Genomic DNA, 71777 nt, shown 5'->3' on the forward strand with positions numbered 1-71777 from the left:
ATGCTAGTCATATTGATTCTCTTGTCAAACATAAGAAATTAATTCCTTCCACTATTATATGTTCCACCTTAAATATCAAGTATTTTATGATATTGAAAAGAACTTTCATATGATCCCTCATGCCACCCCTGCATGGTCCCATCAAGCATCCCAATGTTTGACATCACCCTTCTTTATTTCTGCATTTCTCTACTGAAACAGTTTTACTCAGCCTTGCGTTCTCATTCCAAAACATTGCATTGACTTGCCTAATCATCTGCTTCCTTCTTATAATTTTCTGAAGGTTTGCTAGTAGTTATAGAAAGCATGAACTCTATATTACTCCCATTTCTCTATTCCTTGTTATTCCCCCCAACCCCCCGGGCCCACCCCTCACCCTGCTCCGAGTATTCAAAAGGAACTTGGAATAAACAGGAGAATCGAATACCAACGATAGGGTAAGTGTAGATGGAGTTAAATAGACAATACCTCTATCTGCTTTAACCTTATTACTGTATGTAATTCTCCAAAAACTAAAAAACAAGGAGAAGCTATCATCTTTTTGAACTTGTGATTTTTATGAGTATGAAGAAATTACATAGATCAATAGTGTTAGTGCAAATAGAGGTAGCGGCTATTTAACTCTTCCAAAAATAGAATAAAATGGGAAGTGAGACTCCCTGGACGCAGTGTTTCAAAACATGGATAAAGCAAATCCTAGTTGATACGGTATGATGCGGTCGAGTACACGATTGATGCGGTTGAGTAGTCGGTTGATTTTGTAATAACTCGGGAGAATCAAAGGGGAGTTGACCTGGGGTAGTCCATGATGATGAGGGGGAGTTTTTTTAACTATGCCGGGGTGTACGATTTGAAGGTGTGACCAGGCAGACTAAATTAGGGAAGTATGATGCAAGTCCATAAACCACCCTTTGCGTAGGCCCGTGCCCCTAAGCCTGAGGATTCACGATGCGATCATTATAGGGAGATGGAGGAAAAATGCCAGATATAATCATTAACTGAGAATTGGTGCATCAGTAGCCCCTTGAAGAACCTTCTCCCCCAGTCAGGCTTCTAGTTATGGCTCACTCTCATAACCATATATGACTATAGGAACTCTCCAACTACCTCTTCATCTGTACATCGTGCTCCAGTTCACTCTGGTGACTTTGTCTCCTATCTATATACCCTTACCTTATGGCTTTGCTTTTACCATTGATGAGTATGGATCTTGCTCTTCAACTGGAGCACGGTAAGTACTGTGGGTCTCGATCATCCTGAATTGTCTCGATCTTATGGGGTTGAAGATTTTATGTCTTGTGCAAGTCTATTAGAACCTACGGGATATGGGACTAACTATGGAACAGCTAGATAGACCATAGGTAGGTATGTGAGAAATCCGGGAACATCACTTCTAGGATGACAGCAAAACCTTGATCACTTGTTGGAAGAGGTAGGGATTCTGGGCAGGGTGGTAGTGGGAAAGCCAGAGTGGTATATGTCGTAGCCTAGTATCTACAGAACTAAGGTGGCATGTCGAAAATAGCCTTGGCGTTACCATTGATGAGTATTTTTCCACTTTCGGATTTTGATCTCTCGATATAGATCTGAATCACTAGAGGCTGGATCAGTATCCTGCTCAATAAGATAGGGATCTTTATATAGAGGGAGATATCTACTAAGCCTGGTGTAGGTACAAGAAGGCCCAATGGTGTGGGTGGTGCTTAAACAGATAGAAGGAACCCAATGAAGGTAAAGCTGGTGCTCAAACTGTATCAACTGTTGATATAGTCTTAATGGATGGATCTGTCTATGGAGTGGTTGGCACTGAAACCAAAAGTTGGAACAATCTTGTGAATTAGGGGCTCAGTCATGAAGGTCCTAATTGTCGATAACGATCTATAAATGCGACCACGACCATGATCACGAGAAGCATGTGATCGATCATGATCTATATATGCGACTTGGTCTCCTATCTCTGGTCACTATGGTACTCACTTTGCAATGAGGTGCGGTGCCTCCACTGGCTTGGATTCATTTAGGGCCACGTACAGAGAAAACATTTTGTTGCGAATGAATAAGATATTGAGGAATTGTCGATACGTAAGATCAAAATTATCGATCATGATCTATATATGCGACTTGGTCTTTGTCTGTTTCCACGTATTTGCTATCTCATTAGGTTCAACCACTCAATCAACTGGCTCTGCTACTTGCTCAAATGTTGCTTTGAGGGGAAATTGGAATTGTAAGTGCTATGAGACAAAGATAAATTGATTCCTTTCTTAACTTGAAGGAACCTTACTGCTCTTGTTAGGCGTGGACCTTTGTCAAATGATCTTTTCAAACGAAAGATAGATAGATTCATTGTGCAGATGTAGTTCCTTCGGGTTAAGAAAGGCCCACACCTAACAAGAGCGGATTCCACGTCATCGATTTATGGCATGTTAACTGAAGCCAGACCTGCAAGCTGAGGGACAACCGCTGTTAAGACTAAAGCAAGGCAAGTCACACACAAGACGGTTTTTTAAGAAGTCCTCACTCGGGAGACGAGTGCTTGAGGTCTGGTTAGTTGACTTACTTGGTGGATTCCCCTTCATCGCCCTTGGTCTTTGGCTCGCTTTGCTTGGTCGAACCTTAATAGAATTAGAATTCTGATTCACATCACACAAATGCCATGCACACAAACACCCCTAGGGCCGCATTGAAGAAAGAAAACAGACACACACACACACAAACACAAACACACACCCACCCACCCACCCCTAGGGCCTCATTGAAGCAAGCAAAAACACACACACACACCCCTAGGGCCTCATTGAAGCAAGCAAACACACACACACACACCCCTAGGGCCTCATTGAAGCAAGCAAACACACACACCCACCCACCTAGGGCATCATTGAAGCAAGCAACTATGGTTTACATTTTCTTTCTATGATCCAATTTTTTTGTTCTTTTTTAATTTGGTTGATCCATGCAAAAAAATGTTGATTCAGTCCAGGAAAAGAAATCATCCAATCAAGTGATCAGGGAATTATAAGGCCACACTGACTCTAGGACTCTCATTTGTGCTTTCACTCCTTTGTTCTTAACAAATGTGTAGTGTGCCCCCATTGCGATGCAACTACATAATATAATTTGGGTAGTTTCGAAGAATTTACACCCTGAGACATATGCATGAAAACACATATACACGCAATTACGCATGAACCCATATACACACACACATGGAATTTACACATGACTTAACATGGAATTTACACATGACTACTACTAGCAGATGTTAAACCCTAAGTAAATATGGGTAGACTACAATCGTGCCTCACTTCTCTGAATATTAAGTGCATTTTGCATCTTGTGTTTTCTATACATTTATAATGGCCACTTACTCTTTTTCTATTATTTTGAATACAGAGAGGAACTACTAAGCTTAAAGGTAATTTCTAGTTGACAATGTCTATAAAGCATTAGCAAAATCTAATTTCCTTCCCTTTTCATTTGTTTGATTTTTTTTTTCCGTTGGTGATCAGGGAATTGGACAGAAAAGAGCTGATTATATACTCCAGCTAAGAGAAAGAACTCCTCAACCATTAAAATCGGTAAGGAAATCCTAATCTCAGTATAAAAAAGATGGAACTAGATTATTCTACTACTAACAAGAACAACTTGGGTTGATGCATTTGATTAATCTACTGTACTAAAAAAGAAAAACTTGGATTGTTGCAGTTATCCGATTTGGAAAAGATAGGGCTTTCCTCTAAGCAGGTACATTTTTCACATTTGCTATGCAACCCATTTGAATTTTTGGAAGCAATTTGACATATTGCGCACCGAAAGGCAAATGGGAACAACGAACAGAACCTCAGTGTTCTCTATGGATGGTTTTCTATAAGAAAAAAAAACACTTAAAACTCAATTTGGATGGTTTTCTATTTAAAAAAAAAGAAAAAGCTCAGCTTATTGCTTTCATGTTCTACAGGTGCATGACATGTTCAGAAGAGCTGCAACAGGAATCTTCTCTTAATCAGATCCATGTTGCTAAACCTGGGCTTAAAATTAAGGGTACTCGTTTTCGCTTTGCTAGGATAGCGTTGGATTTCTGTATTGGGACTGCTTGTCTCTCTGCTGTACTTTTATCTCTCTTGAAATGAATCTTGTTACCTTCTCTCTGCTGTACTTTTATCTCTCTTGAAATGAATCTTGTTACCTTCTTTGGACAAAAATAATAATAAGTGAATGATATAGATTAATAGAAGATGGGTACACCAATTACAAAGCATGTATGCCTGATTGCATCACAATGGAATTGAGCCTCACTAATCTGTCAAAAGAGTACCCGTTCATTTGTTGGGCCACAACCAAATAGGTTGTACCCCATAAATCATCTCCACGGGACTATCCTAACCCTCCGTCTATAGATTGGAGGGTTAGGATCATCTGATGAAAATAATTTTACATTGTGGCCCAACAAATGAATAGTTTGGATCAACTTATAAAGAGGGTCCCACAGATTTTTTTGAAAAATACTAGACTTCTCATGCACACAGCATGAGAGAGAGAGAGATGATATTTACACCCCCATCTCCCCCTTTCCTACATTTCCATCCCCAAGTGTTCTCATTACACATACGCTTGGCATTCATTGGAATTTCAAATGTCAATGAACGCCAAGTCCTTGTTTTTTTTTTAATGACATATAAGGCACCCACCGAATTTTTAGGGCAGGACTATTCCCTCCGGATGCGCGAAATCCAGTAAACCACTTGCATCGGGTAAATCCGGGTGGATTCGAAGCTCGAGTCATTGGGAGCCTACCGTTGACTTTAAGCCAAAGAGTCGCACCGTACATGTTTGCCAATTTCTTTTTTTGTTGGCAATATTGAATTGAAGTTCCATTTGACTCCCCAATATGTTCCATACATCATCATTGCTTTCTTGCACATGGCGCGCCCATGTGGCACTAATGTCCTCATTACTCATAATATCCCCTTTACTCCCCTCCCAACTAAATTATACCAAAATGTTAAATTTTTTGTAGAAGAATAGTGGAAAAATTCTTGTCTTTTTGCTTCTCTCTCTTTCTTCTCTCTCTCTCATCACTCTATTTTTTTTTGGCAACAACACCCCTACGTTTTCCACTACTTTCGGAGAGAATTGTAGTGCAACCAAACACTACTTACCACTATTCCACTATTCTTCTAGACAAATCAAATGCTTCTATCCTCCCTTTTGACTTCTTATTCTACTACTCTCCGAGCCACCCACCCAACCAAACATAAGCCTAAATGAGGGAGAACAAAGGAATATATATAAAAGCTATCTAAATACAAGTAAATATGCAGACACAATACAATACATTACAACACTCCCTTCAAGTACGTGGCTCATTGATATGTTCTAATTCAATCTAGGGTATTCTGACCAGTCCCCTAGATGAAACCAAAGACCTATACCAGGAACTCAAAATTGAGATATCATGAATTAAGACTGATATGTAACAATTCTCCATTTTCATGGGACTCAAAACGATAACCTACTCATAACGTACCAACTCATATCAGCAAATCGTTGGCAACTCAATATCCAAACCTAAAGTTAAACCATACTACACTTCATTTGAAAATTCTATTGTCCGAGTGTGCATTAAACGTTAGGATTTTGGCAGACAACCTCGAAACCAAGAAAAAAAACAGAGTGATTCCCTTCATCGTGACTAAGTGTGTTGCCCAGAAATCAGCCTTCAGCTATTTTATTGTTAACGGCTGAGATGAGCCTTTTAATCTCAACCAATATATCTAGAAATCTCACACTTAAGACCACAACATTCCTTGAACACTTTAAACACGCCCCAAACCAGACTAGGTCTTACCTAGGCCCATACATGTGCAGGCCAACACTTATCACCATGGAGATGAACCGAGTTCAGGAAATAAATGCAAACTATCAAGCAACATTTCCACTCCATTAGCCACAGGAAATTAACAATGGCAATTGGAATGTGTAGGTAAGTTAATAATCGTATTTTAAACCACACTTAAACATTAATCACAAAATCACCATTTCACTAAATTGGAAATTCCCCAATGATGGAAACCTCCTAACACCATTTCTTCCCCAGATTACCATCTAATTAACACCCTCCTTAATTAGGCAAGAGACACACATTAGTTTGTCCCGTATGAGATGGGACAAAGATCATGGTTTTCATCATGTTATAATGAACTATTTCCCATAGAGCCAATAAAAAATGAGATTTTAAAGTACCGTAGGAACCACATCCTAGGATGATCCAAACCGTCCGTAAATAGGTCGTTCCCCAGAAATAAGGAATCCATTATAGACAACCTATTTACGTTGTGTTTCATCACATGGATGGTTTGGATCATCCTATGGTGTGGCCCATACAGTACTTTCTAAAAAATAAGGGTCTATAAAGGCTTACACCATATATAGAAAAAAAAACTATTTTTCATTAAGTCAAGCAAAAGACAGAGACACACCATAGGCATCAGAACACCATAGTCTTCAGAGGGTTCAACTACTGATATAAGACACACCATAGTCTTCAGAGGGTTCAAGTACTGATATTTTATACAATACATAGATCAAACAACATTGACCATGGAAACTGCAGAATCCATGGCCACTTATTATCAGCTTCTTCAGATTCCCAAAGTTCTAACACATCTCCCACACCAAACCCACAAATAGAAAATTATTTATAAATATCACTTTTTTTCATTCTCTCTCATTTGCAGGTGCATGGGTCACAGGTACAGTTAGATCCACACTTGCAGCCATCATTTTCAGATCCAGCAACCATCTCAGAGCCCTCAAAGTGTCTGCACACAAATTAAAATTAAAAAATCAGTAAAAATATAATATTGCCTTTCTACTGTAACAACATCCAATTAAACCAAATTACCAACTTTTCATTAAAAAAATTCAGGGATTTTAGCAATTCCCAATAATTTATAAACATAAAAGAAAAATATATATATACCCCTTTTGAGGAGCAACCCCAAAGATCATGGTCTCAGGGGTGGTGCTTTCTACAGAGAAGGACATATCAGGATACATCTTGCATCTACAACCAGAGGAAGGTAAAAACATCAAGAAAAATTATATTAAACAAGAAACAGGTTTATTGCTAAATCACATGCTGGGTCTATATGGTTCTTATCAGATAAATTAAATTATGACAAAGGAGGCATAGAATCCCTCCTGGTTTGATCAACCTACCAATAAATAGGGACGCAAACAGAAAATAAAAGGCAGTTCTGGAAATTTCTTTGCTGGAAAAGAAGAAATCTCATTTGTCAACGTAAAAGAAAATTTAAGAAAAACATCTTAAAACCTCATGTACAGTAGATGAAATAAGAGCAAATAACATATTAAAAAAAAAATTATTAAAATCTCCAGCTTCTAGACCATAACAAAAATAAAACTACTACATAAATTTAAAAAAAAATTGTGAAAATCACTCACACCAATAGAAAGGAAACAAAATAAACCCCACTTAAAAAAATCTGATAAAGAGCTAATCAAACTAGGTGCTCTATAAATGAACAAAGAAATATGATTAAAACCCAACAAACAAATTAACCAAAATAAATTGAAAACATAAAAAATGAAATCTCTACCCTCCACATCCACTGCCACAGTTTCCTCCAGAGCAAGACATTTTTCTTCTATCACACAAAAATATTGCAAAATAGATAGAAAGTCAGTGCAGCTGAATATAAAGAACCGTTTTGAACTAATTCTACGAGAACCCAAGAGTCTCAATTTAAAGGATGTCTAGGGGGAACTGTTCATAAGCACCGTACACGTGTCATCATCTGACCCACAAAGGGCTCCTCCCAACACCTCCCCACGTAGCTTTCGGCCCTTCCTACCTCTTTTAACTCTTCTCTATCCTTTTCCTCGTAAAACACGTCGAAATAAATAGGAGAAGAATAGTCATTTGGTTTTGGGAGATGGTATCAGCACGACCATGTTTTTTAATAATTGCACTAAACTATCTTGTCTTTTATGATTTAAAGTGCTGTCAAAGATTATTAGGGTGCTCAGAAAGCTCTCACCACCTAATTACAAAGGAAAAGACAAGCTGAGTTTTTTCGATTATTAAAATATGGTTGTGCACTTGTGATGATCTCATTTCCCTCGGGTTTCTAGGGCCTCAATAATTAAAGGAGGTGACTAGTCAAATATGTAGTCGGCCCTGATGTCCTGTAACCTCAAAGTCCACACAAGATGCCTAGTCACACTCATCCCGACGTAGATGATGGTGGTGGCCATTTTATAAACAGAGAAAATGACAAAAAAAAAGCTGTTTTTTGTACTATTATTCAAATAGCAGTGGAAAATCGAAAAGGACAAATAAAAAATAAAAAAAATACTTTTCACTGTTCACGTTTGTTAAGGACCAAATTACCCCTCAGTCCATTCCATCTGACAAGCATCTTTTCACCTAGTAAAAAGCATTTTTTTATCCCTCTGTCCTTCTTCCCATGTCATTTTCACCTACCAAAAAGCTATCATCTTTACCTTGTACTCTTTTGCCTTTTATCTCCTCCCATTAGAGGAGTTTGAAGATTGCTGTGTAGGTAGTCTCTCTCTTTCTCTCTGCATTTCTCATTTTGTGCTTTATAGTGGTTGAAGTAAATCCGTTGGGTTGAGATAAACCTTATTCAGTAATTGTGAAACAGTGTATGTAGATTTGTAGAGTGTTTTATGAAAACCTATTGATTTGTGTTATAGTCAATCCTCAAAACATGTGTTACAGCCAATCCTCAAAAACTATTAAAGTTGTTCAAAGGTTGTTCATTGGAATGGATTATATCTAGTAGATATTGTGTCATTGGATTAGATTCCATCTACTTTAATAGTGTTTGAGTATTGTTGGAATAGTAGTTAAAACTGTGTAATTAGTAGTTGACTGGGTATGAATAGTGGTTGCAACACTGTCAATAATGGTTAATGTGTGTAAGTAGTTGTTCAAACTCTTCCCACACCAGTTCATGATTAGATTCCATCTAGTTCATTTTGTGTCATTGGATTAGATTTCAGCTACTTTAATAATAGTGGTTGAGGATTGTTGAAATAGTGGTTAAAACTGTGTGTTTAGTGTATGAATAGTGGTTGCAACACTGTCAATAGTGGTTAATATGTATAAGTAGTTGTTCAAACTTAGAGTAACACTGGTTCAGGGTTGTCCAAATATTGTTCATTAGATTGGATTCCATCTAGCTCATATTGTGTCATTGGATTGGATTTCTGCTACTTTAATACTAGTTGAGGATTGTTGGAATATGGGTTAAAACTGTGTGTTTAGGGAATGAATAGTGGTTGCAACACTGTCAATAGTGGTTAATGTGTGTAAGTAGTTGTTCAAACTTAGAGTAACACTGGTTCAGGGTTGTCCAAATATTGTTCATTGGATTGGATTCCATCTAGCTCATATTGTGTCATTGAATTGGATTTCAGCTACTTTAACAGTGGTTGAGGATTGTTGGAATAAGGGTTAAAACTGTGTGTTTAGGGTATGAATAGTAGTTGCAACACTGTCAATAGTGGTTAATGTGTGTAAGTAGTTGTTCAAACTTAGAGTAACACTGGTTTAGGGTTGTCCAAATGTTGTTAATTGGATTGGATTTCATCTAGTTCATATTGAGTCATTGGATTGGATTTCATCTACTTTACTAGTGGTTGAGGATTGATGGAATAGTGGTTAAAGATGTGTAATTAGTGGTTGAAAGGGTATCAATAGTGGTTGCAACAATGTCAATAGTGGTTAGTATGTGTAAGGAGCTGTTCAAGCTCTTCCCACACTGGTTCAAGGTTGTCCAAATGTTCTTCATTAGACTGGATTCCATCTAGTTCATATTGAGTCATTGGAGTTGATTTCATCTACTTTACTAGTGGTTGAGGATTGTTGGAATAGTGGTTAAAACTGTGTAATTAGTGGTTTTTTTGAGGAAGAAACGAAGGGTAGCCGACTCCCATTCGTTTCTTTCGTAGAGAAGAAAGCGAAGGGTAGGTTCATCCCGTTCAATACGACCTTTCGGTTTCTCAATTTTTTTTAAAAAAAAAAAACCACAAAAGTCGACTCCGGAGTCAACTTTAAACCTACTGTTTACATTAGAGTCGACTCCGGAGTCGACTTTGACTCTATTGTTTCAAAAAAAAAATTTCACTATAAATTCTGTTCGGATTATATTATTGTGGACCCCGATCCGAGGACGGCGAGGGAACGGGTCCCCAACACCCTCTGGATCTCCACAACGTGAATGAGAGCTCTGCCAAGGAACTCTCGAAACTGTTGCCACCCTCACAGCATAGCATGAGTGGCGATATAAAAAGAAAGAGATACATCCTGATCCGGAGCCAGGGCTCGAAACCAAGATATATCTAAAAATAACTCAGAGTCGTCATCCATGGATGCGCCATGGAACCAAAACAAATGCTCTGTTTGCAATGGATAACCAGAGATACAAAAGGTCCGTGCCTGATGACGAATGGAGAAGGTCTGAAGAGCACCCCCAATTCGCCCGAGTGCGAACACTTGGTCTCTTATGCCATTTATTTATTAACTTTGAAGAATTTTTGGGCAAAATCATGTGAAATGGGAACAAAATATCCTCGGGAAGACGTCTACCTAATCATGCATGACCAAGGGATAAAATAATAAGCACACACAAAATAAAATAAAAGATGTGTCACCTAATGACAGCTAGGTTATGAGTGACATGCCTAACTGGTGTCTAAGTTCTGGTAAACAAACACATACATGCTACAGCTAAAGGTATAGGTCTGCACAAGAAAGTAAGAAAACACTACAAAATATACAATATAACAACATAACAAATCCTAAGACTCTAAACGATTTAACCCGAGTCCTTGGATGGTCTGATGTTCATCCAAAGAAGCCTACGTATCCCCGCCTCCACGAGAATCAAGGCAACGTAGTTCTTCGCGCCTATTCTAAGCTATGATGCCTAAGACACCTAGACCTCTATCTTAGACTCGATCTAAAAGACCGGACTAGTTATTAAAGCTTCTTGAATGATTATTTAAATTCCAGTGAATTGTAGATTTTAGGACACCCTATATGCCCTAACTAAATGCAGGTTAACCCTAAGCTAATGCAGGTGGTTCCTACAACCTACGTGTAACTAGGCTGTGTGTCCTAAGGAAACAATAGGATTGCTAACGCATCTTAGACCTAGTCATCAGTCGGCGATGTGAATCACCAACTGACCGGACGGAGGCGCTCCTATAACTCTAGGACAAACCCCTACCTCTAAAATAAACACAAACAAGCACACAACAAATCAAAGACAAACTCCTAACTCTAAAACTCTCTATCTAGGACAAACTCCTAACTCTAGAGGAAGAGCTTTTGAAAACAAGGTTTTAAAGTTGTTTATTTAAAAAGGTTTAAAATGCTATTTACAAAAGTTTGGCTGGACTTGGGATATGTATCCCAAGCTGCACTACGTACCTCTTAGAAGACGATCAAGCCAACATAGTTCGAAAATCGAACTCTCCTAACTAAAACCTAACACTTCAAATGATTTAACGGTTTTAATATTTTTGATATTTTTAAAGTTTTTAAATGTTTTTTGAGTTTCAAATTTCTGATGTTTTGGATTTTAAAATATTCCAATGCTTTTGGATTCTTAAATGTTTTCACCCTTCAAGGGAACACGCAAGCACAACCACAAACTAGGGCAAAGCCCTAAATCAAAAGGGAAAATCCCGAACAATCAACTAATGTATCAAAGAGACGAACCACAACAAGTAAACAAGCGTCCTAAGAACAGAGAAAACAATCTAAGATCCCAAGCAGGGAAGGCTCTAATAAGACTGAGTTAGTCTTGAACGGAAATACTCCTAACTAATGACACCAGGGAGGGAGTACAAATGAGTCAGAGACTCTCTAATAACACTACCAAGTCAATGACTCGCTCTAAAAGAGGAGGCCACTCTAACATGAGGCTAGGTAAGCCTCCTAAAGGGGAAACTCTCTATGTGAGACAAGGCTTATCTCTGAGACACAAATGACGTAAACAAGGGTTCTGATGAGACTGGGCAAGTCTCCTATATACAAAGGAGGGTTCAAAGTATCCCCATCATCGCCCTCCGAAATGAAGGCCCAAAACACATTTAGTTAGGAACACAGGTGAATGTCTCAAGGAAATGACATCCTCACAACGATCAGGTATTAGAACCAATCCAAAAGGGATCAGATAACAAAACCAGTCATGCCGGAAACATCATATACTTAACACATGCTATTTTCAAATCAAAATATAGAAACCAAGAGCTAACTAAACCAAAGAAAGGTTCAGGAAATATATGAAAATGCCAAACTCCAGGAATCTACAGATGCTCCAGAAATAAGTGAAAACAAATCCATCCAGTAATACCCATAACATAGGGTAAAGAAACAAAAATCAAGTGATACACACAAACAAACCCTCGACATGGGGTCTCCTGTGAAATCAGATATTACTCATACCCATGACATGGAGTAGAGTAATAACCTGATTTCCTACATCAGTTAAGCATACATCCCTCCACCATCCGTTCATCACAGAAAATAAGATTGCCATCTTGCATTCAAGAATCAAATTAACATCCAAAGCCAGAAGCAATGCCACAACAGCAGAAAACAAGATGAGCAACCATGAATCAATGTATTATAATTTCAAGGAATAAAACTTCAGATCACAATCAGCACATATAAGCTGACCCAAGAAAAACCGATGTGACTTAAACATTGCATTTCACCCAGCAGCTCATGCACACGTATAAAGCACATATTTGTCACTGATTTTCCAAAACCAAAACCAAATCATATGAAGTTCAAATCATGCAAAATGCAATGCAACGAACAGGCAAAAGAAATAAAGAGTAAGGAAAAAGAATGACAATTACCTATGATTGAAGACCTATGTGCTAGGGCTTCTCTCTTCTCTTGGATTGAGAACAATGTCAGCAAGGCGATGGTGACGCTTGCGGGTCACAGAAGTGATCGGATGAATAAAAGACCGAAGATCGAAATGATAAAGGTGGAATCCGCGGATCTGACTGGAGGAAGAAGGAATTCGCCGGGGATGACGAAAATCACCGGAGCAATGTATTGTGCCGGAGCTATGAAAATGGGTTCTAGGATTTGGCGGGAGGTTCCAATTGCAGTGATGAAGAGGGTTTGTGACGGAGATTACCGGATGCACGGAGCCTTGCCGGAGTTAGATCGGATCGTGAATTTTTTTGCCTGATTCCGGTGAGATTCGCCTGAAAAATGAAAATAATAGAGGATCAGAGAAAGAAGGAATTAGCCGGAGGGAGGTGGCTCGGCCGTGGGTTTAAAGATAGAATTTAGAGGAAGAAGAAAATGAAGAAGAGGGTTTGAGGTGGGATTTAACAAGGGAAAATGGGTTTGGGTGGATCGGTTGATGGTGGGAAGGGAAAGAAGATGGGTTTTTAAGGAGGAGGGTTTTGATGGGGATGGAGATGGGTTAGATTGCAGAGATGGGGTCGGTTGTGATGGAAGAAAATTGAATTGGGGGTTTAACAGGAAAAAAAAATGGGTTGGATGTGGTGGAGCTCGGCCGGATTCCGGCAATCCGGCCGGAGAAGATGGAAAGAAGAAAATGGCCGGTCGGATTTTGGGGGGGTGAGGGTGGTGGAGAGATGGCTGCAAAGCCCTTTTCCCTCCCTCTTTCTCAGTTCTCTCCTCTTTTTCTCCTCCCTCTGCAAATGAAAGGGGTTTGGTGAAGGGTTTTTGAAATGGGTTCGTAGTGGAGGCGGTGGCAGAGGGAAGAGGGTTTGGTGGTGGAAGGATTTTGGGTGCTCGGAAGTGATGAAGGCTTGCCGGAGATGAGGGCGTTGCCGGGATGGGTTTGAGATGAAGGTAATGGATGAGGTGCAGATGGAGGGTGGAGATGGTGGTGGTGGTGGAGGTGGTGGCGGCTGCGAGGATGATGAGGCCGGAGATGGTGGTCGGAGGTGGCTGCAAATCCCTCTCTTCCTCTCCCTCTTTCTCAGCTCTCTGTTTTTTTTGCAAAATGAGAACCTCTCCCAAACCCTAATCGGTTGGGGTTAAAGGAGATAGAAAGTGGGTCTGATGGTGGGGGTAGAGGAGATGGCTGGTGGAGGTGGAGAAGATCGATGGAGTGGTGGCCGGAAGTGATGGGCTGAGGGCTCTCCCTCTTCTCCTCTCTGACTTTTCTGCGGCTAGGGTTTCCTCTTTAAAAAATGAAAATGATCCCTCCCTTGCTTTCGAGCTTTCTTTGCCTTATATAGGTAAATGATGAAATTTTTGCCCCACCTTGTGCAACAGCCACCCTCCATACTCTCAATTTAACCCCCCCTTCTATGAGTAGCAAATATCTAATATTCTTACCTTTTCTTATTTATACAATACCCCACCCTCGGATAACTCACCCCTCATGTACATTATAAAGAAAATGCTCTTTTCAATTCTGCAGGGGGGGCCAAGTAGAAAACAAGACACACTTTCTCTTCTTTAATTCACTTACAGGGCACTCCTATGCATCTGATCCACCCCACTCTGTATTTCTCTATATTAAGCTCGGATTAAACCCAAGACCATGGGTTGGGGTGCGACTTGGTCAAATTTGCCGAGCTTAGGGGCACTCGCGCTTCAGAAAGGCTTTTAGCAATAACTTGCAAATGGGGATTTTTCAACTTCGGGAATTTATTCATTTATGGGAAAAAAAATGGGGGGTTGGTCAAAATTGGATGTCTACAATTATACAAAGTGATTCGTTTACAATGTCAGTTACATTTCCTAATTATGATGCATTTGATACACGTGAGGAGAAAACATTGAACTTTACATTAAAAAATGTAGATAAGTAGTTTAATTACATCAAACAATGAACCGCAGGTTCAAAAAATAACAAATAGCTCAAGGTTGGCAAAGTTTTATACATTGACACCCCCGTACACACCCTCTAAGAATTCAACGAGTAGAGTTCTTCTCATGACACTAATATCAGCCTGCCAGAAGTCCAAAGCTAAAATAGATTTCAGCCACTATTTCAACCACTTCAACCAATTTCAACCACTAAAACAGATTTCATCCACTATGTCAATAATTTCAACAACTAAAATAGATTTCAACCACTATTTCAACCAATTTCAACCAGTAAAACAGATTTCAACTATTATGTCAACAATTTCAACAACTAAAACAGATGTCAACTACTATTTCAACCAATTTCAACCTAAATCTAAAGATTTAAACCACTAGTTCATCACTAAAACAATGTGATTTGCAAAACTAACTAAAAATATACTTTCACTAACTAAGAAGACACTTTAAACAACTAAAACAAATTTCAACCAAATTCAACCAAAATTTCAAGCCAATTTCAAATAATAAGTACAAAGTACATATTTCAACTACTATTTCAACCACTAAACCATATTTCAACCACTATTTCAACACATTTCAACCACTAGAACAATTTTCAACCACTAATTTATCCAATTTCAATCACTAAAAAAGATTTCAGCCATTATTTCAATAAATTTCAACCAGTAAAACAGAATTCAATCATTATTTCAACACATGTCAACCTCTACAACAGATTTCAAACACTAATTCTTCACTACAAACCACTAATTGAACTCAATCTCCACAGAGAAAAACCTTAACAAAGCTTTTGCAAAACCCTAACAAAACCATAAAGGAATAGTACTCGAAATTATATTTCAAAATCCTTAAGTACTGAAAATTGATTTTGCAAAACCCTAACAAAATCCTAAAATAGTGGTGGAAAGTAGTTTAGCAAAACCCTAACAGAATAGTGGTTGAAATGGGTTTAGCAAATCCCTAACAGAATAGTTGTTGAAATTGGTTTAGCAAAACCCTAACAAAACCCCATGAGAAAAGATTTGCAAAAGCAATGGAAGAAAAGAAAAGAAATGGAGCAATGGGTTTTCAATCTCTCACATCTGAAAAACCCATTGCTTCAATGGGTTTTGCATCTGTTAAATATCTTAAAAAAATATGAGAATAAAGCCTACTTCAAGTTCCTTCAACTACGGCGGCCGATCTCCAACGGGATTCACCGGCGTGTAAAAACGGTTAAACGACGTGAATAAAGCTTTTGCGGAGTGAAGGATTCTTCGGCTTGCAAATAACGGAGGATTCATCGACTTGGCGAAGAGGTTTTCTTCTCCGTCGAAGGGGATTCACCGGCGTTAGACCTGGCAAGAAGTGACCCGGACCCGCGGGTCGACCCGGCCAGCCCGTATTTTCTGGGGTCCGGGTCACTCCTTTGTGACCCGTTTGAAAATGACCTGCAGGTCCACCTCACCCGTGAAAACTGGGCCGGTCCGGGTGGATCTGCGGGTGTCCGTAGAGAAGCTAGCTAAACAAGTTTTATTTTGGCCTTTTTCCGTAACTTTCATATTTTTTTGCATTTTTTTTGTAATTATCATATTTTGGTACATTCTTTCAGAAAAAAAATACCATAGTTTTTCTACTTTGTTGCCCTTTTCCTGTAAATCTCTCAGAAAGTCAACATAAATGGCTAACATGATCACATGCAACTGCAAAGATGGGACGTAACATTCAAAAGTAAAGTAAAAGTAAAAAAAATATTTGTTTATTCGAATGTGGTGAAGGGCAATTCCGTCCAGAAAAATGGGTGAACACTGAAAAGAACTCTTTTTTTGGTCATTTTCAACTTCCCACTGCTTTTTCAATAATAGTACAAAAAACGGTTTTTTTGTCATTTTCCCTATAAAATATTTAGATTATACACAAAATGTTGGTATTTTAATACAAAAGTGGAAGTTTTTTGGGTGTTTTGATAAAAAAGATGGCATTTTATTGTATTTCTAAAAGTTTGTTTTATTTACAAAACAGCCACCTTGTTTCTCAAAGGTGAGTTTCCACTCTTCTAATCAAAAGTGAATAGTCCACATTGGAAAGTGGAGGAAAGATTTATATATATATATATATATATATATATATATATATATATATATATATATATAGAGAGAGAGAGAGAGAGAGAGAGGAAAGTGAAGCTACACCGCCAGCTTAAAATCTAATGGGCCCACATTGTTTTGGTGATCCAAACCATTCATTTGATAGGCCCTCACATTGATAGGGTGTGCCCAAAAAATCAGCTAGGTAGGATCATCCCAACCCTTCAAACTGTGGAGGCAAAAAATGGACAGATTTGTGAAGGTTTTTACACGTTCATTTTTGCCTCCACAAATCGTAGGGTTGGGATGATCCTACCTAGCTGATTTTTGGGGAACACCCTATCAATGTGAGGGCCTATCAAATGAATGTTTTGGATCACCAAAAGAATGTGGGCCCATTGTATTTTAAGCCGACGGTGTAGCTTCACTTTCCTCATATATATATATATATATGAGAAAACAGTTTCTACACACAAGTGTAGATAAGTTATCTACACACTAGCTTAAAATACAGTGGGGGCCCACATTGTTTGGGTGATCCAAACCATTCTTTGGATGGGCCCTCACATAGATAGGGTGTGCCCAAAAAATCAGCTTCATAGGATTATCCTAACCCTTTGAACCGTGGAGGCAAAAAATGGACAAATTTGTGAAGATTTATACACATCCATTTTACCTCCACAAATCATAGGGTTGGGATGATCCTATGGAGCTGATTTTATGTGGACACCCTATCTATGTGAGGGCCAATCAAATGAATGGTTTGGATCACCCAAACAATATGCCCTCCACTGTATTTTAAGCTAGTGTGTAGATAACTTATCTAAAGTTGTGTGTAGAAACCGATTTCTCTCTCTCTCTCTCTCTCTCTCTCTCTCTCTCTCTCTCTCTCCTCTCTCTCTCTCTCTCTCTCTCTATATATATATATATATATATATATATATATATATATATGAGAAAAGTGTTCCTGCGCAGCTGCTTCATGTGGCCCCACATTTTTTGGGTGATCCAAAGCATTCATTTGGAAGGCCCTTCCATGGATAGGGTGTGTACCAAAAATGAGCCCTTTAGGATCATCCTAACCCTACCATTTGTGGAGGGAAAAAATGGTAAAAAACAGTGACTGTCCATTTTCTCCTCCACCTTTGATTGGGTTAGGATGATCCTATAAGGCTGTTTTTTGGTACACACCTTATCTATGGAAGGGCCTTTCACATGAATGCTTTGGATCACCTAAAAAATGTGGGCCACATGAGTTTTTGAAGCAGCTGCTCATATAAGCTATCTGAGCAGCTGGGAACACTATTCTCTCTCTCTCTCTGTCTCTCTCTCTCTCTATATATATATATATAATATAGCAGGATGGGGGTTTCACTGTTCATGCTTGTTAGGCCTAGAATCGGTAACAGATACGGCAGTGACGTAAGAGCTGGGCTGGAGGACCCGAGGAACTGAAGTGAATGAGCTGAGCCCTACACAAGAGCAAACGAGGTCAGGAGACCAACCCAGAGTCGTTGCTCCGAACGGCCCTTCGACACTCAAGTCAGTACGAGCAGGAGTGCAGAGCCAAATTTTAAGAGTGGTAGCTTAGAAGTTATTACCCTTCGCTTTGAGCCTTGAGGGGCCTTTTATAAAGGGAGACCTGGCGTGGTTGGATTACCTACCCTAGGACAGGTGTCGACCCTTTTGCAGGTTTAGGTTTACCTACTCTTAGGTAATTACCGGATTGCCCCTGGGCCGATGCTGGATTTGTGGTGGGCCCTCCTGGGGCCACGTGTCTACAGCTAATTAGTTGTGGTTTTTCATACCCCATAAGTTGCCCCCCAGTTCTTCAAGTCATTGTAGTGATTTGGGGAAGTGTGATGAGTTACATTCCTGAACGGTAGAACAAGCCGGTGTTCGGGACGGCTCGGTGGAAAACCTGTCAGGCCAAGCTGTCCGCCTGGCCTGGGACGGCCAGAAGCGGAGCGAAAAATCTGTCTGGCTAAACCGTCTGTCTAGCCTGGGGAATCTGTTCGGAAAATCTGTCCGGCTAAGCCGTCTGTCCGGCCTGGGGAATCTGTCTGGAAAATCTGTCCGGCTAAGCCGTCTGTCCGACCAGTGGAGTCTGTCCGGAAAATCTGTCCGGCCTGGGAAATCTGTCCGGAAACTCTGTCCGGCCAAGTCCTGTCCGGCTTGGGCCGGACTGATTTTTGTCGTCTAGTGAACACGTCATATCCTGTCCGGGTTAGGCCGGACTGATTTTTGTCGTCTTGCGGACGCGTCATATCCTGTACGGCTTGGGCCGGACTGATTTTTGTCGTCTAGCAGACGTGTCATACCATGTCCGGCTTGGGCGGACTGATTTTTGTCGTCTTGCGGATGCGTCATATCCTGTCCGGCTTAGGCCGGACTGATTTTTGTCGTCTAGCGGACGCGTCATATTTTGTTCGGCTTGGGCTAGACTGAGTTTTGTCATTTTGCGGACGCGTCATATCCTGTCCGGCTTGGCCCCTGATTTTTGTCGTCTAGCGGACGCGTCATATCCTGCCCGACTTGGGCCGAACTGATTTTTTTCGTCTTGCGGACGCGTCATATCCTGTCCGGCTTGGGACGAGCAGATTTTTGTCGTTTTGCGGACGCATCATATTCTGTCCTGCTTGGGGCAGGCAAATTTTTGTCGTCTAGCGGACGCCCCATATTCTGTCCGGCAGATTTTTATCGTATAGCGAATGCGTCATATTCTGTCCGGCTTGAAACGGACACATTTTTGTGTCCGGTTTGGACCGCACACAATTACTCAAAAGGTATCCTGCGCTCAAGCAGTTTAAATAACCGACTGTTTTCCGCCTGCGTATTGCACGCGCGTTTTCTGCCTCGGGACGTGAGCCCTTCATTAATGAGGAACACGCGGCACCATGTAAGAGCCCTCGAAGCGCATGCCTTTCATTAATGCAAACCGCCTTAAGCCAAGTTTTATAAAAGGAGGTTTTCACTTTTCACATTTCACTTTACTCTTACTTTTTCTCCTATTTTTTTCTTGCTCTGCCTGTCCGGCTCGGGTAGCTCTTGGTTGTGACCGTCCGTGGATTAGGAGCTCTCTGTTCGGACCGGTAATCTTCTTGAGCGCGTCTTTTATTCGTTTCTTTTCCTGTGTTCTTCATGTCTCGTAGTACCTCTAGCTCTGAGTCCGGTTCGAAGTCCGGTTCAGTGGAGTCCTCTTCCGGTAGCTCAGGGTCTAGTTCGTCGGGGAGGACCCAAAATAATCCGCCCAGGACTCCCGGCCCCTATATGGCGAGTCCCGATGTTAGTGTAGAAGTCGTAGATAGTGAGGACGAGGTGATTTTGGATCTGAACACCACCCCGCCCCCAACGGATAGTTGCTTCCGAGCAGAGGCGAGCGTTGGTAGCGACGCCGCCGAGGCATCCACAACATTCCTCCCGGGCCGGGCCGGGTCGTTGAGGTCGTAGCTAGGGCCTGGATGGACGCCAATCCCCAATACAACGTTCAGGCTTTTTACGAGGAGAATATCCTTGAGGAGTCCAGGCTGGGGGACATTAGGGATAGGTATTGTATTCCCCAAAGGTTTGGGCTGAGGGCCGCGATAGAGAGAGATAGGGCTTGCAACGACAGCTCCGACGTCTGTATATACGACGAGTAGTTATGAGCCGGGCTCAGGTTCCCTCTGCACCCATTCTTCATCGCGGTCCTTCAATATTACGGGCTGGCTCCGGCTCAGGTCACGCCGAACTCATGGAGGACGCTGATCGGGTTTATATACCTTGTCCAGGGCCAGCTTCAAAGAAGTTTGTCTGTGCCGTTGTTCCGCATGTGTGCGCACCTGAAGAGGCATAAGGACGGGGGTTGGATTTACATTAGCCAGCGCCCTGAGGTGAAAATGATCACTGGCATTCCATCCTCCATACATCTATGGAAGAACAGGTTCTTCTATGTCGAGGACAGAGAGCCTACTGAGCCCTGGCCGGTTCCTCTAAAATGGGACACCCAGACACACTTGCGTTGAGCCGCAAGCCGCTCCTTGAGGGCGACAATATGGGAACGTTCACCCTAGTCTGTGAGGAGTTGCACCGGGAGGGCCTCATTCATTGTGCGGAATTTTCTAGGGAAGAGGTTCTGGTCGGGCTCGGCATTAGTACTGCGACCCCGGCACGTATGTGGCTAGTCTTGCTTTTAAACTCTTTTTCCTCTTTTTTGCTTCTGACCGGTTTTTGTTCGTCCATGTTGACTTTCAGAGATGCAGACGCAGTCCAAGTTGGAGAAGGTGAGGCAAGGAGCCTTTGTCAGGGGCCTGCAGGGCCAAAAAATGAAAGCCCCAGAGATCTCGAGTCCTGCTCCGAGCCAAGACGCGCCGTCCTCCAGGGGCAAGCCCTCAGTGAAGCTGGTCGGTGCTTACGGCCGAGGAGCGGGGTCTTCCAAGTCGGGGGTAGCATCCACCGGAGTCCGCCCCGCCCAGGTGAAGTCTGGGGATAATATTTTTCGGCCCAACTGGGCCGTTCAGAAGAGCGACACCAACCTAAGTGAGAGCCGGGTAACCATGGAGATCGTCACCAAGGGTCTCCTGAATCAGGACAAGCTCCAGGTTCTAAACGAACCCCCAGCTGCGGCCGACGAGGCCATCTTCTCTTCACTCTATCAGGTTTTTTTTTTAACGCTCGGTAATCATTTATTTGCGCTCGCCTGCAGATCAGACTGTATTAAAGTGACTTTCGTGAGAAGAGCCGAAATTTTTCTGAGGCAATCACTGAGTCCGAGGAGGAGTGCGGCCAACTGATGCAGGAGACAGCCCAGCTCCAAAGGTCCATCGGGGAGAGGGAAGCGGAGATACAGCGGCTCAAAGATGATATGGCCGCCCAGAAGCAGAAGGCCGCCGAAGCCCTTAATGCACAGAAGGAAAGAGCCCGGGAGAGGCAGACAGCGGCCGTCGAGGAGGCCGTGCAGAAGAAAGAGGACGAACTTATTAGTTTGTCCACTGAATCCTACAAACTTGAATTCATGGATTGCCTTGAGCAGGTCAAGGGATCCAACCCGGTTGTCGTCTTGACGAGCCTTGTCCTTCCCGATCCGCCGGTGGTCGGTGACGACGAGCAGGGCACCACAACAGCAGCAGAAGTCCCGGGGGCACATCCCTCACGGGGTGGCGGTCACGGGGTGTCTTGAGCTCCCCATTTTTCCCTCTTGGGCACGGCTTCCTGATTCTTTTTGTAATGACCCTTGGAGGCCCTACTTTTTCTAATGGCCCTTCGAGGCCCTACTTTTTGTAATGGCCCTTCGAGGCCCTACTTTTTTATGAATAGAAGTTACATTTCGCTGTCCACTGTCCACTTATGTCTGCCTCTGGCTAATACTGCCTGACTCACTGTGGGCCAAAAATACTTTGGGCAGACATTCAAGCTTTAATTGACCCGGGTCTTTGTAGAGGCGAACCAAGGTGAACTAAGCAGCTATTACCCAAGTTTTAGGGAACTGGGTTTCCAGGTAGATTTATTTTTTCTGCGCGGGCCCGTTCCCGACCAGGAGTGCGCTCCCGGTCTTTGTGGAGACGGGCTGGGGCGAACCAAGCAGCAAGTACCCAAGTTTTAGTGAACTGGGTTTCTGAGACGGTTTGGTTTTTCTGCGCGGGCCCGTTCCTGACCAGGAGTGCCCTCCCGGTCTTTGTGGAGACGAGCCAGGGCGAACCAAGCAGCGAGTACCCACGTTTTAGTGAACTGGATTTCTGAGATGTTTTGGTTTTTCTGCGCGGGCCCGTTCCCGACCAGGAGTGCGCTCCCGATCTTTGTGGAGACGAGCCGGGGCGAACCAAGCAGCGAGTACCCAAGTTTTAGTGAATTGGGTTTCTGAGATGGTTTGGTTTTTGTGCGCGGGCCTGTTCCCGACCAGGAGTGCGCTCCCGGTCTTTGTGGAGACGAGCCGGGGCAAACTAAGCAGCGAGTACCAAAGTTTTAGTGAACTGGGTTTCTGAGACGGTTTGGTTTTTCTGCGCGGGCCCGTTCCCGACCAGGAGTGCGCTCCCGGCCTTTGTGGAGACGAGCCAGGGCGAACCAAGCAGCGGCATGATCTGAGGAACTCGAAACTTTGCGAAGAAGCAGTAACCTTTTTTCATTATCCACACAAGCATAATTATAATGGCATCCGCTTTTGTGTCGGGCGGCACGCTATTGATAGTATTTTCTGAGGTCTTCGGCGGGTTCAGTCACTTGGGCTTCGTCTCTCAGATCAAGTAGCTCAATCGGCAACGATTCTGATGCATTTTTGCCTTTGAGTGCCATGGCATAGCACTCCCTGGACTGTGGTTGATCTCCTCTGACTTCTCCCACGCCGTTTGGCGTTATAAACTTCATTTTCTGGTGATATGCTGAAGCGACGGCGCGGATTAGATTCTGGCCAGGTCGTCCTAAGATAGCGTCATAGACCGAAGTGGCCCTCACTACCAGGAAGTTGACCATGGTGAAGGCTTGACAGGGCGGCTCTCCGACGAGGACTGGGAATTCAATATGTCCTTCCACTTTCACGACCTCCTCTGAGAAACCGAACAGATCTGAGTTCGCCGGCCTTAAACGGTCGTCTCCTATCATCATTTTCTCGAAAGCATGATAGTACAGGATATCAGCTAAACTCCCGTTGTCGACAAGGATTTTCTTCAATTCCCAGTTCGCGACGAGCATTGTTAGGACCAGGGCGTCGTCGTGAGGTAGTATCAAGTTGTCGAGATCCGCATCTGAAAAGAAGATTTCATTCTCCGTCTTCATCTTTTTGCTACATGTGTGCACGACATTGACTCGGCGTACGTATGCTTTTCGAGCAGCAGATGATGTGCCCCCAGCGGCCGGTCCGCCCATAATCGTGTTGATGACCTCCTTTGGCTGGGATCGGCGTGCCTCTGGTCGTGGACTGGATGGCGGGGGAGATTGATCCTGGGGGCGGCTGTGACCGTCGGGGGCTCTGGCCCTGGGGACTCTTCTCCCTGCGCTCTCTTCTGTGGCCGTCATCTTTGACATACTTTTTCAAGTATCCCCGACCAATCAGCAGCTCGATTTCTTCCTTGAGCTGCCAGCACTCGTCTGTGTCGTGCCCGTGGTCCCTGTGGAACCGACAATACTTCAACTTGTCTCTCTTATTTCCCTTAGAGATCATTCTGGTCGGCCACCTTACGAATTCTTCTCCTCCGATTGCGGCCAGTATGTGTCTCCGAGAGGTGTTGAGAGGGGTAAAGTTTTCTTCCCTCGTCTGGGGAGGACCTCTCTCTTCTTGCAGCCTTATCATCCCTACGCTGCTTGGTAGGGTTCTTTTCTTCGGAGGTTCTCCTCCAGTTTGAGTTTAAGGCCTCTAGAGTCTCCTCCACGACTATATATTCCTCGGCCCCTGCCATCAGATCCACCAGTGAGCGCGGGTTCTGGCGAGCAACTGATCGGCGGAAATCGTTGGATTTGGCGCCTGCGAGGAGCGCATTCATGGCTGCTGATGGATCCAAATTCGGAACTTGGAGAGCCTCTCTGTTGAAGCGGCTGGCGAATATTTTCAGAGGTTCGTTATCCTCCTACCGCAAGGCCATCAAGGATGCTATTATTTTCCTTGGCCTCCGGCTGCTCATGAAATGGCGAACCAGATCATCCCCAAAGTCTTCAAAGTTGCTGATGGAGTTTGGCTTGATCCTTGTTTACCAGTCCCGGGCCGCGCCCCTCAGTATGGTCGAGAATGCTCTGCAGAGGAATCCGTCAGAGGCGCCGTGGAGGAGCATCATAGTCCTGAACATTTCTAGGTGGTCCACAGGGTCGGTGGTTCTATCATATAGCGGAACCATCGGCATTTTGAACCCTCTGGGTGCTGGCGCGTTCATAACATTATCGGTGAACAGAGGTTTACTTGAGTACGTCTTCACAGCAGGCCGGCCTTGATCCTTTGCCAGCTCTTCTATACGGTGGTCTATCTCTTCTATCCTCCGTAACATTGGGTCAGCCCTCCGGTCTGCTCGGCCCAACGACTTATTTTTCTCTACTGAGGGGCTCGCGGCGGAGCCGGAGTGACTTTCAGGACTCCTTCGATGATGCCGGGATTTTTCCCGCGGCGCTTGGTCTTTCTTGGCTTGGTGCTTCTTGTAGACACCCCATTTTGACCGGACCCAGGGTTCGCGTTGCTTGTGCGAAGCCTCGTCAAATCAATGAGTTGGAGTCCCAAATTGAACCCTGGGGTAGTTTAAGGCCTCCCATAAGTCTCCGTAAAATTTCGTCGAGATCCAAGCGCGTATGCTCAGTGAACGAGCTAGGAGAGTGAGCACCATGCAGGCCAAAAGGAGGGTGAATTATCTGTGGAAGGGAATGTCCGAGTGAGAAGGGGGGTGAGTTAGCCTGTGATGAGCGCGCCCAAGCCGAATAGGACAAAAATGGCGGGCGCGCCTCATCAATTTCTGCGCGCCTCATCAAGTGGGGGTGCAAATATCAACATGTTTTTTTATATATAAACAAAAAAATCAAAAAAAAAAGAGAGATCACTGTTCATGTTCTTGTGAAAATTAGAGAGAGAGAGAGAGAGAGAGAGATATTTGGGTTTCCCTTTTTCCTCCGATCGTCTTCTTCGACCTAGCTCCGGCAAGCCTCCGGCCGAGCTTCGATTTCCTTCTTCTTCTTCTTCCGGTTTCCTCCACCTTCAATAAACCCAAATCCCCATCGAGAACCTCCAAGCTCCGGCCGATCGTTGCTAGATTGAAATCTCAGATCTAAGATCTCATTTCTTTTCTTCTTCTTTTCGATACAGATTTTTAGAGAGAAGAAAGAAATTTCTCATTTTCGCGGAGAGGGAGAGGGAGAAACCCATACTTTCCGATCAAGTTTCTCCTTCTTCGGCCAGATTGCCATAGCTCCGGTGAAATTAGGCTTCATAGGTTATTTTCTCCTTTCCTTGGCCTCTCTCCGGTTTGAAAAAACTCTAGATCTAAGCCTTAAATTTTAACTGAAACCTTTTCTCTACTCCGATCGTCTTCTCCGATCAAATCTATCATATTCTGGTCGATTTCCGGTGGGATTTTCTTTTCAATCTCATTATTTTCTCCTTTTTCTAGTGCAGTTGTTGTTATTCTCCTTTCCTTTATTATCAAAACTTAGATCTAAACCTTAATACCCAGATCCAAACCGTAGATCTATTATTCCATCTCAGATCAAGGCCTTTTAGGATTGAGCATTTCTATTCATTGAAAATCCTCAGATCTAAGCAAATTATGTAGGATTTGTTTGTTTTTCCTTAGCAGATTCTAGATCTATGTTCATTTACCTCAGATCTGAGTATTATGGCTCAGATTGTTCTGCGTTTGAGAAGCTGTGAAAAGCTTGGGCAATCAGATTCGTTTGATTGTGATTTTGAAAGTTTGCTCTCTCTTCAGTTCTCAACAATTTTTCAAAGCTCGAACAAGTTATTTTCGATTCAAGCTTTGAAATTCGTTTTTAATGATATGATGGTCATACAAAGCTTTGTGGAGTTCTTTTTCTAGCTCATGAAAATGTCAGCTATGAAATAGAGAGTAGAATCTATATGGTCAGTGGAGATGGGCAGAATTTTGTAGATTCTTTAATTTGGTGTTGACATCAATTTGGATGAGCAAAGCTCTAATTCAGGTGGGTTAAAGAAATTTAATTCAATGTCCCAACGAAGCTGATAAAAATGGTAGTTGTTGTTTGTCATTTAGTTGCATTGGAACCTCATCATTTTCATGAACAGTAGGTTTTGAAGCTGGAATAGCAGTTGTACTGTAATTCATGATCTTTACTTTTATTTGGGTTTAAGTTTGTGATGTGATAATTAGAAAAGTTGCTAAGAATATGATCCTGTCAGGTTGGAATTTTAGAAATGTTGGCTTTTCTTTACTTCATGTATTCATACGAACATTTCCAACTGGTCTTTAACTTGAGTCATCATTAGATTAACCCTCTAAAAATCCGATGGTTACTTTCTTTGGTCTTCATAGTACACAAGTTAATTTATTCCAAAAGTTCTCTGCCATTTGTATTAGTATGATGTATGCATTATTTTACTTTAGCTTTGTTTGATGGAGAATATGTGAATCCCATGTATTAGGATGATATATTTTATTTTGTAAAATATGTTCTCTGTGATGGCCTCTAGTACAACTGTGACAAAATTGATGATATGAGAACAATATTACTCCTTTCTAATTATTGTTAATGTTGAATATTCCTCGTCATTTGCATAAACTTGCTCACATAAGACAGGTTTTTTTTAGAATACAATGAGTACATTTCATTGAATTTGTTTGATCTCATGAAGGCCAATGATAATGAAATGTGTTTCCTTTGCCTGACTTTGGAATTATATTAGTAAAATCAAGTGAGATAGCTTAGTTATTTAATATTCACATATGTCATAGCACTATCTACTTGCATTGTTTTCAGGTTGCTCCTTAAATCTGCTGATAATTTTTTGCCAACTAATATATCTGTGTTGTGATAGTTGCATAGTAATATGAGCTTGTTTACATTTTTGCATTCTCCTTGTTTATCAAGGAATGTGCACTTTGGTGATGTTAACATTCTTTTGAAGTTAGTATATTATGCATTTGAAAATTAGCTTAGGAATCAAGGAGCAGAGATAGATTGGAGGGCGATGAAGGCGATAGCCCAAGCCCATCCTTAGGGGACTTGCTCAGTCTTAGTAGAGCTTCCCCTCTTTTATTCAGAGACTTCTCTAGTCTTTTAGAAACCTTTAAGTGGTGGTTTCTCTTCCTCATTTAGGAGACCATTGTGGTCTTATTAGCGAGTTCCGTGCTAGGAGACACACTCTGTCTCATTGAGGTAGTTCTCTTTTGGAGACAAGCCTCATTTTGGACCTACCCTTAGGGAGGTCACTTTAGTTTGGTAGGGAGTATACCCATAGGAGGCATGCCTTGCCTCATTTATAGAGCCCCTATTTGGAGACAAGCTTTGTCTCATTTAGAGGGTTTCCATTTTTAGAAGGCTTACCCAGCCTTATATTAGAGCGGCTCCTTTTAGAGAGCCTTTGACTCTTTCCTCTTTTAAGTTGTAGTATTAGAGAGCCTCTGGCTCATTTTCTCTTCTTTAGTGTTCTTTTATTAGAGAGTCTGTGGCTCGCTCGTCCTTTGGACGGTGTTATTAGAGAGTCATTGACTCATCTGTCCTTTTAGGAGCGGTATTAGAGGGTCTTTGTAGACACCCCATTTTTCCCCACTTTAATCAACAAAGAAGTTAGTGTGTCGTTGTCGGGTTCTAGTGTTTTCTAGTGTTTTCCATTCCTGTGTCCGTCTCTCATGCTTTCTTGATCTTTTCAATCATTTCCGCCAGGTTCGCATTTTTCCGCTAAGTATTGAGATGGGTTATTCAGAAGAATCCGAGCAAGGGAGAGTTTGGACCTGTCAGTGGGCCCGCATTGAGCATTTGTTTAAATTTGGATCAATCAAGGGGCCCGCATATTGTTTCAATGAAAATAAATGATAAACCTTCTTCGATCTAAGGCTTATAGATGACCATCAAGTTGAGCAGTTCAGATCAAACTAAGGAAATGATTTGTGGGCCCCACCCATTTGTATTGCAGCCCACTAAGTGGGCGGATTGGATCACTCAATGGAAATGATTTTGGCGACCCATTCTCGTTGCGGCCCATCAATTGAATAGCTAGGATCATCTTATAGAAGAGGTTAAGGTGCGGTCAATCAATTCATCGCAGCCCCATATTTGAGCAGTTAAGATTGTCGGGTGGCCCCATTAAATGGACAGTTTAGATCATGATAGTGGAAACGCACAGTGAAGAAAGATTCTTTATTTATTAAAAAAAAAAAAAAAGGGCGTGCTTCTCGCGTGGGAAGTATTCCCAAGCAATGGTCAAAGAAGGAAGAGGGGAGTTGAAATGGGAATGATATTTAAGATTAAAAAAAAAAAAGAGTTGAAATGGGAATGATATTTAAGATTAAAAAAAGAAGAAAAGAGTTGAAATGGAGGAATATTGGCATTAAAAAAAACAAAAAAAAGAACTGCGGTGGAGGAATATCGGCATTCTCACGTAAGTTCGGCAATTTTCTATAGTGGAGGTGGCCCACAAAAGGAAGAAAAATTCAACATTGGCATTCTCACGTAAGATCGGCAATTTTTTTATAGTGGAGGTGGCCCACAAAAGGAAGAAAAATTCTTGATAATTGGCGGGGAATACGGAGATCTGATATTAAAAAAAAAAAAAAAAAAGAATAAAGAAAGGAGGATCGGCTCTATAAAAAGGGGACTCTCTGATCCTTGAGGGAGAGACCTCTACCCGGAGCATTCTCTCACGCTCAGGTCTTCCTCGGTGCTCTCTCTGCTTTCCCCATCTCTCACTCTATTACCCACGCCCCATCCCAAACAGCAGCGACCTCTCATTTTTATTTTTATTTTTTTTACGTTCCTCCCTACCCTTTGTTCCTCACATTCGGCCTCTCTCTCTCTCTCTCTCTCTCTCTCTCTCTCTCTCTAGCTCTCTACTTTTCTGTATCTCTCTGTCACTCCCACGACCTCTCTGTTTCTTTCATCTTCCCACACTCTCTACATATCTCTCTCTCCATCCCTCTCATCTCTCTCGCGCTCATCTCCCTCCCTCCATACATCCGACCACAGCCATCTCATCGTTCCTCGACCATCTTATACCATCTCCCTATCTCTCATACTCTCCCTCCATCCAGCAGAGAAGAAAAAGAATAAAAGAAAAAAAAAAGAAAAAAAGAAGAAGAAGAGGAGAGCATAAGCGGATCACACATAGGCGATATTTTCAGAATTGTTCTGCTCTCGGATTCGGCGGGGAGTTCCACCATAGGAGAGCTCGAGCTCCACTTTCCTGACATTCTCCGATCAACCCTGCTTCACCTAGAGGCCCTATCTCCCCATTTCGTTGTCCGCCATCTGTTCTTCGCCCAGGTATCTCAAATATCCCATCCATTTATTTATTTTTATGTTTATTTATTTATTTATTTTTATCTTTTTGTCGTTGGTGTTCGAAGTTGATTATTAAATTGTCGAGAATAGTAACAGCTGTTTGAATAGTAATAGGATGAAATTTTTATTTTCGTACATAGTAAAGGTTGCGTGAACAGTACTAGGATGATTAATATTATTAAATTATTATTTTCGTCGATTAATATTATTAAATTATTATTTTTGTCGGTGATTAATATTATTAAATTATTGTTTTTTGACCGCGATGATTTATATTATTTAAGTATTATTTTCGTCGGTGGAATATTTAATTATTATTTCGTTTCCAATTATTGACGGTTCCCGCTGCGTTGGGTCCCGCTGATGTGGGACCCGCTTGTGTGGATCCCGCTGATGTGGGACCCGCTGGTGTGGGGCCCACTGATGTATGAATAGTACTTAGCGGGTCCTACTGTGAATAGTAGTTTTGAATAGTAATTATAAATAGAAATCTTGCATAGTGACTATTGACATAGTGGTTATTGGTAACTTTTAATATATGTATTCTACCCATTTTCTATATATATATTTTTACCGGTTATTATAGTTTGTTTGTTTTGGTGAACTGTAATTGAATCCTAACAATGCCATTCTAGGCCGAAATTGGCGAACCCTAGAACCGTTGGTATTCCTTAAATGTCCAGAAACTGAAAATCCTCAAAATCTGAAATTTGTTAACTCCCAGAACTGAAATCAATTCATCTTGAGTCTTCCGGAACCATTGGATTATGGTTTCCAATCTAAGAACCATTAGAGCCCAATTTAGGAACGCTGGTGTCGTGCCGAGTCCTAGGTTTTAGGGAGTCCTAGAGTTAGGAGTCCAGCCTCATCACGGACGCTTGCTATGAATAGCAGCCGTGCCATAGGTCTAGTTACACTAGTCACCCAATCTTTCCTTAAGACAAGCCTAGTAAACTAGGATGTAGGCAAACCTGCATTAGTCTAAGGAACAATTTGCATTTAGATAAGAATCATATAGCATCTTAGATGAAATCCTAAGATAATAAAATCCTCAACTTGAATTAAATAACTACTTTTAAAACTGTTGAAACAGTCAAATCCGTCTAAGTCGGTGTCCTAGTTGAGTTAGGCATAAGTAGCTTAGCTTAGGTGCACCGAACTACGTCGACTCTGATCCCAGTGAGGCTTGGGTACGTAGGCAGCTTGGATGTCTAATGACATACCACCCGCGAGTCGGCACCACAAACAAATTGTGGTGTTTTGTATATTAATTTTCTTGTAAATGCTTAATCAAATCACTTAGGATTTTCCATGAAATTAGAATTCTAGGAGAACTTTCACTTAGAATGAATCCAGACAAATTAATAAATCAAGATACACATCTAGGATTCACATTAAAATTAGATCATAGGATGCATGTCACTTAGTTCGCACATTAACATAGAGTTGAATGAGCCATTTAAAATAAATTTAAAAGAATTAGCTTTTGGAATCGAAGACCGATTATCGGGCAGGAATGGTGCATGTGGCGGATAACTCCCCATACCTTCCATTCTCGTAACCAGGTAGCGAGTCTAGATTTCTGGTTAATTACGGGTCCTAGATCCCATATCTAGGTGGCGACTCTGTCAGTCTCTTTCGTGTGGAATTCGGATTGCCTTAGTGATCCCAAGTTCACAGGAAAGATTAATTCAAATCAACATTAAAATGCACACGCCAATCGGGTGGGTACGAGAGACCAAGAGAAGTCGTGGCGGCTCGCGCCCCACCCCCTCTCGCGGGATCGGGTCCCACAGTCTGGCGACTCTGCTGGGGACCACCTAACTTCATTAAAATTTCAAAAGATAATTCATTTGAATTTAATTTAACTGGCTCATAAAAACTCTATACTTGTTAGATTAGTTTGTCTCGTTTTATTTTCTCATCACAGTTTACTCGAACTTAATTTAACAAAACCTGAAGGCATCATAGATTGCGCGAACTTATTGCACACACTTACATCACTTGCATCTAAACTCTTGCATCTCACATGCACACACGTCCTATTTTAGGAACCCGGAGTGTTATCTAGCATGGTTGACTGGGATTTCATCACCTGGTGCCTCTGTGCTAGAGAAGCATTCCACCCTTAGCCTAGTACCTTTATGGTGCGTAAACGGATCTCTTGTTCACGTACTGATACGCTGGACACTGGTACAGTATATCGAACATGGATTCGCGCTAAGGGAACTCTTGGCCTTACCCCTAGATTAACCCACACATGCATGTAGTATACGAACACATGTGCATCACGTGTGTGAGCCTAGTTTAGGATATCCTACCCATTTGTGTCTAGATTATGCCGTAGTCCATCTTCCAATGGCTACGATCGATCCTAGGTACACAAACAAAGTCATGAGTTGAGATCCTATCTCCACTCCGCTAGATTAGGATTAGAGTTGATGCCTTCAGGTAACACTGATAAAATGTGCGAAGATTAAAAAACTTTCCCTTTGGGGTTAGGATTTAAATCACATTCATTTCCAAAGATCTCATAGGATTAGTCATTCATGATCTATCCGTTAAAAGCAATCTTATGCTATCTCATCTAATCTTTTGATCGTGCGTCTTTCGTTCTTCTGTCATACGATTCGATCGTATCTTCATGCCATCCCCTAACTGGCAGATGCAGAATCTCACAATCTTTCGATTATGCGTTCTCATGATCTGATCATGCCTGGTCCAGATAATCCAATCTTGCTTGTACCCCTGGTCTGTTCCTCCTCTAGGGGCTACCTTTTTCAAGATTATTTTGCTAAGTCCTTCAGAGTTCACTCTCAGAATCCTTGAGCTAGGGGCATTTCCCTATGCGAATCAGTCATCATTGTCCAAAATTGAAAGTATCAGCCATGATGATGTTCAGAACGAACCAGCCTTCACCGAGCCTTCAACGCCAAACAGTTGCAGCAGTTAAAGTTTTAGTCACTTACTATTTTATGTTGAGTCAGTCATCATGGTCAGTATAATTGTTGAGTCCGGTCTTACAGTTAAAGGTCAATGCCTAGTGCAGGCAAGTTATCTTCTGTTTCCCTTTCTTATTTAGAGTTGTGAATCCTGAGCATGTTCAGGATAGGTCGTCTGATGTAATAGCTTTTCTTTAAATAAAATTTCAGTCAGTTCCAAAAAGTTCACTTGTGTCTGTTCTTAAGTGTGCTTCTGATCTTAAAATAAGACTCCCTCTTCAAATGAGGACAAAATTGACGAAACTCCACTTGAGTCACAGCAATTACTTGAACGAGAGGAGGAGCGCCAATCCCAACCTTTCAAAGATGAAATTGAAATGATAAACACTGGCACTGAAACTTTGATTCAGTGAATGCCGATTGAAAATACATTACCCTCTAAAGAGTGTGAAGAATTGATAAAATTATTTCAAGAATAAGAAGATTGTCTAGAAAAGCTACAACCGATACCAGGGGCAAGACATAGATGGAAAGCTCAAAGAAAATGAAGAAAGTGAGAAGATATATGCTATACAAGGGGCATAGAGTGGAAACAACTTTCATATTTCCAATCAATGACCTTGGTTCTCAAATTCATAACAAAAAGCCAACAAATTCAAGATGAAAAGTTCAAGAGCAAACAATGAAAAGTGATCATCAGATATCGAGAGTACGAATCCATAGATGGAGGATGTCAAAGAACAAGTTTCGCTCTATGAAAGTCAAAAGCACGTATTAGAATCTTGGAAGAAAAAGATCCATTATCTCTTACCTGGAAATGCCGTCAAATTCTGTGAAAAAAAAGAAAAGAAAAAATAAATAAATAATCAGTACCAGAGGGACCCTAGTAACCTAGATCGATTCCCAATTTGAACATCGGAAGGCCTCCTTTGGCCGAATAAATCCCAAAATCAGAACCCAACGTCAAAAGAATACCGGTTTGCAAACCCTTCGAGCCTGAATCAAATTTTCTTGAAAACCCATCAAACTAGGGGCATCCGCCCCGAACTACGCGAGACCTGATCCCTACACTGGGGTACGTAGGCAGCTCGGTTAAACCGAGTTCGGTCGATTCAAAGAAAAAAAGAAAAGAAATTCAATCGTTTCAGAAAAAAAGAAGAGGGACAAGTTCCAACAGAAGAGAAGTCAATCATTCCAGAAAGAACAAAAAAAAAAAAAGGAAAAATCAATTAACCTTCAAACAATTTATCTTCAAACTAGGGGCATTCGCCCTGAACTACACACGACCTGATTCCTACCTTGGGATATGTAGGCGACCTGTTCACAGGTTTGGTCGAAATCTTTGTTGAGCCTTAAGCCATTCTTTGAAAAGCCCTATCCTACCTATAAAAGTCCTTCTGGTGTTCAGAACTAATGAGCTAGGTCCTGAGACACAATAAAAAAAAATGAAATGATGATGAATAAGAAAAAGAACGGAGTTTGAAGATCTGCTAGACTGAAAATCTGAAAGGGCGGTCTAGGCAAAATTTAAGATCATTCCCCTGCTAAGTTGAAAACTCGAAAGGGCGGCTTAGGCAAAAGCTAAGGGGATAGCCTGCTGGATCGAAAACCTAGAAAGGTGGTTCAGGCAAAAGTTAAGGCTAGCGCGGTCCGCCAAGTTAAAAACCCTGAAGAGGTGACTTGGTCATGGTAAGAGAATCAGTATAAGAAGGCTACAGCCGGTATCAAGACTGAAGATCAACTGCAGTTCAAGCAAATTCAAGTGATATCCTCAAAACTGGGGGCATTGAAGCTAAGCAATCTTAGGGGTCGTAATTAAATTCTTGAGGCATTACTGTTTTGAGGAAGAAGTCCAGTGTTTACGATTCAAAAAAAAAAAAAAAAAAATCCAAAATTCAAAAAAAAAAAAAAAAAAAAAAAAAAAAAAAAAAAAAAAAAAAAAAAAACCTGCAACTTCAAGCCTTCACAGAAAGAAGCATATTTTCTTCAACCGCCATTGTTTTACCTCCCTAAGACTCTCGTCATGAAAGCACTAGTACACTAGGGGCATCTTTTATGACTTGCGTCATAAAAGATGTCAAGCACACAAGGCAATCAGTGCCAATGTCTCCAGCAAGTTGAGATCAGAGGGTTACAAGCACATCTCGAGCCAAACCTCTAAACTCCCAGCAAAACCAGTTCCCCAAGGGAGTCTAACATCTACCTCTCAGAGAGTCCGTTGTCAACTGCTCAAAGCATTCAACTCCCAGCAGAATCCAATTCTTTCAAAAAGGGTCAATACCCAAAATCCCAGCAAATCATGTGAGTCAAGTCCTCAGCAAGGAACTCACACTCCCATTTTCTCGGCAAGAGATGATCAATCAATCCCCAATGGAATCAGTCGAAATCCTATTCTCAATTCGAATCTACACAAATCAAATTTTCCTTTGATTCCCGTCTCGCTGACCCTCAGTCTCGCTGGCCGCGTCTCATTCGCAGACAGGTCAATTTCGCAGACAGGTCAATCTCGCAGACAAATCAAATTTTCCTTAGCTCCCGTCTCGCTGACCCTCAGTCTCGCTGGCCGCGTCTCATTCGCAGACAGGTCAATTTCGCAGACAGGCCAATTTCGCAGACAAGCTATTTTCGTCCGGCCATCAAGGCCAGTCTTCTTTGATTCCCGTCTCACTGACCCTCAGTCTCGCTGGCCGCGTCTCATTCGCAGACAGGTCAATTTCGCAGACAGGTCAATCTCGCAGACAAATCAAATTTTTCTTTGATTCCCGTCTCGCTGACCCTCAGTCTCGTTGGCCGCGTCTCATTCGCAGACAGGTCAATTTCGCAGACAGGTCAATCTCGCAGACAAATCAAATTTTCCTTTGATTCCCGTCTCGCTGACCCTCAGTCTCGCTGGCCGCGTCTCATTCGCAGACAGGTCAATTTCGCAGACAGGTCAATCTCGCAGACAAATCAAATTTTCCTTTGATTCCCGTCTCACTGACCCTCAGTCTCGCTGGCCGCGTCTCATTCGCAGACAGGTCAATTTCGCAGACAGGTCAATCTCGCAGACAAATCAAATTTTTCTTTGATTCCCGTCTCGCTGACCCTCAGTCTCGCTGGCCGCGTCTCATTCGCAGACAGGTCAATTTCGCAGACAGGTCAATCTCGCAGACAAATCAAATTTTCCTTTGATTCCCGTCTCGCTGACCCTCAGTCTCGCTGGCCGCGTCTCATTCGCAGACAGGTCAATTTCGCAGACAGGTCAATCTCGCAGACAAATCAAATTTTCCTTTGATTCCCGTCTCGCTGACCCTCAGTCTCGCTGGCCGCGTCTCATTCGCAGACAGGTCAATTTCGCAGACAGGTCAATCTCGCAGACAAATCAAATTTTCCTTTGATTCCCGTCTCGCTGACCCTCAGTCTCGCTGGCCGCGTCTCATTCGCAGACAGGTCAATTTCGCAGACAGGTCAATTTAGCAGACATGCCAATTTCGCAGACAAGCTATTTTCGTCCGGCCATCAAGGCCAGTCGTTATTGATTCCCACACTGACCCTCAGTCTCGCTGGCCGCGTCTCATTCGCAGACAGGTCAATTTCGCAGACAGGCCAATTTCGCAGACAAGCTGTATTCAACCGCCTTCCCAAGGCATTCCTTTCCAAAGTCCCCCGAGGCATTCCTTTCCAAAAATTCCAGTTCCAGTTCCAAGTATCCAGTATTCCAAAATTCCAATTCCAGTTCCAGTTCCAGTATCCAGTATTCCAAAATTCCAATTCCAGTTACAGTTCCAGTATCCAGTATTCCAAAATTCCAATTCCAGTTCCAGTATCCAGTATTCCAAAATTCCAACATCCAGTTCAAGCGTCCGAAAATCCAGTGTTTCAATACTCTAATTCTAGTATCCGGTATGTCTTCGTTCTCGAGTTCCGGTTCCCAATATTTAGATTAAGATTCTAGTCTCCAGTTTCCCGTCCTAACATCCAGTGATCAAATTCCAATCCCAATTGAATCAATCAAAATGTCAATCCAATCTAATCCCCAGTTCACCAATTATCAATTTTTGACTCTCCAGGTTTCCAGTAATCAAATTCTACAATTCCCAGTGAACTGGCTCCTTAACTTCTCAGTTCTTTGATTCTCCGGTTATCTGACTATTGAGTCTCTTAATCATCCAGTTCTCCAAATTTTTAGCTCTGTAAATATCCAGTCCCTAAATTTTCTACTTCTCCAGTCTTCCGATTATTCAGTTCTCCAGTTATCAAGCCCTTAAGCCTCTAATCCTCTGATAATCAAGTCCTCCAGTGGTTTAGAATAAAAGATTTTTGATATATGTTCAAGTTCTAGGATTTCATCTAGGGTCTTGCATTATATTAGGTTGCATGGTGTTTAGGGAGTCATTTGTTGATTAAAGCTACGCAAAATGGTTCTGTCATTTTGACTTTGGTATTCGATGACTACGTCGTCTCTACCAAAGAGGGGCATCTGTAGACACCCCATTTTTCCCCACTTTAATCAACAAAGAAGTTAGTGTGTCGTTGTCGGGTTCTAGTGTTTTCTAGTGTTTTCCATTCCTGTGTCCGTCTCTCATGCTTTCTTGATCTTTTCAATCATTTCCGCCAGGTTCGCATTTTTCCGCTAAGTATTGAGATGGGTTATTCAGAAGAATCCGAGCAAGGGAGAGTTTGGACCTGTCAGTGGGCCCGCATTGAGCATTTGTTTAAATTTGGATCAATCAAGGGGCCCGCATATTGTTTCAATGAAAATAAATGATAAACCTTCTTCGATCTAAGGCTTATAGATGACCATCAAGTTGAGCAGTTCAGATCAAACTAAGGAAATGATTTGTGGGCCCCACCCATTTGTATTGCAGCCCACTAAGTGGGCGGATTGGATCACTCAATGGAAATGATTTTGGCGACCCATTCTCGTTGCGGCCCATCAATTGAATAGCTAGGATCATCTTATAGAAGAGGTTAAGGTGCGGTCAATCAATTCATCGCAGCCCCATATTTGAGCAGTTAAGATTGTCGGGTGGCCCCATTAAATGGACAGTTTAGATCATGATAGTGGAAACGCACAGTGAAGAAAGATTCTTTATTTATTAAAAAAAAAAAAAAAGGGCGTGCTTCTCGCGTGGGAAGTATTCCCAAGCAATGGTCAAAGAAGGAAGAGGGGAGTTGAAATGGGAATGATATTTAAGATTAAAAAAAAAAAAGAGTTGAAATGGGAATGATATTTAAGATTAAAAAAAGAAGAAAAGAGTTGAAATGGAGGAATATTGGCATTAAAAAAAACAAAAAAAAGAACTGCGGTGGAGGAATATCGGCATTCTCACGTAAGTTCGGCAATTTTCTATAGTGGAGGTGGCCCACAAAAGGAAGAAAAATTCAACATTGGCATTCTCACGTAAGATCGGCAATTTTTTTATAGTGGAGGTGGCCCACAAAAGGAAGAAAAATTCTTGATAATTGGCGGGGAATACGGAGATCTGATATTAAAAAAAAAAAAAAAAAAGAATAAAGAAAGGAGGATCGGCTCTATAAAAAGGGGACTCTCTGATCCTTGAGGGAGAGACCTCTACCCGGAGCATTCTCTCACGCTCAGGTCTTCCTCGGTGCTCTCTCTGCTTTCCCCATCTCTCACTCTATTACCCACGCCCCATCCCAAACAGCAGCGACCTCTCATTTTTATTTTTATTTTTTTTACGTTCCTCCCTACCCTTTGTTCCTCACATTCGGCCTCTCTCTCTCTCTCTCTCTCTCTCTCTCTCTCTCTAGCTCTCTACTTTTCTGTATCTCTCTGTCACTCCCACGACCTCTCTGTTTCTTTCATCTTCCCACACTCTCTACATATCTCTCTCTCCATCCCTCTCATCTCTCTCGCGCTCATCTCCCTCCCTCCATACATCCGACCACAGCCATCTCATCGTTCCTCGACCATCTTATACCATCTCCCTATCTCTCATACTCTCCCTCCATCCAGCAGAGAAGAAAAAGAATAAAAGAAAAAAAAAAGAAAAAAAGAAGAAGAAGAGGAGAGCATAAGCGGATCACACATAGGCGATATTTTCAGAATTGTTCTGCTCTCGGATTCGGCGGGGAGTTCCACCATAGGAGAGCTCGAGCTCCACTTTCCTGACATTCTCCGATCAACCCTGCTTCACCTAGAGGCCCTATCTCCCCATTTCGTTGTCCGCCATCTGTTCTTCGCCCAGGTATCTCAAATATCCCATCCATTTATTTATTTTTATGTTTATTTATTTATTTATTTTTATCTTTTTGTCGTTGGTGTTCGAAGTTGATTATTAAATTATCGAGAATAGTAACAGCTGTTTGAATAGTAATAGGATGAAATTTTTATTTTCGTACATAGTAAAGGTTGCGTGAACAGTACTAGGATGATTAATATTATTAAATTATTATTTTCGTCGATTAATATTATTAAATTATTATTTTTGTCGGTGATTAATATTATTAAATTATTGTTTTTTGACCGCGATGATTTATATTATTTAAGTATTATTTTCGTCGGTGGAATATTTAATTATTATTTCGTTTCCAATTATTGACGGTTCCCGCTGCGTTGGGTCCCGCTGATGTGGGACCCGCTTGTGTGGATCCCGCTGATGTGGGACCCGCTGGTGTGGGGCCCACTGATGTATGAATAGTACTTAGCGGGTCCTACTGTGAATAGTAGTTTTGAATAGTAATTATAAATAGAAATCTTGCATAGTGACTATTGACATAGTGGTTATTGGTAACTTTTAATATATGTATTCTACCCATTTTCTATATATATATTTTTACCGGTTATTATAGTTTGTTTGTTTTGGTGAACTGTAATTGAATCCTAACAATGCCATTCTAGGCCGAAATTGGCGAACCCTAGAACCGTTGGTATTCCTTAAATGTCCAGAAACTGAAAATCCTCAAAATCTGAAATTTGTTAACTCCCAGAACTGAAATCAATTCATCTTGAGTCTTCCGGAACCATTGGATTATGGTTTCCAATCTAAGAACCATTAGAGCCCAATTTAGGAACGCTGGTGTCGTGCCGAGTCCTAGGTTTTAGGGAGTCCTAGAGTTAGGAGTCCAGCCTCATCACGGACGCTTGCTATGAATAGCAGCCGTGCCATAGGTCTAGTTACACTAGTCACCCAATCTTTCCTTAAGACAAGCCTAGTAAACTAGGATGTAGGCAAACCTGCATTAGTCTAAGGAACAATTTGCATTTAGATAAGAATCATATAGCATCTTAGATGAAATCCTAAGATAATAAAATCCTCAACTTGAATTAAATAACTACTTTTAAAACTGTTGAAACAGTCAAATCCGTCTAAGTCGGTGTCCTAGTTGAGTTAGGCATAAGTAGCTTAGCTTAGGTGCACCGAACTACGTCGACTCTGATCCCAGTGAGGCTTGGGTACGTAGGCAGCTTGGATGTCTAATGACATACCACCCGCGAGTCGGCACCACAAACAAATTGTGGTGTTTTGTATATTAATTTTCTTGTAAATGCTTAATCAAATCACTTAGGATTTTCCATGAAATTAGAATTCTAGGAGAACTTTCACTTAGAATGAATCCAGACAAATTAATAAATCAAGATACACATCTAGGATTCACATTAAAATTAGATCATAGGATGCATGTCACTTAGTTCGCACATTAACATAGAGTTGAATGAGCCATTTAAAATAAATTTAAAAGAATTAGCTTTTGGAATCGAAGACCGATTATCGGGCAGGAATGGTGCATGTGGCGGATAACTCCCCATACCTTCCATTCTCGTAACCAGGTAGCGAGTCTAGATTTCTGGTTAATTACGGGTCCTAGATCCCATATCTAGGTGGCGACTCTGTCAGTCTCTTTCGTGTGGAATTCGGATTGCCTTAGTGATCCCAAGTTCACAGGAAAGATTAATTCAAATCAACATTAAAATGCACACGCCAATCGGGTGGGTACGAGAGACCAAGAGAAGTCGTGGCGGCTCGCGCCCCACCCCCTCTCGCGGGATCGGGTCCCACAGTCTTTGACTCATTTCTCCCTTTCCTTTAGTTGTTTTTAGGAGTTTCTCCTTAGTGTTGTTGTCACTCTTTGTGCTAGAGACTTGCCTAGTCTCATTAGAGCTTTGCCTTTAGAGGTCTTAAATTCTTTCGTCATCTTTGATAGTTAGTTTACCTGGTTTAGGGGTTTCCCCTGTTGGCCCTAGGGTTTGGCCCTAAGGAGTTGCTTTGTGTTTTTCCCTTAGGTCTTTGACCAAAGGGTGAAAGCATTTAAAAATCCAAGAATACTTAAAACATTTTAAAAGACCCAAAAATATCATAAATTCAAAATCCAAAAAATATTGAAAAAGTTTTAAAATCCAAAAAACATTGAATACCTTAAAATTCAAAAACATTTGAAAACTTTAAAAATATCAAAAACATTTCAAAACATTAAAAACCTTATATCTTTTGGAGTGTTAGGTTTTAGTTAGGAGAGTTCGATTTTCGAACTACGTTGGCTTGGTCCTCTTTCGAGGTACGTAGTGCAGCTTGGGAATTATATCCCAAGTCCAGCCAAACTTTTGTAAATAACATTTTTTTTAAATCTTTTGAATAGGCAACCTTTAAAACCTTGTTTTCAAAAGATCTTCCTCTAGAGTTAGGAGTTTCTCCTAGATAGAGAGTTTCAGAGTTAGGAGTTTCTTTTGATAGGTTGTTTGTTTGTTTGTTTGTTATGTGCTTGTTTTAGAGTTAGGGGTCTGTCCTAGAGTTATAGGAGCGCCTCTGTCCGATCAATCGGCGATCCACATCGCCGAGTGATGACTAGAGTATGATACGCTAGTCCACCTTTAGTTTTCCTTAGGAAATACAGCCTAGTTACACATAAGTTGTAGGAACCACCTGCATTAGCTTAGGGCTAATCTGCATTTAGTTAGGGCATATAGGGTGTCCTAAAATCCAAAATTCACTGGAATTTAAATAATCGTACAAGAAGCTTTAATAACTAGTCTGGTTTTTTAGATCGAGTCTAGGATAGAGGGCTAGTTGTCTTAGGCATCATAGCTTAGAATAGGTGCGAAGAACTACGTTGCCTTGATTCTCGTGGAGGCGGGGATACGTAGACTTCTTTAGATAAATACTAGACCATCCGATGACTCGGGCTAATAATTTAGAGTCTTAGGATTTGTTGTGTAGTCATCGTATGTTTTGATGTATTTTCTTACTTTCTTGTACTGATCCTATACCTTTAGCTATAGCTTGCATGTGTTTGCACTTCAGAACTTAGACCCATTAGGCATGTCACTCATAACCTAGCTATGCTTAGGTGACACATCTTTCATTTTATTTTATATGTGCTTATTATCTTTATCTTCAGGAAATGCATGCTTAGGTAGACGACTCCTGAGGATTGTTCCCATTTCACATGATTTTCACCCAAACTTCTTTGGAGTTAATAAAAATGGCATAAGAGACCAACTGCTTGCACTCGGACGAATTGGGGGTGCTCTCAGACCTTCTCTATTCGTAACCAGGCACGAACCCATATATATTTCTGGTTATCCATTGCACAGAGGATTTGATTTTAGGGTTCCATGGCATATCCATGGATGGCGACTCTGAGTTATTTTTAGATATATCTTGGTTTCGAGCCCTGGCTCCGGATCAGGATGTATCTCTTTCTTTTTATATCGCCACTCATGCTATGCTGTGAGGGTGGCATCCGTTTCGAGAGTTCCTTGGTAGAGCTCTCCTTCACGTTGTGGAGATCTAGAGGGTGTTAGGGACCCGTTCCCTCACCGTCCTCGGATCTGGGTCCACACTTCTGAGCGAAGCGAGATCGTGACCTCTGGCGGTGGCGAAGTTCTGTATGGGCCTGCCTGGTTCTGGAATGATGGATTCGCCTTGTGGAGTGGTGGGTTCGGTTTCCACTAGGGCGCGCTGGCTCTTCCCTGTGGGCACTCGACCTATCCTGTACAGGTCGTGGGGCCTCTGGGGGATGCTGGGGAGGCGCTTGGATCAAATGTTGGTATTGATCGACAAGAGCAATCATCTGTTGGAAGAGAGCTTGCACTTGATCCGGAGTGGGAGTGGGATTGAGGTGTTCTGAATGAGCCGGGCTCTGCTCTGCTGTTGCAGAGGGAGCTACTACCTGCGAGGCGATTCAGTCACTTCGAACCCCACGATGTACTACAGCTCGGGTAGTTCGTGCAGTTGGTACCCGAGCACTCTTCCGCCCTGCCATTTTGTATAGGGGATTCGAACAGCTTTTAGTTCGGAGTCCCACGGATGGCGCCAATCTGTTATGCCTAAAATCGGTAACAGATACGGCAGTGACGTAAGAGCTGGCTGGAGGACCCGAGGAACTGAAGTAAAGGAGCTGAGCCCTGCACAAGAGCAAACGATGTCAGAAGACCAACCCGGAGTCATTGCTCCGGACGGGCCCTTCGACACTCAAGTCAGTACGAGCAGGAGTGCAGAACCAAATTTTAAGAGTGGTAGCTTAGAAGTTATTACCCTTCGCTTTGAGCCTTGAGGGACCTTTTATAGAGGGAGACCTGGGGTGGTTGGATTACCTATCCCAAGACAGGTGTCGGCCCTTTTGCTGGTTTAGGTTTACCTACTCTTAGGTAATTACCGGATTGCCCCTGGGCCGACACTGGATTTGTGGTGGACCCTCCTGGGGCCACGTGTCGACAGCTAATTAGTTGTTGTTTTTCATACCCCATCAATGCTGACATGGACAGTCCCCATCCAGCGTTTGCTCCTAAGTGGCATTAAAATAGGCAAATTCGATTCCAAAGAGTCTACAAACCCCCCTAAAATACGTCTCGCTTCCAAAAAGCCTACAAACCCTCCTAAGATTTCTCTATGTGTAGAATCTAACTAACGAAAATCTCTCCCAATATACGATTATATGGTTACTAATATATGAAAAACCAAATTATAGGATTTATACGATTAAAACCCATAGTCTTTGCAGCCATAGATACCGAGGTGGCTGTCCCAAGTTAAAGGAGGACGAAGGCCTTTTTTGTCTTTTTCATGGTCCCTACCCAAGGCTAAAATTCATATCAATGCTCAATGGTTTTGTTCTTTAATCAACTATCAATCTTATTTCGATCTTAATAACTTCCAACGTGCATGGCATGGTGCTAGGGATGCAACTTGGGTCGGGTTGGGTTGAGCTTTTACTAAAAAATGAATAGGAATCAACCCGACCCGATTTTCAGGTAAAATCTCAACCCGAATTCCCAAAAATCGACACGAATTGCACCCCTAACATTTGCTCAGACATCAAAAGGCTGAGAGGAAAGAGACAAGCTACAAATTATACGTGGGTGGCCATGGTAAAAGAAAAACCAGTGGGGTCCACATTTTTTTCGGTTATCCAAACCATTAATTTGTCGGACTGATGTTGTGCCAAAAGAATCTACTTGTTTTTACTGCGCCGTCCATTTTAAACCTCAACAAATGAAATGGTTAGGATCATCCTATGGTGTAGATTTTTGGGGCACACCCTCTATAGAGTAGATTATAACTGAATAATGCCATCTTGCAATTGAGATTAAAGGTCTTATGTGATGACACTAATATTAGTCCTTATCTGCAAATAAGATTATTTTCATTTAACTTCAAAGCCATTTGTGTATGGGATTAAATGTAAATAATTTTATGTAGTCAGAGGATACTCCTAAAATTTATTTATATTTAATCATCATGCATTTAGTCTTATTCGCGAATTATCACTTTGTAAGCTCAAACAATGTGGACATTTCATTACTGTTTTATTATTCCTACATTTATGTGTGCTTCACGGTACTTATTATTTTTTACTTTATATTTAGCACGACGAGCATCAAGCGGAGTAAGTTTATTCATTTGCCGTTGTGATATTTAGGCACGAGCTTGGAGAAACTAGGGCGACTATTGTTTTAGAATGTCATATGCCACATCTGCTACTCCCAAGAAGATAACCAGCCCTTGACTTTAAATTCGAAGGACTTACAATTTATCATGTTATCCCCCTAAATCATCTACATCCACATCATTTTCATCTGAGTTATGGAAGCATAAAAAAAAGTTAGGAAAAAGCTTTCTATCACAAAAGTCTTTCCCACAATCCAAACAGGGAGGGTTTGGAGTTTTCCTTTGGGCTCTGTTCACTTGCGTTCCCTGGAAAGCAAATCCCTGGAAAACAGCTTATTTTTTTTCCTGACAAGACCTTGATCAAGGACAGAATCCTGGTGTTCACTTGCTTTTCAGGAAAAATAGAATTACACATGTGGAATATTTGCAAAAAAAGTAAAAAATGACATGGAAAAACCCATTTTCCCACCCTTTCATTTCCGACAAAAAACACACGGATTTCGTTTCCTTGAAAAATTAGTGCAAAAAGAAGGGCAAGCAGTTTCCCTAGAAACCTTTTCCAGCGCAAGCGAACAGTCTAGGAAGACTTTTTCCTGCACAGATTCCCTAGATTTCTTTTCCTAATGCCACGTCAGATTCCTGGGAAAACAAGTGAACAGAGCCTTGATGAAATTATTTTTCTCTAAATTTTCTGAACCTTGCTTTATTCGTGTGTTTTTTTTTTTTTTGGGGGGGGGGGGGGGAGGGGGGGATGATATCTACGTCCCTTTTATCACCAGATTTTTGCAATCAAAGCCACTAGATTTTTCTGACATCAAGTACATTAGGCCCCATTTTGTCATTGATACACTGATGTTGGGTGTCCTGGGTGATGAGAAGGGGCGTAAATATCACTTCCTTTTTTTTTTTCTTTTTTTCAAAGGTATTCTTTCTTTCTTTTTTTTTTCTTTTTTTTTCAAAGTGTTCTTTTGTTCCACCTACATCTTTTTATGAGTGCATTCCCTCCCTTTTTTTTTATAAATATTTTTGACACATCTTGTTTTATGAATTATTTATTTTTCTTGCCCCGCGACTCCTTTTGAAACAAAAATGAAAGACAGTCGAGTCCCTGTTCCTCAAAACAACCGAGCAAATTTCTAGGGTTTCTTTTTCCGCTCCTCATTTCTAGAGAGAGAGAGAGAGAGAGACCCAAACCTATGGTTTTACAAGCGAGAGAACACAAGTGAGTCTTCCTCCGTTTCCACTTTCGAATTTTTTGGTTAGGGTTTTGTAATATATAGGATTTTAATGGTTTTCTTTCTTTTATCAGAAATTGAAATGGTTAGGTTCTTCAATTTTCGAACTATTTTTCGTTTGGAATAGGGCTCCTGTATTTATTGTTTTGAATAGGGTTTCTTTATTTTTTTGTTTTGAATAGGGTTTCTGTAGTTTTTGGTTTTGATTGTGTAAACCCTAGTCCGAAAGATATCTCAGATTAACCAATTTTTTTTTTTTTTTTTAATAGGATTTCTGTAATTTTGGCTGAGATTTACCAAATCTATGTAATTAGTTTAGAGGATACAACCCCAAAAGCCTATAAGGGCTTCCGAAGTCAGATTATGGTGAGAACCAGAGTCGTCGAAGCTGAAAAATCCTAGAAATTTTATCGCAATGTCATTTCACCGTCAAGGTTTTATTAATCTCCCCAAACCCTAATTCCAACAACCATCTTCTGGGTATCTGTTTTTCTCATAATTCTACGGTTTTTTTTTTCGTACAGGATAGTAATGGGAAGGATGTTGATTTAGGGATTTATAGGGGGAAGGTTCTTCTCATTGTTAATGGTATGAATCTCTTTCCCTTTTTCCTTTGCTGTTTTTTTTGCCCTAATATTAAGTTATTTGTTTTAACCTTTTTTTTCTTTTTGGCATGTGTATTTGTTGAACTGAAATAGTGGGTTTGCGGAATGCAATTACACCCAATTGACTGAACTTTACAGCAAATACAAGGACAAAGGTGAGATTTCATGTTTCTATTTTCCCAATTTCATAGTTTCTTGGGGAATTTAGACATACCCATGATGGTTTTTGCTACGAGTTTTCATCTTTTATTGGGAATTTCATGTTTTGGAATGGTTTTCATTATACACGTGAAAGGTTTTGACTGTATTTTTTTAATTGGATGGCATAGCCATTGATGCAAGCTTTGTAGAGGGACAGTAGAAGTTTGAGTTCCTTCATCCTTTTTTTTTTTTTGAATCAATGGTGGTTTTATTAGCGAAGAGAAACAGGGATTTGGTGGTCAGTGCGATAGGTTTTTGGGTGATAATTTGGACACCTATTTCTAACTTTTTGTATGCCTCTGCTCACTCATCTGCCATAATCTAGCACTTTGAATATTTGAAGATTCACCTACAGCTAGATAGTCAATCACCTTGTATAAATTTTTTGTTCGAATTTTATACATCAGATCATGATAGGGTGTGTCTCTTATATTTGTGCTGGTTGTGGCTATTTTTGCATGTGCCACACTCACGAGGTATTTGATTGATATGATTGAGATGATACTATTGCATTGAGCCATATTCAAACTGCCATATCTGCTTGGCGTACCTGTTCATTACTGACTTCTACAATTGTTAAGGTTGCTTGTGGTCCAGGCTCTTTTGTGGGGTTTGTTGTAGGTTCTCTAGTTGCTACCTTTGTGATATTTTCTTAAAAAAATTATTGAATTGATGTCTTTGTAGGGCTGGGTTTAAGACTTTAAGTGAACTACCGTCATAAAAAAGGCGATGATATGAAAAAACCACGCCCGGCCCGAGAAACTACCTCGGGTAGGGCCGGGTTTAAGAATCCTGGGTTTTCCCAAAAAAAAACCCAACCCAACCCGAGATAGTTTCTCGGGTAGGGTAGGGTTTTAGAAAACCCGACTTGCCCGAATCGAGTTGCAACCCTACGAGGAACCCCTTTTCGAACCTGAACCTGACCCGACCCGATTTCCAACCCGACGAGGTTCCACCCGACCTGACCCGAACTGAGTTTTTAAGCTTAAAAAAATAAAAAATTATAAAAAATGTCGGGTTTCACTCTGGTCGGGTTGTGAAACCCTCAACCCGAAAAAAGACAAGATGAACTAGTGTAATATCAGTACATGTTTGATTGTTTGTGCTGATATCATATCCCTGACTAAATCGAGAAAAGAAAGAATGACGATATGGAGACCGAGTAGAGAGGACCGATAATGGAACCGAACTAATAGCTTATTCCCAAGTTAGCAATCTTGTGACTTTTGATTTGTTGGCTTTTTATCCCTTGAAATGGCAAAACTACCCCTCACTTGCCATGTGGCATGTGGGGACTTGTTCGGTTCCCCTACCGGTTCCACCTTCGGTCTCCATAGCGGCACTGCTAAATGTATGTAGGATAAATGCGCAACACCAAAGTGAGGGGGTGGGATTTCAAAACGAATCAAAACAAAGGTTTATAATTATATCCCGCTAGAAACCCTATGCAGGCGCGATTTTGATTATCAAAGTTTCTCACTCCATAGCAGAATGACGATATTTTTTTCTTGTTTTTTTCATGATAGGAAATGAAGGGAGATAAGACCTACCAATCAGATTTTCTTAAAAAATTTATTCATTTTTTGGCGAAGGGAAATGAAATGATTCTGAGAAGTTTGTTTTGGGGGTTCTTCACTGGCATTAAATAAAGGTTAAAATTTTTAGTTTTCTATTAGCTGTTTTTCATTTCTTTTTCTTCCCTGTGAATGTAAGATGTTTCAACTTTCAAGTAATGTATAAATATGTTTATGCATGCATCTCTTAGTCATGTAAATTATGTAATATATGTTCTCGTGTGTGGTGGGAATTAGCTGTTTTAACTTTTATGCATGAGAAATCATTTTTTATTTTTATTTTTGCAGGTGCAAGAATGAAGGTTAAAATACTCCGTATCCTTTTGATTGATTTCTGATGCTCTGAACTTTGAATGCTCAAACCGTTGTTGATTTCTATTCACCCTTGCCTGCTTTCTCTTAACCCAATTATTTTATGCAATACTGGGTGGCTTTTCAACAGAGTATGTACTCTCTCTCTCTCTCTCTCTCTCTCTCTCTCTCACACACACACACACACACACACACACACACAAACACACACACACACACACACGTTTTTTATTTTAATCCAAAATTTCTTATGGTTCTCCAATAGAATTTGAACAACAAAACTTTGTAAGCCACACAATGTGCAATGCTACTTAACATTCTAATATTTTTTACTTGTACTTATGTAATTGAATTCAGAGTTCTCTTGGAGCTAGTGATCATGCTATCCCATCGCTGGTTCATTATCTTGTTCTTTTTTCTCCTTTCTAAATTTTCTTTTTTCTTTTTTCAATTACAGGTGGCATGCTGTAGCTTCGTGGACATGGGATGCGCAAGACGAAACATGTGGGATCTGTAGGATGGCCTTTGATGGTTGCTGTACTGATTGTAAATTCCCAGGCGATGATTGCCCTTTGAGTAAGTTTACACAGCATCTCTTGCCTTGTAGTACAGGCTTGTGTTTTTTGTTTACCTTTTTCATCAAAATCAGCACTTCATTTAAATGTGATATGTAATCCATTGCTGTTCATACATTTATTTAAGCTTTAGTGGTTATAGTTGAAACTTTAGAATTTAAAAGCCTTTCATATTGGAGTTACCAAAGAATAAACTCCCAACCCTCATAGTTCATACTATAACTTGATCTCTGATGCTGAGTGCTGACCAAGATGTGCGTTACTATGATCTTCCATTCGTAGCCCTATAACATCTGTCCCTGCATTGCACTCTACAGGTAGGTTTTATGACAGCATGTGGTGCGCTATCTCTCTTTGAGAAACCACTGATGTCGTTACCTAATGTTCTTGACCTTGCACACTGTCACTTTTGATGAAGCTATGTTATTTGTTTTTCCTTTCTCCAACTTATTTGTATTTTGAATTGTTCTTCGATTATTGGTACTTTTTACATGGGACAATTTGTAGAGTAGAGTAAGAGTTGAGTGATGTGGTGTTTAGGTTAAAATGTCTTTTCATGATCTATTGTAGGTAGATCCACTCAAATTATACTTTTAGTGGTGCATGGTCACATAAGCTCACATTGTGCCCCTAACCAAACATTTGGATGTTTCTTGGTTATATTATGCTATTTGGGCTTCGTAGTGATTATGTTGCAAGTAAACTATTAAGGAATTAACCAATGGAAAATTGTAATAGTTTTCAACAATCACACAAATAATTCAATAAATCTTCATAACCAAAACTAGAGAGAGACAATACAAAAATATATATGGTCAAAACATGATCAAAGTAAGGTACAGCCCAGAATCCTATGTTCTGGGCTTACTCAAAGAAGTAGGGAAATTTGGGTGTAAACCATAAGATACTCCTATGTCACAGAATCACAAATTGGGTGATAAAGATGGTGAAACAGTGAATGTGGACAGGCAACCAAAGGGTGGTTGTTAAGTTGATATTCGTCTCTTACTCGATCTAACGTAGCATATGCTGTGAGTGTAGTAAGCCAGTTTATGCAGGTATGGGTGTCCAGGATAGGGCTTATTGTTGCTCTAGAACCTCTGCTCTCTCCCAACACTGGCTGTTATTACAATTCCATCAATTTAACTTTTCACACAACCAATTTTTTTTTTCTTTTGGTAATATGTGGTTATTTTGACTCTAGGTATGATTAAACTCCAACTTTTATCCACACCCTGATTATCTTGGGAGTTATCACTTCCCAATCTGACTCCTGACTAATGGAAAGATTTAAGACTGGAGAGTTGTATTTATCTATTTTTTGGTACAAACAAGTGGTGATAGCATTTAGTTTTTTAGAACAATCTCTTCAGCTTCCTGGCTTTTGTTTTTCTTTTTTTAACCTTTAGAATTGTTGCTTTCCATGTCTCGTCCCTGCTTTATGTAACCGAGGAATGACTTGAGTGGAAGATTAGACTAGGCATATCTTGCTTTCGATGTGCTTGAAAAAGAATCAGATTGTTCATAGATGAGAATGAAATTACCTTCCTAAAAATTTATGGTCCTTTTTTGAACTGACCGTGTCGTGGGACAATTGATAAAGGGTATTTAGTTACTTAGTTCTTTTTTTTGAAGGGCTTTCATCTCTTCCCGTACCAGTCTTGAACCCTACACCTCATGTCAACAGAGTACTTATTGCCTCTACCACTAGAACATGTAGGAGACTGGTAGTTACTTAGTTCTTTGCCCCTATTTTTTTTCCGAATGGCTAGTTCTTTCCCCCTAGTCATCGAGACATTAACTTGTATTTTTGCCCTGACATGTCGGTCAGTCAAGTTGACTTGTTTGGTTTCCAAACAATGCTCATGATTTTATGTCTCCTAAAAAAGTATTAACTAGCTTGAAGTATCTGAGGTTTGAAAACCCATACTCTTGACTTATGGCATGGTTTGAGACTTCTTTGAGTTGGATTTGGTCAGGGTGGCTATATCAAAGCCTTAACAGGCAAGTAACTTTTCTGTGCCCAGGCTAGGTGGCTCAATTGAGTTACTAAAACTTGAAAATATGCTTCACATATTAGCTTGATTTTCCACATTGTTCATTTTTTTCTTCCGAAAAAGATAACGCTTAATATTAATAAAGATGATTACAAGCCAACATTTTCCTTCTCCTTCATATTCCTTGGAAGATAACCGGTTTTGGTTGCTGTTTGTAAGTCTCGGTTTCATCTTGGCAAATCATTTACAATGCACAAATGAGCTTCTAATTTTCTAGCACAATATTCTTTAGCAACCCAGATTTGGTATTTTTGTCATCTTCCATGGACCAGTACTAGGTTTTCTTTGTGAAGAATGTCCTTTCTGCCATATCCAATTGTTATTCTTATTATTTTCTGTATTTATGCTACCATTCAAAAAAATAATCCGTTACTTGTATGTGCTTGCTGCATATGATTATCATCATTACTATTAAAGTATAAAAGGTTAAATAACATCTTCTCCAACAGCTTAAGCTTTTAGAGTAATTGGTTGTTTCACATGGTATCAGAGCAAAGGTCCTGGGTTCAAAACTCCTTGATATTTAAAATCCACATGTAATGGCCGACCCAAAACATGGGGACCACATGTGCGATGTGTAGGCCAACCCTAAAAAGAGGGGCGGGCCACATGTGAGGGGGAGTGTTAAAGTATAAAAGATTAAATAACATCTTCTCCAACAGCTTAAGCTTTTGGAGTAATTGGTGGTTTCACAATTACCATTTATCAATGAGTTTTCACGGTGCATTCAAACAAGAGTAAACTGATATTTTCTGTTTTCCCATTGTTTTCAACTTATAAATTTCCTGTTTTTGCAGTTTGGGGTGCATGCAACCACGCATTCCATCTTCACTGCATATTGAAATGGGTGAACTCTCAGACACCTCAACCACATTGCCCCATGTGCCGTAGAGAATGGCAATTTAAAGGATAAACTGTGGGTCCGTGACTTTTCTTTTTCTTTTTATTTTTCTCACTTGATCTTCATTAGTTCTGCTATATTCTAGAACTATTAGGGTTTGAGCACATGTTGATTTTCCAACAATGACCTGAATGACAATGCATTAACAAACCTGTTGCTTTTCGTATGATTCAGAAGCAGACTCCTATTTATATACAATGGATTGAACCTTCCTTGATGATGCTGAACAATTTACATTTAAACCATGTTTAGCTGCTATGAAAATTTTTATCATGGAATTGTAGTTTATCAAGTGGTGAGAGAGGGCTAGGGAGAAGTGGGAGTAGGAGAGTAGAGAGGATAGGAATGAGAAGAGGGTGAGAAAATACTGAAAAGCAAGGAAAAGAAAAACTCTGATCAAAATACAATTTATTTTTAACCTACTTTTTAGCCACTTCTTAAGAGGGTAAGCCTTGGCGCAACGGTAAGGTTGCTCCATTGTGACCTGGTGGTCACGGGTTCGAGTCACGGAAACAGCGTCTCTGCAAAGCAGGGGTAAGGCTGCATACATCTAGCCCCCCGGACCCAACAATGACGGGAGCCTCGTGCACTAGGCTGCCCTTTTTAGCCACTTCTTACCCTCTATTGGCCATGCTGAGTCAATTAAAAGCTCGTTTAACTTGTTCGAGTCAATAGAAAACTTGTTAAATCAGTGTTTTTTTCTAATGGTTTCTTATTGGATCAGTTAATGGCTTGCCCGAGTTGACCCTTTTTTTTTTTTTGGGGCCTTGAAACATTTGCCAATAGTGGGTTAGTTTTAAATTAAAACATGGGATAGTGTAAGCAATTTCGAAAAAAAAGCCACTTGGAGAGAGTAGCCACCTTCGATGAATTAAATGAATAAGAATATCTGCTACGACTCCTGCAAAAGTGAGCTGCAAAATGGCTTTTTGCGAAATTGCCTATCTAATCCCTTGAAACAATGCTTACAACTAGCCGAAGGCTTTGGAAGCATGATACCAAGTAAATCATCGATGATGATAATGTTGTTTTCTTTACCCACCAAAAGGAAAAAGATAGTTTTGTACGCCAGAATTTCATGAAATATGGTCGATAGGCACTTTTACCAAACATTTGTTTCATGATAAATTTGGCTTATGAAATTTTAATGCTTTACATCATTGGTAAGATTGAATTTTAGACTTATCACCTGTGTGTGTCTGAGAGAGAGAGAGAGAGAGAGATGTTGGGCAAAATAGGTAGAAAGGAAGCTATCGGCAGTCTTGACCTCATCCCCAACAGGTCTTGATCTCATCCCGTATGAACATTCCATGCATAAGATAAAGGACTATCAGAAGGTGAATGAATGACATGGATCTTCCAATTGTGGTGGCCTTGGGATCAATGGATGTAGATGAGGCACAAATAGAGCCCAACAAGTGTATTTTAGAATATGTGTTAATGACTTTCATTTTGTCCTTTTTCCTAAAAAAAATGTTATTAAGCATCACCTTAATGCCGTCAGTTTCTCTAGGCTCCGTTCACTTGTTTTCCCGGGAAAGGAAAAAAAATCCGGAAAAAAGAATGCTTGAGAAACTGACGTGGCAAAAGGAAAAGAAATCCCGAGAAACAGTGCAGAAAAAGGTTTCCCACGCCTGTTCACTTGCACAGGAAACCCCGAGAAACTGTGCAGGAAAAGGTTTCTCACACAACTTATTCCGTCGGAAACCAAATCTCATCAAGATGGTGGGATTTGGTTTCTCACACTTGCGGGAGTCTTTTCCACGTCATTTGTGGCATTTTCCATGTCATTTTTTGACATTTTTCATCTCATCTTGTTAGTTTCTCGGAAAAACAAGTGAACACCACTATTTAGCTTTCTCGGGAAAAAAGATTGTGACAACCGATTGTGAGCTCCCCAACTGATTATTGTACTCAGAATTAAGAACTTAACAGTCCTATATCAGGCTGGATCCCAACTAATCATCACTATTTGGGAAATGATATATTATCTCCATTTTCTTACTCGGGACATCTGTAAAAAGAGTTGTCATGGGTACAAATAGAGAGGATTGTCCCAAGTAAGAAAAGGGGGCTAATATATTGCTTCCCCTCGAATAAAAGGAGATGACTACTAAGGGCATTTCCGTCCTTTGGAGGAATCCAATCAATCAATCTAACAATAGCGATTGAGGGCTGGCAACGGGGCGGGTCGGGGCCGGATGTTGGGGTCCCCTACTCCTTCCCCTCTGCAGGGAATTTTCCCCCTCCTCTTCCCCTCCCCACTGCGGGGATGGTGGGGAATCCCCCTCCCCTCCCCACGGGGAATATCTACTCCCCATCCCCTCCCCTCTCCTGCCCCACATCCTTCGGGGACAATCACTTTACTTTCTCATTTTACTTTGTAAAATGTTAGGTTCAAAACTAAAGATTTGCTAGGGACAATCACTTCAGGCATGTTGCGGCTTGGCTGTTGCATGTGAGAGTAGCCACACAACCCACATAGGCTAAGATTTTGTCTTATTCATTTTATTAACCTAGGGACAAAGGTGGTTGCTCTCAGATTCATTTAATTGATCAATAGTCCCTAGCAGATCCCTAATTCCCAATCCCACTTGCCAAAAAGTACTGTATGTGCCACACCATAGGAAGATCCAAACCGTCCATTTGATGGGCACACCATACTACCATAGGCATAGGATGATCCAAACCTTCCACTTGATGGGCACATTGTAGGATGATCCAAACTGTCCATTTGATGGGCCACAACGTAAATAGGTTGTGGCCCAAAAATCATTCCCATAGGATAATTCCAACCCTCTGATCTATAGAGGAATTGCATATTATGGTACCTTCTATAAATCGGAGGGTTGCAATCATCCTATGGAAATGATTTTTGGGCCGCAATCTATTTACGTTGTGGCCCATCAAATGGACGGTTTGGATGATCTATGGTGTGGCCTGTAAAGTACTTTTAAATTGTAGCCTATCAAATGGACGGTTTGGACCATCCTATGGCGTAGCCCATACATTACTTTTTGAAACATAATGGACTATACGAGCGCACACCATATAAAATCTCATCACTCATCAGAGAGATGTTGCCTTTATTTGGGGGAGGGAGATTTTCAAAGAATTTAATGTTGCCTTACAGTGATGGTTCGAGGGAGAGATTTTAGGGATTTTTAAGGGTAATATACTAATATAATGAGGGACAATGCTCAATAGATTATGGGTAAAAGAAAACATAAAAAGCTATGTCAGGGACAAAACTGTACTAATGGAAATTATGAAAATTTTGGGAGAATCTTGTAGATATGTTTTGATCCAAGGGGTTTCTAGTAGTTTTCCCAAAACAAAAAAAAAACTTAAAAAAATACAAGAAAAAATGGCATTAATGCGGGGCGGGGCCAACTCCATCCCCTTCCCCGCACCGGGGAATTTTTTAAATCCCCTTCCCCACTCAAATCGAGGAATCCCCTTCCAAACGGGGCGGGGCGGGGCGGATCCCCGCTTTTCCGGGTGAAATTGCCAGCCCTAAGCGATTCACGATACCATAAAATAAGAGACAAATGGAGCCTTATATTCTATTTTATGTCCACACGAAATACAATCTCTATATATTCATCAACAAATTCTATTTTATACTATTCTAAACCCACACGAAATACAATCTCCATCCATCAACAAATCCTAAACATGAGATCCACGCCCATTAATTATTTTCCATTTCTGCCCTCCTCCAAAGAGAAAATGAGAGAATGAGAGAGAGAGAGAGGGGGGGGGGGGCTTGCCATAGAAATTTTCACTTGGTAATGGTGTAAACTGCGTAAATGATGCCAGGTATGTATCCCAAAAGTGTAAGCACCAAACAGATCCAAAACTCCACCTTCACAAAAAAAGTATTACAAATATCAAATAATTTGAAGTAATGATATATAAATTCTGACTGAACTCATTCATGTCTGATCTACATTCGGCTAATTTAAACACAATCAGAGATAGAGGACTAATAGTAGGGTTTTGGAAGGAGAATTTCTTCTCTGAAATATTTGTAGGGAATTTAACCGGGTAGAACTCACCCCTAAAATCTACCCATGAAAGGGAGGGTGTCCATTCCCTTATAACCCATCCACATCCCTTCAACTTTTCCTATGTGGGATTTCTTGCTATTGTACATCAGGGTTTATGAGATCTTCTCGGAGGGACATTTGGGCCCTCGGAGGCAAACCAGGGTTATCACGCCCTGAGCTCTGATACCATTTGTTGCGGAATTTAACACGTTAGAACTCACCCCTAAAAGCTAGGGGTTAGAGTGAGGGTGCTCATTCCATTGTAAATCATCCACATCCCAATCACTTTTCCGATGTGGGATTAATTGCTTTTGCGTGTAACCCCAACAATGTTGTCATCTCAAGCTTCCAAAAAAGAAAGGGAGATGATAAATTCGCACCCCTTGTAGGATAATTCGCAAGCCTTTAACGTTTAAAAACATTAAATTCTGCCACATACTTTTTCCTTAAAGGGTGAGAATCATCCTACAGGAGGTGCGAATTTCTCATCACCCAAGAGAAATCATAAAAAAAAAAGAAAAAAAAAGAAGAAGAAGCAAACAACAAGCCCTCACTGGCAAAAAGAACAGCCAAAGATCAGAATTGGAAGGAAAAAACAAAGAAAACATAAACCCAAGCAACTGGCCAGGAATCCAAGGAAAGATTTAATAGTCTTCCGAGAGAGAGAATCCAAACTAAACAAATAGAGAAAGTTTAAAAACTAACCTTGCATCCAAACTTGAGGAAAACTCCAAGAGGAGGGAGAATAATCGCTATGAGGATATCTAAGCAAGTCACCGCCTTGTTGTCTCTCATTTTCACACACGCTTTAAAAGTTTAGAAAGAGAAATAATAGCTGTGAATTTTCAGAGAGGAAGAGAAATGGAAAGGAGAGTGGTTGTTAGGCGTTTTAAAGAAGGTGAGCCATGAGGTGAAAGGGTGGGATTTGCTCAGACCAATCAAAGGTGGGACCCCACTACCACTATACTATGAGGTTTCGTCATAACGAAGCATAGATTTCCTCTATAAAAACAAGTACCATTCTTGACGTATGCTATGTATGGGTAATGGGCCCCAGCCCATCAAATCATTCATGGAAAATATGGGCTCCACCCTTTCAAAACATGTTCGGGTCAGTTTGGTCGCAGGTTTACCTTGTAGATTAGCGGTTCATTCCTCAAGTTCTTAATAGGGAGAGACAAACATTTGATTTACTTACTATTTACCTTGTAGAACAGTGATAAGTAGTGTTTGGCTGCCAACCTTGTAGACCAGTAGGGGAGGGTGTCGTTATCAGGTACCAATATAGAAAGAAAAAGAGAGAGAGAAAGAAAGAGAAAAAGCCAAATTTTCCCAGCCAAATTCCTCTTTTCTGAGAAATTCGGGATGAAAGTATAAGGGGACATTGATGCCAGGTAACTAATTATTTCCTCTAAAACTTGTGTAGTAGTATCCAGGGATTTCGATGCTAAATTGGCAACCAAACGCCATAAAGTTATCAAAAAATACATTTTTTTTTTCTTGGGAATAGCCGAGGATGCCAAGCATGTAGCAACCAATCAGTCCCCAAGTAAAATGGTGCGGCCCATCCAATGCATGGGTTTTGAGTGGAATTCGTGCTCCCCACCCTATCAAATTAAGGTAAATTGTGGGCCTCACCTTAATGCAAGGATTTGGACGGAGATGTGGGCCCACTCAGCCACTCAGGGGTTCAAAATGGTAGGCCCAACCATATACATAAGTTTAGGTAGAGATAGTGAACCTATCAAAAGACGAGGTATAAAATGGTGGGCACCACCTATGCTATGTATCAGTGTAAAATGATGGGCCTCACCTTATCAAAACATCTTTTGTAAACTGATGGTCCCCGCTCATACTATGAATGATATGTAAAAAAATCTGCCCTAGAAAAACAATTAAAGAAAATATGTTCTACGTCAAACTATTTTAATAATTTTTTTAAGAAAAGAAAACGAAAGACAAAGGTAAGAAACACGTTTAGTATATATATTATGGATTGAGAGGTTGTCTTCTCTCTTTGAGATGATTGGTCCAAAAATTTGAGAGGGAAAGCATTTTGAAGACACGCCGTTCGTCGGAGGGCTCATTGCAAGTTTCATGACATGCAGCATAATGTCTTCTTTTTTCGAAAAAGGTACAGATTTTATTACCAAAAAAAAACGAAAAAGATTACAAGTGTAAGCCCAATGGTTCCCACCTTGGCATTCCCATCTTATTTTGATGATTCCAATACACAAGTGATTTAAGATCACTATGTGTTTAAATGTCTAAGTTATAGATCACATTGGTGCTAAGACAAGATTGCTTGGATTGAGGCCAAAGAAGCTCTCATTGGACCACTTATGAAGGCCAAAGACATCGGAGATCCAAGACGAATGAAGACTTGAAGAATCTATTGAAGATCAAGTCATATTAGAATGTATAAGATCCATCTTAGTTTTAGATTTTAAAAGGCATTAATAAGTTAATCTCACACACCCTAAATATATATGAGATTGTCTTTGTGGTGTTCCAATACTTTGGAACCTTCATAACAATCCCAAGTTGGTGTAAAGTTGGAAGCCCAAAAACAGAATTGAAAATCTACTTCTGTTAGGCTTCTCGGAACTCCGAGAGAATTCTCGGAGCTCCGAGCTCGGAACTCCGAGACATTCCTCGGAGCTCCGAGAAATGGTCCAGTAGACATTTTCCAACTTCTGTTTGTATTCCCGGAACTCCGAGATTCTTTCTCGGAACTCCGAGAACACTATAACGGTCGGATTTTTAGCCGTTGGGAATTTTTCAGGAATTACAACAATGCCTTTGAACGGTCATATTTGGCTTTTCCTATATATATGGACATTCCAAACATTCTATACATCAATCCTAACACTCTAAAAACTTACTTGAAGATCCTAAGAGTGATTCAAATTTGTTTATGCCTCTCATCATCTAAAGATTAGGATTTGGATCATAGGCTCAATTTGTACATCTTCTACATTTTGTAAACCCTTGTGAGTGATTGTTTTTAGTCCTTTCTTTCTTATTCAAAGACCTTGTATTGGGCGAGTGTTCGGAGAAGCGTAGCCCACTCTCCGTGGTGAAGATCACCACCAAGGTTAAAGGCGGTTGGAATTTTGTAATCGGTATTGATCTTCGCCGAAGTTAAGAAGATCACATAGTGAAGCCATCAACGGGTTTCTGTTGGTGGAGTGGAGTAGACATCGTGTTTTGAGGACCGAACCACTTTAAATCTCGGGTGCACTCTCTCTTGAACTCTAGCTCTTTATTTGCATTGCACCTCTAGATTTAACTTGTGTGCTTGAATTTTATTGTTGATCTCTTAATTTTCAAATTAGGTTTGAGTTTTTCAAAAGGTTATAACTTGCTAGCAACCTAATAATTTTCACTCCTCATAGTTGCCATTTCGGGACCACCTTTGGAATTTCAACAAGTGTACTTTGAGGGTAAAGATTGCTTACGAGGCCCTAAAAGCTCCTGATTTAGCAATGCGATCAACCAAATCGTTGGCACTTCTAAGAGTGAGAGAGAATGAGAAAACATCATACATACAAAAATGTTTTTTCTCATCTTTAAGATTGGCTAGTCTCAATGGTCCGACACCAATTCCTTTGGCCCCCGATTGTGTTAGAGGAATCATCTTCCATTTCCAAAATTCCCTCCATTTGTGTGACAAAAATGGTCAATACTTGGTGAATGAGACGCATCTAGGCTTCCACGGAGTCAGTGAGACCAACAAAAGAGGAAGGGGCTGTTTGGATACGCGGATTTTAGAAACAAGGTTTTAGTTTGAAAATAGTGTAAGAGAGGGTTCATGATCAAGCTGTTATATGCTATGCTGATAGCGTTTCTTGGATTTTAAGTAAGAATTTAGAAATCTCTCCCTCATCCTGAGATTTCTAAAACCTAGAAACATAGCCTGATCTGCTACTCTCTTGCTAACAGAAAGAAAGGTGAGAAATCAGAAAACGACGGCTGGTCTGCTTCTTCTCTTATCTCTCATCTACCATTTTGAATAAATCCCGGATTGTAAAATCTGCATATCCAAACGGCCCCTAAATGATTTCGCCCGAGCCCAAGGAATCCTTAAAAACATCCACCATATGCATTGCCTGGACTGCTAAGGAGCAACAGTCAACATTTAGAAAAAGACATGCATGATGTCTTTTTTAGGTTGAGAATTAAACATAATTTTATAATCTTTTTCCCTCTCAGGGTATTTTAAGAAGAAAGTATTATTAGAAGATCTAGAGAGTCAATCCTCTCTAGAATTTTCTTGGATTAGTTTAGAGAATTGGATAAAAATCCCCCCTATATTTTTCTTGGATAAGTTTGAGTGTGTTTTATCATAAAAGGAGTTTATTGTCACCAACCAAGGTGACAAAATTTTTACGTGTGTAAAAGCTTGCCAATTTATTTGTACAACATGTTTGTGAACATGCGCCCGTCTCAAGTTAAAATGTTTTTGTCCTTTTTTTATTCCTTGGGTCACTCCGTTGTAGTTTAAAAGGATAGTAAATACACTTGATTGAGGGGACTGGTCTAGGGAAGAAAGGAGGGAATATATCAATCTCTTCTGGAAGATTTAGGCTTCATTCATGTCATGACACATGGAGGAGGACCACATCCACCCGCAAACCAAAAGAACCAAGGAAAGAAGAAAAAAGAAAAAGAAAAAGAAAAAAACAAGTTCATGAAAATCTTCAATATCTTTACACCATCCTTTTTCAATCCTCTGAGTGGGATAGATTTCCCCTTTCAAGTGTTAAAATATTATTGAAAGTTTGAAACAGCAAAGGAATAAAGCATGTATCTATCATTTTGTATGGCTGTACATCTGTAATGTTGTTTGGTTTCAGTTAAAACTTACCCAAGAAGACAAAATGATGAATGTGTATAGATATGTAGAGAAAAAGAGCAAGTATGAAGGATAAACAATTAGCATTTGTCAGCTCTAATGATCTTCAACCTCTTCACATTTGTCAAAAACATCCTGCCAAAGTAAAACATAATCAATGTAAGAGGTGAAATGAGAAGGAAAAATCAAAGAAATGGGTTGCAATGGTGTTTAATTGATGGAGCTTACTCCCAAGGAACATCCCCCACCATCATCCAATCTCCTTCCTTGTCCTCATATGTTAACACATGGCTATTGGAAGACACTTGAGAAAAATCAGCACCTATATCAATTTATTGAAAGAAAAGGAAACAAAGGATCTTTATTAGTTTTCAAGACAAAAGTTGATGCAGAGGAACTAGAATTATCATGAATAGCTTTGATCCACCAGAAAATCAAAACCATCATCAGATGATACATTTATGGCATGAACCCATAAATAATCAGTGTACAATAGGAAGATAATAGGGGCACAACTTGGGTCGGATTGGATCGGGTTGAAGCCAACCCTAGCCACCCTTACCGGAGCCTCATGTTGAGGAGGGTCAATCCTAACCCAACCCGTCGAAGGTTGGAATAGGGCACCAAAAAAGGGGGAAAGTATAAAAGAAACCATGAGCCGACCCGGTAGGGGTGCAAATTGGGTTGGGTTGGGTTGGGTTGGGCTGAGGCCAACCCTACACATTCATCATTCTCTCAACCCCAACCCTAATCCAACCCAACCCAACCCGAGCCTCGGGTTGAGGATGGTCAACCCTAATCCAACCCGACTCAATCTCTAGACCCTAACCCAACCCATCTAACCTTTTTTTTCCAAATCGGGTCGGATTGAGTCAGGTTGGGTTCGGAAAGGGAAAAATAAAAAAAGACAATAACAAATGCAAACAAATGTAACCTTACGAAATCACAATAAAATTAGAGAACAAACATCGGGTTCGTGTAGGGTCACCCAAGGCCTCAACCCTAACCCAACCCGAAATTAAATTGGGTTTAACCTGTCGGGTTAGGGTTTATCCCGACTCAAGTTGCACCCGTAGACAAGAATTGCCAAAGTTTATCTTCACTTACAAAGAATGGTGGTTCCAAACATAAGTTGAAGGGTCCTCATTAAACCTTTGTAACCACTGTGCACCAAAAGATCTAATTTTCTGCCTACTGGAATTCCTTCCATGTAAACCTTTACAAAAAAAGTTGCCACAGGCCTTTGATTTCCTTTCTCTGCAAGTGTACTTTTGAGGAGTGGTTTGATCGGTGGCCAATCAGAACGTTGTTTCCTACACAATTGAATGATTGATGTGATCATCAAAGAAACAAACTTGATAGAGAAAACTCAGAAAAAACAAATTGATTCTAAGCGCGCTATTATATGAAATAAAGAAGGAAGAAAGAAAGGGAAAATGGAAATGGAAAAAGGTTGGTAGATAAGAGAAGAAATTAAGATATGGGTATGGTTTAAATCTGTAACGCAAGTAGAATAACAGAGAGGAAAACAAATGGGTTTAATTATAAGTTCACCAAATTAATGAAAACAAAAGGAAAAGTGGATATGAAAAAAAAAACGAATTTATGAAAAGAAAAAAAAATGAATGAATGAGGACATCATTGAGAGAATTAGAATGGAGAGAACTGAAATATGGGTACCAAACTTTCTATTAAAGGGTTGGTTTGGTTGCATAATACTGGAATAGACAAGTTTGAGATATGGGTCTGGTTGAAACTTATATCCCAATAAGGAGAAAAGAAAGAAGAAAAATCAAATGGGGTGATCCTCAATGTGCCATAACATGGTTTAAAGAATTGAATGAATAGCAAAAAAATTTGGAAAATGGGCATTGTTGGTTTAGTTTGATCTACCTTGAATTGAACGAGTTATCATGTTGGATGCTAGAAATGTTAATCCCTAGGCTTAAATCTGTGCTCAAATTTCTGTGGGAGGTAGAGAGAGATGACTTAGAGGAGATAGATGGATGACTACTGTCTATGGAAGAAGAAGAGGAATTGGTAGACCTTCCCATTAGAGAGAGAGAGAGAGAGAGAGAGAGAGACCACCTTTGGCTATATAGGGAAGAGGAAAACAAAGGACTTGTAGAGGGAAGGAAGACTTGTCGGTTTGAACTATTGTCGAGGTGGCAACATGGATACGTGGCAGATGCCACTTGGCCCTCTCTAAAAGGTAGTGGCTTAATTTGTTGGCTTCCTAGTTGCATTCCTTTTAACTACAGTCAAAAGAGGTGTTATTGGGCTAATCCATGTGGATAATTGGCCATGCATTAGGATGATCCACACAATCTATCTGACCGGCCCTACCTCGGATGGGCCTTGACAGAAAATCACACCGTTCTATCGATTATGAGTTGAACATATAAACAGCTAAGATTAGGCCCACATTGTAATGTTAGGGGGCCATATAATGCGGCATTATTAGGAGAATTTAAATGGTGAGTGGGCCTAAAGTCTAAGTATTTTTTTTGTTTTCAAAATGTACAGCCGACCCAAACCGCTCATTGGTTGGACCACAACATAAATAGACTACCTCATAAATGAGAATTTATATGGTGGACGCCCGCGCATGCACATGCAGTCCAAAAAATTGCGGGGCCCACATTTTTTGGGTGATCCAAACCATTCATTTGTTGGGACCTGATCTATCTAGTGTGCACAGAAAATCTTCTCTGATGATCCTAAATCTTCAATCAGTGGAGGTTTCTATAGTTTGCTGTCTATATTAAACCTCCACGAGGGTCAGGTGACAGAAAAATCTCACCCACCATCTGATTTCCTTACCAACTTAACATTATTCTCTTCCTACAAGAGATGTTATATGTTACCTTGATGGGTAGTGTGGTACCCGGATCCCGCGAGAGGGGCGTGGGGCGCGAGCCGCCGCTCTCTCTCTCTTGGTCTCTCGTATCCACGTGATTGGCGTGTGCATTTTATTATTGATTTGAATTAATCTTTCCTGTGAACTTGGGATCACTAAGGCAATCCGAATTCCACACGAAAGAGACTGACAGAGTCGCCACCTAGATGTGGGATCTAGGACCCGTAATTAACCAGAAATCTAGACTCGCTACCTGGTTACGAGAATGGAAGGTATGGGGAGTTATCCACCACATGCACCATTCTTGCCCGATAATCGGTCTTCGATTCCAAAAGCTAACTCTTTTAAATTTATTTTAAATGGCTCATTCAACTCTATGTTAATGTGCGAACTAAGTGACATGCATCCTATGATCTAATTTCAATGTGAATCCTAAATGTGTATCTTGATTTATTAATTTGTCTGGATTCAATCTAAGTGAAAGTTCTCCTAAAATTCTAATTTCATGGAAAGTCCTAAGTGATTTGATTAAGCATTTACAAGAAAATTAATATACAAAACACCACAATTTGTTTGTGGTGCCGACTCGCGGGTGGTATGCCGTCAGACATCCAAGCTGCCTACGTACCCAAGCCTCACTGGGATCAGAGTCGACGTAGTTCGGTGCACCTAAGCTAAGTTACATATGCCTAACTCAACTAAGACACCGACCTAGACGGGATTGACTGTTTCAACAGTTTTAAGAGAAGTTATTTAATTCAAGTTGAGGATTTTATTATCTTAGGATTTCATCGAAGATGCTATATGATTCTTATCTAAATGCAAGTTGTCCCTTAGACTAATGCAGGTTAGCCTACATCCTAGTTTACTAGGCTTGTCCTATGGAAAAGATCTGGTGACTAGTGTAACTAAACCTATGGCACGGTTGCTATACATAGCAAACGTCCGTGATGAGGCTGGACTCCTGACTCTAGGACTCCCTAAAACCTAGGACTCCCTAAAACTTAGGACACGACACGACACCAGTGTTCCTAAATTGGGCTCTAAGGGTTCCTAAAGGAATTTTGAATCCACCGGCTCTTGGGAATCTCGAATTCTTTTGGGTTTGTGGAAACTTTTAGAGTTTTCTTGAAGCTTTTATTATCTGAAGGTATTTAGTGTGTTTGGTAGCTTTTAAAGTTGTTTATTTAGAAGGTTTTAGTTTCATTTGAAATTTTTAGTGGTCTTTTGGTTAATGGCTTTTAACGGATTTTTATCAGTGGATTTTAAATGGGTGAATTTTAGTTTTGTTAATTTTAAGTTGGATGTACTTTAGATTAATGTCTTTCGATTTTGGTTTGGAAAATGACGTTAACACAACCAAGTTTTGACAATTGCACAAATTCGACAAACCATTGACCATTAAAAGATCTGACAAATGCAGCCCACTAAAACTGTCGTAACTCTTTAACCGCTTGGCCAAATTCAACGTACAAACATGCGTTGGAAAGATCTTTTATAGGGCTACAACTTTGTAGTTCTCCATTGTTTGTAAATCTGTGATTTAGAGGTTCGAATTTGTGTTGCAAACAAAAGGACAGCAACATTAAACTGGAAATGCCTAAAGGTGTGCCGCAACCATTTTGGACTTAACTTTTTAACCGCTCGCTGTCTGATCTAGCACGAATACTCGTTGGAAACGGCACGAAAATATCTACTACTTTGTAGTTAACCATTTCCCACGATTCTGTTGTTTAGAGGTCGAAAAATCTGTTTAAAGTCTAACAGCTAGCACTATGACGGGAATGATATTGGCACCCCCATGTTTTCTTTTGATAGTTCTTATTTTTTTAGTGATTAAAAGACGGTGAATATGAAAAATGGCTTGAATGGGCCTGAGATTAGATTCAAATGGGATGTTTGAAAAAAGGGGTTGTTTTTATCTACTTGGCAAGGTGGGGTATGGATATTGGGTTCTTGAGATTGAGTGGGGGCTGTTGTTATCAAATTGGAGTGGGGGCTGTTGTTATCAATTGAAAGATGGAGGTTTTGTAAGCCAAATTAAATGGGTTTTGATAATTCATGTAAAATTCAAGTTTTCTTTCTTGTAAATGTTCAAAATTTTTAATGAATTGTTTTCCCAAAAGAAATCTAAATTCCCTAACAAGCCAATGATTTCAACATCCCATCGCAAATAGGTTCTAATGACCCTAACACATTAATTATATTTAGCATAAGTGAGAACATGACCAAGGCCAAACTAGTACAAAATTAAACATGACATCAACCAAAATATACGCAAAACAACACTCAATCCTACAAATATAGAAAAGAAAATAAAATTCCAAAAGACATACCTTTTTGTAGACGATATTCCATGCAAACTTATGGAGAAGAGGGATTTGGTCTAGAGAGAGGGCTTGAATTTTCTAAGAGAGGGGTTCTCTCCTCTTTTCTTTTTTTTTTCTTCTTTTCTTTGGTGAGATGAGAGGGTATTTATAGGAGAATGGGATAGGAGGTTAGGTGAGGTTAGGTGAGGTTAGGTAAGGTTAGGTGAGGTTAGGTGATGTTAGGTGAGGTTAGGTGAGGTTAGGTGAGGTTTGGATGGTTATGATGGGAGGAGAGGTTAGGTGAGGTTAGGTGAGGTTTGAATGGTTAGGATGAGAGGAGAGGTTAGGTGGTTTTGGATGGTTAGACCCAGGTCATGATCTGCCATTGATCTAACGATTTACGGAAATCGGGTCTCGGAATGGAATCAGGGTCCGGGCTATGAAGTGACCCTAGCTTATTTTGTCCCGATTGATGATCCGTAAAGTCAGATCAAGATATTAATGACCTAAAACATATAAATCAATGATAGAGGGGGTTCTCACATGGATTTAACACACTAATTTATTTGTTGATTAAAACAAAACAAAATGGGGTGTCTACAGATGCCCCTCTTTGGTAGAGATGACGTAGTCATTGAATACCAAAGTTAAAAATGACAGAACCATTTTGCGTAGTTTTAATCGACAAAGGACTCTCTAGATACAACGCACCTTAACATAATGCAAAACCTTAGATGAAACCCTAGAACTTGAATAATAATAAAAACTCGATGCGGCGCCGTTCACAAACGGGCAATTAGAGAATGAGATATCATTTTCGAATGGATTCTGAAGGGAAAGGACAAAGATCGCTCTCAAACAGTTTTTAGAAGGAGATGAGACGCCGCTCACAAGCGGGTTCAACGAGGATAAGAAGCATTCCCAAATGGACTTGGATAATGAGGCACCGTTCACAAACGGCCTCAAGGAGGATAGAAAACCATTCACAGATGGACTCGAGAAATGAGGCACCGTTCACAAACGGGCTCAAGGAGGAAGATACCATTCACAAATGGATTCGAGAAAAGAGGCACCGTTCACAAACGGGCTCAAGGAGAAGACAAGACCATTCACAAATGGACTCGAGAAATGAGGCACCGTTCACAAACGGGCTCAAGGAGGACGATACCATTCACAAATGGATTCGAGAAAAGAGGCACCATTCACAAACGGGCTCAAGGATAAGACAAGACCATTCACAAATGGACTCGAGAAATGAGGCACCATTCACAAACAGGCTCAAGGAGAAGACGAGACCATTCACAAATGGACTCGAGAAATGAGGCACCGTTCACAAACGGGCTCAAGGAGAAGACGAGACCATTCACAAATGGATTCGAGAAATGAGGCACCGTTCACAAACGGGCTCAAGGAGAAGACAAGACCATTCACAAATGGATTCGAGAAATGAGGCACCGTTCACAAACGGGCTCAAGGAGAAGACAAGACCATTCACAAATGGACTCGAGAAATGAGGCACCGTTCACAAACGGGCTCAAAGAGGACACGAGACCATTCACAAATGGACTCGAGAAATGAGGCACCGTTCACAAACGGGCTCAAAGAGGACACGAGACCATTCACAAATGGACTCAGAAAATGAGGCACCGTTCACAAACGGGCTCAAGGAGAAGATGAGACCATTCACAAATGGACTCAGAGAATGAGACACCTGTTCACAAACGGGTTCGAAGAGAAGACGAGACCATTCACAAATGGACTCGAGAAATGAGGCACCGTTCACAAACGGGCTCGAAGAATTTAGGGATTTTTTTATGAACTTGAATTTGACGTAGGAATGGATTTTTATTTTTATTTTTTAATTAAGGATTTGGATTTGATAAATTTTTTTATTTTTGGAAAATGAGGTACCGTCCGCAAACGGGCTCAAGGAGAAGATGAGACCATTCACAAATGGCCTCGAGAAAAGAGGCACCGTTCACAAACGGGCTCAAAGAGGACATGAGACCATTCACAAATGGACTCAGAGAATGAGAAACCTGTTCACAAACGGGTTCAAGGAGAAGACGAGACCATCCCCAAATGGCCTCGAGAAAAGAGGCACCGTTCACAAACGGGCTCAAAGAGGGCATGAGATTTTTCATGAACTTGAATTTGCCGTAAGATTGGATTTGTTTGAATCGGGGATTGGTTTTGATGAATTTTTTATTTTTGGGAAATGAGGTACCGTCCGCAAACGGGCTCAAGGAGAAGACGAGACCATTCACAAACGGCCTCGAGAAATGAGGCACCTTTCACAGAAGGGCTCAAAGAGGACATGAGATTTTTCATGAACTTGAATTTGACGTAAGATTGGATTTGTTTGAATTGGGGATTGGATTTGATGAATTTTTTATTTTTTTGAACTCAATGAAATCGGGGATATTATGGATCGTGCCCGACAAAGATGTTGGAAACTAGGACTTTGACGAATGATGAAACGGCAAACCTTTGGAACGAAGAACCATTACTAGCAAGAATGGATTAGGAACATTTTTATGAAACTTCAACAAGATTTTTCTCAAAGAGACTGCTGGTCTTGTCTTCTGGGGATTTTGATAACTGAAACCTTGAACAAGACATTTGAGATTGGTAATTTAGAACAACGACTCTCTTGGATATTAACATGGAAAAGCGGGATCTGCTTCTTGACAGGTGTTTAGATAAACATTTCTTGACCAGGATAACTAACCGGAAGGGAATTATGAATTTGAATGGTTCATCTTTCTGAGAAATTGGCTCAACCACCATTGCATCTGAGGTTCTTCCAAGCTTAAGGTGCCTTCCTGGGGTATGATCTTTTTACGGAAGCTGGGCTTTCTGATGTTTCTACTTCTGAATTTTTCTGAGCTGATCTTCTTTGAAATGAAGTTGTTTGACTAAATTCTCGAGCTCTTTCAGGTATAATTGCAGGGAGCTGCCTAGGCCTGGCCTCCTTCACCAAGACAGTTACATCATTTGGACATAGGAACGACAATTGACTCTTTCTAAAGAGAAAACTTAGATGAAAGGCACTACTCAAAGGATTGAGCAGCCCTGAAGGAGTGAACTTAGAATAATAAAGATTGACTGACTATACTGACAAACATAGTGATGCTTCTGACTTAGTTAATGTTTTGTTTGGTAAGTCTATCCTTTCAAGGAATAGTTTTTCAATTGGTAAACACCGGACTTCTTCCTCGAAACAGTAATGCCTCAAGAATTTAATTACGACCCCTAAGATTGCTTAGCTTCAATGCCCCCAGTTTTGAGGATATCACTTGAATTTGCTTGAACTTCAGTTGATCTTCAGTCTTGATACCGGCTGTTGCCTTCTTATACTGATTCTCTTACCGTGACCAAGTCACCTTTTTGGGGTTTTTAACTTGGCGGACCGTGCTAGCCTTAACTTTTGCCTGAATCGCCTTTCTAGGTTTTCGATTCAGCAGGCTGTCCCCTTAGCTTTTGCCTAAGCCGTCCTTTCAGGTTTTCAACTTAGCAGGGGAATGATCTTAAATTTTGCCTAGACCGCCCTTTCAGGTTTTCAGTCTAGCAGATCTTCAAACTCCGTTATTTTTCTTATTCATCATCATTTCATTTTTTTATTGTATCTCAGGACCTAGCTCATTAGTTCTGAACACCAGAAGGACTTTTATAGGTAGGATAGGGCTTTTCAAAGAATGGCTTAAGGCTCAACAAAGATTTCGACCGAACCTGTGAACAGGTCGCCTACATATCCCAAGGTAGGAATCAGGTCGTGTGTAGTTCAGGGCGAATGCCCCTAGTTTGAAGATAAATTGTTTGATTTTTTTTTCCTTTTTTCTTTTCTTTCTGGAACAATTAACTTCTCTTCTTTTGGAACTTGTCCCTCTCTTTTTTTTTTTGAAAGGATTGAATTTCTTTTCCTTTTTGAATCGACCGAACTCGGTTCAACCGAGTTGCCTACGTACCCCAGTATAGGGATCAGGTCTCGCGTAGTTCGGGGGAATGCCCCAAGTTTGATGGGTTTTCAAGAAAATTTGATTTAGGCTCGAAGGGTTTGCAAATCGGTATTCTTTTGACATTGGGTTTTGATTTTGGGATTTAATCGGCCAAATGAGGCCTTTCGATGTTCAGATTGGGAATCGATCTAGGTTACTAGAGTCCCTCTGGTACTGATTATTTTTTTTTCTCTTTTGTTTTTTTTTTTTTTTTCGCGGAGTTTGACGGCATTTCCAGGTAAGAGATAATGGATCTTCTTCTTTCAAGATTCTAATACGTGCTTTTGACTTTCATAGAGCGAAACCTGTTCTTTGACATCCTCCATCTATGGATTCGTACTCTCGATATCTGATGATCACTTTTCATTGTTTGCTTTTGAACTTTTCATCTTGAATTTGTTGGCTTTATGAATTTGAGAACCAAGGTCATTGATTGGAAATATGAAAGTTGTTTCCACTCTATGCCCCTTGTATAGCATATATCTTCTCACTTTCTTCATTTTCTTTGAGCTTTCCATCTATGTCTTGCCCCTGGTATCGGTTGTAGCTTTTCTAGACAATCTTCTTATTCTTGAAATAATTTTATCAATTCTTCACACTCTTTAGAGGGTAATGTATTTTCAATCGGCATTCACTGAATCAAAGTTTCAGTGCCAGTGTTTATCATTTCAATTTCATCTTTGAAAGGTTGGGATTGGCGCTCCTCCTCTCGTTCAAGTAATTGCTGTGACTCAAGTGGAGTTTCGTCAATTTTGTCCTCATTTGAGGAGGGAGTCTTATTTTAAGATCAGAAGCACACTTAAGAACAGACACAAGTGAACTTTTTGGAACTGACTGAAATTTTATTTAAAGAAAAGCTATTACATCAGACGACCTATCCTGAACATGCTCACGATTCACAACTCTAAATAAGAAAGAGAAACAGAAGATAACTTGCCTGGACTAGGCATTGACCTTTAACTGTAAGACCGGACTCAACAATTATACTGACCATGATGACTGACTCAACATAAAATAGTAAGTGACTAAAACTTTAACTGCTGCAACTGTTTGGCGTTGAAGGCTCGGCGAAGGCTGGTTCGTTCTGAACATCATCATGGCTGATACTTTCAATTTTGGACAATGATGACTGATTCGCATAGGGAAATGCCCCTAGCTCAATGATTCTGAGAGTGAACTCTGAAGGACTTAGCAAAATAATCTTGAAAAAGGTAGCCCCTAGAGGAGGAACAGACCAGGGGTACAAGCAAGATTGGATTATCTGGACCAGGCATGATCAGATCATGAGAACGCATAATCGAAAGATTGTGAGATTCTGCATCTGCCAGTTAGGGGATGGCATGAAGATACGATCGAATCGTATGACAGAAGAACGAAAGACGCACGATCAAAAGATTAGATGAGATAGCATAAGATTGCTTTCAACGGATAGATCATGAATGACTAATCCTATGAGATCTTTGAAAATTATGGGATTTATATCCTAACCCAAAGGGAAATTTTTTTTTTTTTTTTTCACATTTTATCAGTGTTACCTGAAGGCATCAACCCAAATCCTAATCTATCGGAGTGGAGAGAGAATCTCGA

General features: G+C 40.7%; 4 protein-coding genes across 4 annotated transcripts in view; 2 read left to right on the plus strand and 2 right to left on the minus strand.

The window, feature by feature from the left end:
- The window catches only part of LOC143880157 (ATP binding microtubule motor family protein), a 7718-nt gene extending 3570 nt beyond the window's left edge, over positions 1–4148 (plus strand). The window contains exons 13-16 of the mRNA XM_077382941.1: positions 3397–3418; positions 3513–3581; positions 3709–3747; positions 3962–4148. Of these exons, the coding sequence (XP_077239056.1) occupies positions 3397–3418; positions 3513–3581; positions 3709–3747; positions 3962–4006 (175 nt within the window). The 3' untranslated portion in view covers positions 4007–4148. The remainder of the gene's footprint in view (positions 1–3396; positions 3419–3512; positions 3582–3708; positions 3748–3961) is intronic.
- Positions 4149–24554: 20406 nt separating this feature from the next.
- LOC143878873 (anaphase-promoting complex subunit 11-like) lies at positions 24555–52330 on the plus strand. Its single transcript, XM_077381085.1, has 6 exons — positions 24555–24674; positions 46413–46476; positions 48557–48570; positions 48683–48711; positions 49038–49156; positions 52010–52330. The coding sequence occupies exons 1-6, from the start codon at positions 24555–24557 to the stop codon at positions 52123–52125; spliced, it is 462 nt and encodes a 153-aa protein (XP_077237200.1). The 3' UTR covers positions 52126–52330.
- A 3324-nt stretch (positions 52331–55654) lies between these two features.
- Positions 55655–57335, minus strand: LOC143880160 (hydrophobic protein RCI2A-like). The gene is made up of 2 exons (XM_077382943.1): positions 56871–57335; positions 55655–55981 (listed from the first exon to the last, which is right to left on the minus strand). Exons 1-2 carry the CDS (start codon positions 56958–56960, stop codon positions 55898–55900), a joined length of 174 nt encoding a protein of 57 aa, XP_077239058.1. The 5' UTR covers positions 56961–57335; the 3' UTR covers positions 55655–55897.
- Positions 57336–60841: 3506 nt separating this feature from the next.
- On the minus strand, positions 60842–63112 carry LOC143880159 (auxin-responsive protein IAA4-like). The gene is made up of 4 exons (XM_077382942.1): positions 62917–63112; positions 62131–62336; positions 61252–61345; positions 60842–61158 (listed from the first exon to the last, which is right to left on the minus strand). Exons 1-4 carry the CDS (start codon positions 63075–63077, stop codon positions 61104–61106), a joined length of 516 nt encoding a protein of 171 aa, XP_077239057.1. The 5' UTR covers positions 63078–63112; the 3' UTR covers positions 60842–61103.
- Between the last annotated feature and the right edge of the window lie 8665 nt (positions 63113–71777).

Source organism: Tasmannia lanceolata, unplaced genomic scaffold, assembly GCF_043159265.1.
Source record: "Tasmannia lanceolata isolate RefF3 unplaced genomic scaffold, GAP_Taslan_0.1 ptg000006l, whole genome shotgun sequence".
Classification (NCBI taxonomy): Eukaryota; Viridiplantae; Streptophyta; class Magnoliopsida; order Canellales; family Winteraceae; genus Tasmannia; species Tasmannia lanceolata.

Bases quoted from the DNA above. Each gene is read 5' to 3' on its own strand.
- LOC143878873 (XM_077381085.1), top strand. From the start codon at position 24,555: ATGGCGAACCAGATCATCCCCAAAGTCTTCAAAGTTGCTGATGGAGTT. The intron at 24,675-46,412 runs GTCAGAGGCGCC...TTTTTCGTACAG, and splicing joins AATGCTCTGCAGAGGAATCC to GATAGTAATGGGAAGGATGT. The intron at 48,712-49,037 runs GTATGTACTCTC...TTTCAATTACAG, and splicing joins CTGGGTGGCTTTTCAACAGA to GTGGCATGCTGTAGCTTCGT.
- LOC143880160 (XM_077382943.1), bottom strand. From the start codon at position 56,960: ATGAGAGACAACAAGGCGGTGACTTGCTTAGATATCCTCATAGCGATT. The intron at 55,982-56,870 runs GTTAGTTTTTAA...TTTTTTGTGAAG, and splicing joins TCCTCAAGTTTGGATGCAAG to GTGGAGTTTTGGATCTGTTT.
- LOC143880159 (XM_077382942.1), bottom strand. From the start codon at position 63,077: ATGGGAAGGTCTACCAATTCCTCTTCTTCTTCCATAGACAGTAGTCAT. The intron at 62,337-62,916 runs GTAGATCAAACT...TCAATTGTGTAG, and splicing joins GATAACTCGTTCAATTCAAG to GAAACAACGTTCTGATTGGC. The intron at 61,159-61,251 runs GTAAGCTCCATC...TTACTTTGGCAG, and splicing joins GTGGGGGATGTTCCTTGGGA to GATGTTTTTGACAAATGTGA.